Below are 71,062 nucleotides of genomic sequence, written 5' to 3'. Positions count from 1 at the left end.
ATAACGCCATCTTGGGTGAGTGAGATGAAATCTTTGTCATCTAAGTGCTGACAATTTATATACATAAAGGATGTGGCATGACCTTAAAGACGTTTCATGTAGCAAACAGATATCTTTTCATAGCGACGGAATATATGTGCAGGGTACAACCGAGACTTCCCTCGAAAAGCTCTCATACAGACGCCCATTCATGCAGCAAAGGTCAGAGGTCAGAGGTCACGTGGAGGTGTGAGGAGAAGAAAGAATCTAAAAACCTCAGAGCTGAACACAGAAAAAACACTTTCTGTCTGCAGACGGACCTGAAAGCACCGACAAATCCTCCGATACAGGTCTACAGATCCAGATCCACAGATCAGGTACGCGTCTTTTCTTCATTAACTTCACTTCATGAGGCAACAAAGTCATTTTGTAGTAATATTTACAGTGTATTATATGAAATGTATAACAGAGGGGAATTTAGTTCTTTCGTCAGTTTCTCCTCAAAACTTTATTGTTCAGATTGTCCCCAAGAAAAGACAGATTGTTTTCCTGAGAATGATTTTACAAAAAGTGTGGAAAAGATCTTTCCATCATGTTGTCATAATAAGACTGATCGTGTTATAATGAGAAAAGCTTGTGCTAACGAGATGCGCTGGTATTGTCAAATAGCTGTAAAGTAAAGCAAAGATTCAAATAACATGAAGATCCTGACAGCAGAAACTGAGCAAAGTACAGATTTATTTGTTTCCGGATCACATTAACCAGGATGTGGACGATATGCTTGAGTGTCAGAGAGACAAAATGTCAAAGAGTCTGTCTGTTTTTCTGTCTTCAGTCCAGCTGAAACATGACAAAGCGTCTCCTGTCAAGCGTCTTCGTCCTGCTGACTGTCCTCCTGCTGCTGCTTCCTGCAGGTAACATGAGAATCAAAACGCAACTCTTAACACTTTTCGCAAAGTTGTGGTCATTTTCCCTCTGACCGGGAGGAGGTGCAACAGAGTGTTCTGCAAATATTGTCATTTTTTACTCTTTAAAATTCAGATTCTTCCCTGAGTGTGGCTCTAAAGTAATGATACAGTTTCTACAAAAATCTGAAAGGGGCCTGACAAGCAAAACCAAGAGGAAAATTAAGTATGTGAGATAAAAATGTCATAAAGCAGCTCATAAAGCTGATCGCTGTGAGTTCACATGAATACATGAATATGAGTCAAATGAATCAAGCAGATTGTTCAGCATTTAGAAATAATGGAGAAGACAAAGAGCTCTGGTCAGTTTTTCTCACCCGGGCGTCATTTTGCGAGGATTCATGGTGAAGATGGCGAAGCAGCGTGAAAACAAACCTCATGACATGAGAGCAGGAGGGGCTCTCACGCTGCCTGACTGAGTTTCAGTGTGTCAGGAACATATTTAATCAACAGCTGCTCATTTTCAGGCTTTATGTAAGTCAGAAGAGTGAACAAAGAGCACATCCTCAACCTAATCTAAACCTAAAGTTTTTGTCACTTGTGATCAACTTGTGATTCAAATGTTGTTCAAAGATGAAGACAAATGGATTCAATGAGAGATGTAAAACCAGTCCACCAGTCTGCCAAGATGCCATGAAACATTCTTTGTAACTTTCAGGTGCAGACGAGGACGTGGTTGACACAGGTGAAGGTGAGTGTTGAGGGAAATATACAACAGCAGGATTTCAAACACCTTTCTGAACATTACAGACTCAGATGTCAGTGGGTGAAATGAGTTTTTGTCAAGGATATTTTGACTTGCTGCATAAAAATATCCCTGTTTTATAAACTGACAAACACTTCACTTCTCCTCACTTCATTTGTTTTGCAGAAGGAAGACAGAAGCGTGACGTCCCGAACTGGGCAATGACCTCCTCTGACTTCTTCGGCTGGGTGGAGGAGCTGAGGAAATATGGCGGCTACGAACGAATCGAAGACCTGGCAAGAACCTTTTGGGCTCATTTCCCCTCTGCGGACCGACTCGGGTACGGAGTCCACGAACCGGACGAGTAGAAACACGAACAGGAGGCTCAGGTTGTGATGGAAATATGGTGACGACCAGTGATTGGACAGGGGGAACAAGACAACAAGGACAAGAAAAGATGACAAGGTAACAGGAGCAAGATATCAAGGCCGAGATCAGAAGAACGAGAAAATGACAAGAAAAAGACAAAATGACAAGATAACAAGAACAGGATTAATAGGACAAGCGACACAACTTTCTGTCTGTTGCATCAAAAAATACCTTCAATTTGTTGTTTGAGTCACTGATGAATGACAGTGAACAAGATGTTGAACTGAGCCTCAGTGCGTTTGTTCTGACTGAATAAAGACCTTTTCTTACACAGCAACATGATGTCATATAAATAGACAGGAGTTGTTGTTTTTTTTTTTTTTATTAAAACTGATGGCAGTGCATCCCGGCCTTCTTCTTGACCTCTGTGGGCAGTAAGCGCCTCAGTATGTGACAGCATCAGTCACATTTTAATGGAGTTTTTCTGTTGGGCAGCTTTTCCTTCTTTGATGTAAAACGAGTTTGAAAATGTTGACTCAGGAGGCTTCATCATAACCAAAAATCAATGATATGAAATTAAAGATAATTTCTCTGCACAGTGTGATAACTTTATTGATGTCTTCAGGTGAGTCCAGATCCTGCATATCTTTATTCATCAACAATATGCTTCATTTTTCAGTGTTAATGCTTGTATGAACTGAACTGTCTATAAAATGTTGTGGAAATGCAGCTTTAAAGGAGGACAACTTGGTGTCAGTGTGGTTAACAGCAGTCATTAATACAATTCTAATGATAATGTTTACGTCTTTTTATCATTTAGAAACACTTCACTTCATCTGTGTTAAGGAAACTGACGTCATGCGGTTTATTTTTCCTCATCATCATCAATGAAAGGACAGTGTGGAGGATTTAGTGCAGGGCTGGGAAACATCTGGCCTATGGGCTGTACATGAGGCAATTCACAAATAAAAAAAGCGGTTGGCAGTCACTTAATCCTTTCTGCTCTTTAAAGCCCCTGAGAATAAAATTTAAGTCTTCTTTTATCATCATCATTTTGTTATCCTTGTTAGTGGCATATATTTACTCCACTACTTCAGTACAACTTTGAGGTGCTTGTATTTATTTGAGTATTTCCACTTTCTACATTTCAGAGGGAAATATTGTTCTTTTTACTTGACTGCTTTGATTTTTCCTTTGCAAATTCAAATTTTCCTCTTTTTTTGCTATTATTAGATGTATTATAAAGTACTCAAGGAATTGTAAAATACTTTAAATAGCTTGACTTTATTGCAGTTTACACATGAGTGCATCATAAATAATAAAACAAATGTTTAGTAACATTAACTCTGCATAATACCACTATACACAAGGCTTTTGATAAATTTACACTGACATACGTTTAGCTGATTACTCCTCCTCTTCCTCCATCATCTTTTTTGTTGGTTTTGGCTCCTGCCAAACTGACACACCACATCGCTGCAGGAACAGAGCGCCCTCTGGTGGCTTCTGATACAACCTGCTTCTATATGTTTGTGAAGAAGCAAGTTCTCCCACATGAACTTCAGTTAAGTACGAGTAAGGGCTCATGTGTGAATTTTTTTCTTCCTGTTAACAAGTTTTTAAAACAGGTTGACAGGAATTCTACATGTTCTCTCCAGTACAACAAGTCTTGATGTATTTTATTGTGAAAGTCTGCAGAGACCTTCAGGAAGTGACTGCACTGGGTCTCATGTTGATCACTGGTTCCTGCAGCAGCCTCTGTGCCTATAGGCTATAAAGTGAATATCCCTCCCAGGCCCCTGAAACCCTTCTGTTTACACATGAAGTCCCAGTCCTGAAAGGAAGTGAGCTGCCACTGATGCTCATGTCTGAACTGGAGAAGTCCTGATCAAGGTTTCTGATCCAGATCCCAGTCCTTTCGTCAGAATCAGAGACAGAGCTTTCAGCTGCGGTGTTTTCTGGTAGTTTCTTGCCTTATTGTCCTGATGCACAATCAAACTTTGGACATAGTTTTGCCCATTTAATGTCTTTCCATCTTGTGACACACCAACATACCAGCGCTTTGAGCTGTGCATAATATTCCTAGTCAGGGTTTCCATTTGTCAAATGACCAAATAATGACTCGATGTTGAGAGGCTCCACTTGAGTCCTGGCTCACTGGACACTGGCCCAGGGCTGGAGATCCAGTGTTCATGTAACTGCAGCTTGCACCACAGGCTGCTTTCGGTGCATTCAAATTTTCATGTCTAGATTTGCAAACTTTGCAGATTTTTTTTTCCAAATAGATTGAAACCGGGTGGTAAATATGTTTTTGTACATTTCCACATAGTGGTTTAAATGTACAATGTGTTCTTTGTTGTTTTGTTTCCTGTATAAAAACTAAGTTTGAGTAAGATTTTTTAAGTGGGTCAAACATTTTGACTTGCTATTGCGGACGTTGGCCACAAGGTGGCGGAATATTATTGTCTCTCCACCAGGCGCGTCAAGGTCTCTCTTCCTGTATTCAAGTGCAAAGGAGGTGAAAATAAACAGAGTGGCTGGTGCTGTCACCCTGTTGTCTGTAGCAGTCGGTAACCACACACATATTTTGGAAAATATTCTTGTACAAATACGCAAAAGACATTGATACTGACACTGATAATATTTTAATGGGATGCTTTGATTTAGGCACTACTAGGATTCACATCCTGGAGTTTTGGAGCCAGTGGTGGACCGCTGTGTTCTCATTAGCATGGTAATGTTAGCATAACGCTATTACACATTGTTATCAGAGAAGTGCTCTCGGTTTGACATTGAGTTTAACTGTTTGAAGGTAAACAACAGTGTGGTGAGTTGTACAGTCCCAGGAGGTCCCGCGAGAGTTTGGTGAGACTTGTTCCAAAGTAAGTGACATTTCTAATTGTACGTTGTACTTTCTCAGTTTTTTTTTTTTTTTTTGGGGGGGGGGGGGGGGGGCAATAGTTTCATATGCATTAAACAAACAAACAAAACAAAAAATTAAATTTTTTGTTTTTTTCTGCCAGTAGTTTCCAGTGCAGTACACAAATGTAGTGTTTCATTCACTCTAATAAACGTGCTGCATGCACAAAAGGTACTTCCAGCTGAAATACATGAGTTTGCTACGTGTCACAAAAAAAAAGAAATATTGTGTCCATGGACATGAATTAGATTGTATGTATAGATTGCATTTTGTGACTGCTTAACTAGCATGCATTGTGACTGGTGCACAATTATTTCACAACTCTTTCATTATAAATATAAGAAGGAGGGCCATTTGTGTGGGAAACTTACTTCCTGTTTGAGGTTCATCTTAAAATGTCTCTGTCCTGAGGTGTGTTGCTCTGACAACTGTTCCAGATTTACATTAAACCAGCTTTGAATCCCCCCTAATATCAATACGAAACTACAATTATGAGGAGTCTTTATGACTTTGTAAACCAAATGTCTTTGAGTTTTGGATTGTTCATTGAACAAAAGGATTTACAGACATCAGCAGGTGTCTAATAAATAAGAAATAATCATTAGTTGTGACTCTGTTTCTGTGTTTCTGAAGTATGCACTCTTAATCAAAGACAGAAAGTTTTTTACAAAAAAAATTTGATCAAGAGAAGTCGGTGTAAACAGCTTTATTTAGAAAAGGAGGTAAAGACACATTCTCTCTCAATGGAGAATAATATTTCAATATACCAAACACCATGGGATTGAGTTTGGACAAACTACTGCTCAGCAATGACATTAGTGTTTATTAATGGTCTGCATCTGCACCTTTATGTTCAAAATCATTATCACAATCATTACATTCTGAGAGATCGCTACCCTTTCTTTAATACAGCTCTGTTTTTAATACTCCTCCCCATCCTCATCGTCTTCATATGAGTCGACACCGACCTCTTCGTAATCCTTCTCCAGGGCAGCCATGTCCTCTCTGGCCTCTGAGAACTCTCCCTCCTCCATCCCCTCTCCGACGTACCAGTGGACGAAGGCCCTCTTGGCGTACATCAGATCGAACTTGTGGTCGAGTCGAGCCCAGGCCTCGGCGATGGCGGTGGTGTTGCTCAGCATGCACACCGCCCTCTGCACTTTGGCCAGATCTCCTCCTGGAACCACAGTGGGAGGCTGGTAGTTGATGCCAACCTTGAAGCCAGTGGGACACCAGTCCACAAACTGGATTGAACGCTTGGTTTTGATGTTGCTGATAGCCACATTGACATCTTTGGGCACCACGTCGCCACGGTACAGCAGGCAGCAGGCCATGTACTTGCCGTGACGAGGGTCGCATTTCACCATCTGATTGGCTGGCTCAAAGCAGGAGTTGGTTATTTCAGTCACAGTGAGCTGCTCATGGTAAGCCTTCTCTGCTGAGATTACTGGAGCATATGTGGCAAGAGGGAAGTGGATACGAGGGTAGGGCACCAGGTTGGTCTGGAACTCTGTCAGGTCCACGTTCAAGGAGCCGTCGAAGCGCAAAGAGGCGGTGATGGAGGAAACAATCTGGCTGATGAGGCGATTCAGGTTTGTGTATGACGGACGCTCAATGTCCAGGTTCCTGCGGCAGATATCGTAGATGGCCTCGTTGTCCACCATGAAGGCACAGTCGGAGTGCTCCAGGGTGGTGTGAGTGGTCAGGATGGAGTTGTATGGCTCCACCACAGCTGTAGACACCTGAGGAGCTGGGTAAATGGCAAACTCCAGCTTGGACTTCTTGCCAAAGTCTACTGAGAGGCGCTCCATCAGCAGAGAGGTGAAGCCAGAACCAGTTCCTCCTCCGAAGGAGTGGAAGACCAGGAAACCTTGCAGCCCTGTGCACTGGTCAGACTGTAAGGTAGAATTTATTATTTTAGAATACTGCAAGAAAGCTATAAGAGTAAACATACTTGAATTTTGCCTGTCTTACCAGTTTGCGGATCCTGTCAAGTACACTGTCAATGTGCTCCTTTCCGACAGTGTAGTGACCGCGGGCGTAGTTGTTGGCAGCATCCTCCTTTCCTGAGATCAGCTGCTCAGGGTGGAAAAGCTGTCGGTATGGGCCTGTACGAACCTCATCTGAAACAGAGTGATGGTTTGATAGCATGTTAATATCTTATGAGGGGATTTTCTTTTGTAAACACCAGCTCCCAGGAAAATAACTTAAAAGAACATGAAACTGCTGAAAGTTAAAATGATTTTTTTGTGTTCCCCTGAAGCTTGAAGAAATTCCTCTAAAACTCACCAATCACAGTAGGCTCCAGGTCGACAAAGATGGCTCTGGGGACATACTTTCCTGTGCCTGTCTCATTGAAGAAGGTGGTGAAGGAGTTGTTGTAGCCTCCGGAGGGCTTTGCTTCTGGCATTTGGCCGTCAGGCATGATGCCGTGCTCCAGACAGTACAGCTCCCAGCAGGTGTTGCCCATCTGGACACCAGCCTGGCCAACATGGATAGAGATACACTCACGCTGTGGAGGAAAAAAGAAATGTTTTGTTATTATCAGCATTATTTGACCTTTCTGCCCTGAATCCTGTATGATTTAGAGATACGTAATGTTTAACGTTATCACTGAATTTATCATGCTAAACTATCGAGAATTAAGTTCGAAGCATTTTGCTGGACAGCTTAAGGCCAACGTTAATGTTTTTAAACCTGTCAGAAAATGACAGTTGAGCACCAGGACACGCTGGGTGGAGTCATGCTGACTTCAACTGCTTTTATATTTTCAATAGCTGCACCACAAGCTGCTTTCTGTGTATTCACATATACAGGTCTGGATATGCAAACTTTGCAGAAAACTGTTACATTTTCACATATCTTTGCAAGTACAATGTCGTACATAAAATCAGGAGTCTGTGATATAAATAAGCGAGCAGAGGTGATTGACACAGTCTTGTCAAGAGTGTCTATAGGGGCCAAAGTGCTTCCACACCCTGTTGAAGTATTTCTAGTTCCTTGTAAAAGATGTGGGTGGGGGTGGAGGGTGCAGGCAATGCGTGCAGGCTTGCTGACAACTGAAACAAGTTTGGTCTCATCACTTGGCCGGAGGGAGTTTAAGGTGCAATGTCGTCTGTCCTGTTCAGTTAACTGGCCTTTCGTGAGGAGACAGATGTGATGGAAATGCAAATGAGGGCCAACCCTTACTCATGAACGTCAGAGTGCATTAGTAGCACTTTTGAGGAAGAAATCAACGTTATAAATGAACTGCTAACTTGTGTTTAAAAGTGTGAATCAAATTAATTTCTGCTGATCCATAACTGCTTTGGCCTGCTGTATGTTGACATTATTGTGGCAGTTAGTCTGTTAACAAGAGGCCAGCTGTCACTGGTAATATGAGAGCACAAATGCCTCAAGTATTGCTGTCAAAATACCAACATGCTGCTTTTTTTGTGTCACGTCATACCTGCCAAAAGAACAGTTTGGGTAAACCACACTCTGGTGTTCTAAAATGTTGGGAACAGATAGCTGAAAGGAGTCTTAAAAGTACCATGACCTGGATGAATGAGAATCTTCACAGACATGGCTGAAAGTAATGAATAAACAGTTCGAATTGTTAGCTTAAGTATGGTTCAAATAGCTGGCTAAAAGTTATGGAAAATGGTTGAAAGAGTTTGTTAAGTGTAATGGAAAAAGTTTAAAAAGTTACAGTTCTTAAATAGATAAACATATCGAAAAATGGTTGAAAATAAAGCTAAAGTTGAGTATAAATGGTTGTAATAACATTAGCTAAATAACTGATTAAGTGTTGTGAAAGGTTCTGCAGGGATGGTTGAAATAGCTGCATAAAAGTAGTCGATAAATGGATGAAACATAGCGAAAAGTCATGGATAAATGGTTGTAATACCAGGCTCCTACCATAGTGGTAGTGGGACTACCGCAAGTAGTAGGAGTACAAATAACCAAACTGACAGCACAGGTCAGATAAGCACAACTTGAAGCCTAAATAGTCGACACGTTTGACATGAATAGCTTTTTCATTGTGGGCTCTTGGCTTGTTTTGAATTTTGATCCCCTGACCTCCCCCTCCCGTGAAAGAGCTTGTGATAAGGATGGAGGAGGGGCTACCATGACATGGGAGTTGCCAAATATGGCATTGGCAGCCAGCTCAGCAGCCAGCTATTTTGAGTGAAGCTTCCATCATGCGACCCACACAGACAGCTAAACTATACTCCACTGACCTGTTTAGACTCCCAGACTGCAGAATTTCATGGAAATCATTCGCAGCCAAGTGTTCCAAATAGCTATGTAACGTGAAACACGGTACACGGTCAAAATCATGCAGAATATCACAAAACTGTTACAAAGCTTGTGCTAAGCATGAACTTTCCATTTTATTTCTGCTTTAGTGAGCGAGGCGGCTTTGACGCTTGTTGGCTGGATGTGAGAGAAGTGGAAGTGGTGTCCTGTCTGCTCACTAGTGTTGCAACTCGCCACATCCGCTCATATTTACAGGACACACAGGCTGTGAAATAACCCCACCAGGCAACTGAGCGGTTATCTACTTCCTGTATCTTGTCCTGAAACTACGTCACAGCTGACTGTGGCATCTCAGCAACACAGTGGAGCATTGTGCAATAAGTCTGTTGCGTACTAAGACACAGAAGAATCCGTAAAATATCATGACTTTATCGTTTTCCAATTGAAAATGAACTGGAGGGATATTAGTTGTGTTTTTATGTAACGTGTTCTTTTCTGTTCTTGAGATTGCACAATGTACCAAATGGACAGACTCGAAAGATAAAACCAAAATGTAATGAAATTAAAATAAATCTTCAGCACAGTATGCTAGTTATTCCTATCTAAACCAAAGCTAACTGTGCTTTTAAGGTGGAATGGACTCTTCACACCTCCACCCCTTTCATTTTCTAAACCAAATGGCCCAACAGGAAGAGTCAGCAGCTCAAACTCATTTGGGGAAACAGACTTTTCCTCTAGCTTACACCTCAACAAACTGTTTTATTGCACTCCTGTCTTGCCAAATGGCCTGCAAACATTGCAACACACTCACTGTTTGCACCCGTGTTAGAAAGGAACAAAGTAAACGGGGAAAGGTCAGTGTCCTGAACTCATGGTGAAGAATGAACTTAAAACTCTTTAGCTCTCGTTAGCTTGTAAAAATGTTGATCCAAGGGCTAAAGGGGTTTATCATCATGTGCCTGGCCTCAAGTTTAACATCAAAAACATGCATTTTTGTTGCAAGCTGCAGATTTTTTTTTTGTGCATTTCCTGACCCTCGATGCGTTCAAAGGCAGCAGCTTCAGGTCTAACACTGCAGGAATCCAGCAGCTTATCAGCATGGCAGCGAGCGGCAACAGGCGCTGGAAGCCACATCAGCATTCCCAAAACCAGCCAGGCAAACAAGCACGCCCTTCTGACAGGCAGCCCTCCAGTACCCATATGGAAACAGTTAACCTTTACTGGAGCTGGAGCCGCATGCCTGGTAGCACGTTTCCGCTGATTGACTTTATGTTTCTCATTATTTCAAACAAATGAATGAGTTTCATGTGCTATAGCAATGGCATGAAGTTATTTCAGAAGCAGCCTGGGGCCCACTAAAGTAGGCACAATAGACAAAAGGCTCAGGCTTGTTCCAAAGTTTTGGAGGAAAGTTTGCTGATGCAATAACAAATCTATGATTTTCAGGAGTAATCTTGTATTCTACTAGTCTTTTCTCAACCATAATTCTCACCACTAGCACATACAACACTGCAGATGTTGTTTTTTTTTTGGAATATGAGCTTAGGAATAATAGCAATAGCAGTAGAAATGACTTTGTTCTCACCATTGTGCTGTTTTGATTGTCCTTTTTGGAGAAGAAGTTCAAACTTGTAGGCTCTCACAGGGCACCTATAATGAGATCTCTGTGAGTGAAGTCCTATCAGTGTGTGATACACACACTTTTAAAGCGACTACAGGGGGAGGAGGAAGAGGAGGAGGAGGAGCCAGTCAAAGCTTTAGCTTTGTTGTTTTCAAATCTTTGTTTTTTCTAGAGTGAGATATGGCTTCCTGTGTGACCTTTTCAGAGTAAAAGCAGCAGCTGGAGCACTCGTGATCACTGTAGTCAGTGTATTAAAGAGGCTGAAAGTGGTGGAACAACATTTACTCGAGTACTTAAGTACAATTCTAAGGAACTTGTTAACTTGAATATTAAAAGAGAAAAATATTGTAATTCTCCTACATTTATCTGACAGCTGGAGTTTTTCATATCAAGATTTTGCGTCCAAAGCATATGATCAGCTTAAAAAGAAGTTTCGTCAAGTATACTAGTTTACTTTCAGTTTACTTTTTATGTACTAATCTGGGATGTAAAACATACAAAAGTGTACAGCTCAATTTTCCAAAAAAGTTGGGAAAATGTAAATAGAAATAGAATGTGATAATAGAATGTGATTTTTTGCAAATTTCTGAAACCCCATATTTAATGGAAAATAGCACAAAGACAACATATCAAATGTTAAAACGGAGAAATTTCTTCGTTTTTCTGAAAATGACATCCTCTTTTAGAATTGGATGCCAGCAACATGTCTCAAAAACGTTGTGACAGGGTCATGTTGCACTCTGTTGCATCAGCTCTTCTCTTAACAACTGAGGAGACCAACTGCTGTGATTTTGAAAGTGGAATATTTGTTGTTGGCATTTGTTACTCCAAAACCTGTATACATATAATTCAGCATTAATGGAGCCTTCACACATGTGCAGGTTAACCATGCCATGCGCACTAATGCCCCCCCTACCATCATGGGTGCTGGCTTTTGAACTGTGTGCTGATAACAAGCTGGATGGTCCCTCTCCTCTTTAGCCTGGAGGACGCTGATGATCAGCCTCTCAAGGAGGCTCTTTTCGATCATGTAACTCACCTGTTGCCAGTTAACTTCATTAGCTGTGAGCTTTCCCACCAGCTGTTTTCTTTTAGCATTTCACAACTGATTGTCTGTTGTTGCCACTGTCCCAGCTTTTTTGAAATGTGTTGCTGGCATCAAACTTTAAATGGGGATATAATTTTCAAAAACAATGACATTTCTTAGTTTCAACATTTGATATGTTGTCTTTGTGCCATTTTCAATTAAATATGGGACTTCAGTGTTTTGCAAATCATCACATTCTGATTCAACTGTTTGTCAGCTTCTTTGGAAATGGGTTGCACTTGGCTCTTTTGCTTGAGATGTACTCAAGAAAAGTATAATTAGATTTTCTTGCCTTATGCAGAAAGTTTAAGTATACTTGTGTGCTTGTGTACTTCATACATACTGGCTTCTTTGAGGTAGTATTCCAGTAAAATGTATGAACTTATATGTTCACTGAAAGGGAACATTGAACTGCACAGTTAGTGGCATTATTTTAGAGAAAGTCAGGCATGGAGGCTCCACCAACTGTCAGCTGCATTGTGGGAAATGTAGGATACAGGGTTTTGGACCTTAACTGAATTCAGGGACTGATGTCAGGTTATTGCAGTCTCTGTGAATCAGTTTAAACCACACTTTTTAAATGTAAGGTGCAATATTGAATCACTTAATCGATCTAGTAATATAATAGAATGACGATATATGGGGAAATACCCTCACTCATCTAAACCAGACAGAAAAAAGAAAAAAAGAACATACTGTTTGGGTGTCAAGCCTTTAAATGTAAATTTCTTCATTTAAAATATATGATAGAAAAAAATATATTTCATTGCACTCGTGTCATTTAAAATTGGCTGAAAAGGGATGACATTCTCAAGAACTACAAAATGAAAGTAATTTGTAGGTGTAATACTCTCTGAAGTAACTTTATATCTTTTTTGATGTTTTTTTTCATAAATGATGCTTTCAATTTGAATGAAGCATTGTTGCAGTGAAGCTCACACTAAAATAGCAATGCAGATTACAGCCACTAGATGGAGTCCTCGTCATTTTTATTTTTTTTGTCCAGAGTGGCTCCTCAACCATTTTTACACCTGCAGGTATGGCTAACATCATGCTGAAGAGGACATATCCTCAGTTTCCCTCCAGTGCTGAGCCTTTTTCTGACACTATTAACTTTATTACAACCCCAACTGGAAATTTGTTTTGTCAGACAGATGCACCTTGACAATATCCTCAATAAAAAGGGAACGTTGAGCAATAAATGCACCCATGAGGAGCAGATAAAGCCAAAAATAGAAATGCTTAATTAAGGCCAACACCAATGTATGTATGTCAGCGTATTTTGCTATTACAGCCTTTCCACAATGACATCTGATGCATTTAGTGACCCAGTCTAGTATACAATTGTTTGCCTACACGGATATGTTCTGGTCCTGTCTATGTAGATATTAAATTGTGACTCTAAATGTGTTTTCCTGTTGTTCTTTTTTTAATTATACCAGCATTAACAGAGAGATTATACAGCTGCACTCTAAGAGCCTTCATAACATTAACTATAAAGGAAGAAAACATGGAGTTTATATGTGGAATCGTGTTGTTCCTTTCCCTCCAATTCAGTTTCCACCTCACAAATGTCTTCCGTTTGTGAACTTTACCTGTCCATCACTCTTTACAGGAATGCAGAGCTGATCCAGGAGCCTTTAGAGGCCTGGGCTCATCGCACCAGGCCCTCGGCTCTGAATGTAAACGCCCTCATAATCCTCAAACAAACCCCTGAGTCCTCCGGAGCCTATAGCTTCATCCCCTGAACCGCTCATTCCTCTTCAAACAGTCCCCTAAGCATCTTTTTTAGAAAGGAGAGATAGTTTGCGATAGACGGATAATGGAGATCTTTTTCAAGTGTTGTGTTTCGTCCTCCTCCCTTTAGAAGTGCACAGATTACTTTTTCTTTTACATCTTCCTATTTCTTTCCCTTCTCCTGACAGATTGGGAGCTTTTCTTTGTCCCATTCTTCTTCTTTTGCAGCAGCTTGAGTTAGAAAAAAGTCTCCATCTTCAGTAATTTGGTCAAGTCATTTATTTGCAAGAACAAGCAGCATATATACAAGAACACACTGGGGCATACGTGTAGTTTTGCAGGTCCAAATGCCAAAGAATAAAAAAAGGTTTCAGTTGTGGGTTACTCCGAACCTAAAAAGAGAGATTGTTCCATTTTTAATATACAAAACATTCAATCCATAACTTTGCCAAAGCAAAGGTAAAAAAGAAGTATGAGTTCAGTTTTCACACGTTGAGATCTGAGTGCTCCTCGTTTTAGGAAAACAGATGCATGATGTATTAAAATATCCATAATGATGCCTGTGTTACAAACACTATTAAGTTGCATTGTGGGGAAGTTTTTGGAGATTGGAGAGGAAAGGTCACAGTATTTTACCATTGGTTTTTAAATCTTTCTTGCACAAGTATCCCATTTTCACAGACATGCAGTACTGCATTGCTGCAGTACACATCTAAAGGTACACAGTGTGTGCATTTGAACCTGACAAAAAAATATTTCTCACCCAACACTTTTCTGTCAACAATGTTGATTCAGTATTCATCACATCTGTTCTCAGGAATTTGTTAATTCAACCCTGAAAATTTGGGCTCAGCCAAATACCTGAAATATAAATGTGAATATAAATGATTATTCTGTATGTTCTAACTCGATGTATGTGTACGTGAGACCTCCATTCAGAAGCTCTAGCATAAGAGTGGAATATTTATTCCTAATTTATGGGTGTAACATTATGCAGCATTGTTTAAATCGAGCCAATCAACACTGGAAGTGCATAGCAAATGAAATCACTGGTGTTTCAAGATGAATATTTATATAAATGTGAAGAGAAGTTGTCATGTTTTTACCACAAGCTGTGCATGCTACATATTTGCAGTAAGTCACTGTATCATTAGGATTTAGGATTTTAGATTGAATGCATTTTAAATTGTAAGAAATGTTACGAAGTTGAAGTTGAGTTGTGTTATGGCACAAAAAGTAAGAGAGCACTGTAATTGAAGCTGGCATAATTTTTGTGATGAAGAAGTGAAAAGTTGATGGAAAATGGCCGCCCTCTGGGACAGGAAGCAGGAGTTCATGAGTCAATATTTGGATGAACACCAATGACCATGCCACTGGTGTCAGATGGAAGCAGCTGTCTCCAGAACGATCCTGTTCATGGTCATTATAACAGGACATTAATTAGTCAGTGTGTAAAACCTTTAGTGTAGTTCTTTAAAGTTAAAAAATTATACAACCTTTTCTTTCTCAAGTGAGATATGAAAGGAAACCAGTCAGCAGCTTTTAGGATTTTAAAGAAAACAGCTAAAATAGTCTCCTCGTGACGATAAAATGTCTCTAAAGCCTGATCACTACTGTTTTAAGAGGAGAGTTCTCGATAATACTGATCGCACCAGTCAAGTTTCTCTGGGTGTTCTTATGCAAAACAAATGGAGAAATGAGATGTGTCTACTGCCCAGAGTCCCTGAACTTCCCAGAAAGAAACTCTCTGACCACAAACATTCAGATTGTGTTCAACCGGGCCTCTGCTGTCCCCTTGGAATAAACCAAATTAATCAAGAAACCAAGTGCCAAATGTTTGATCTTTTCCTCATACACAGCATTAAAACCCACTCTGTCCAATACTGTGATGATCAATACTAACAAAATTAATGACATTCCCATTAGCCTTAGCTGTTTTTTCTGTTTAAATCATAAGCGAATGTCAGCCTGCTAACATGCCAAAATAAGTTAGTGAACATGGTAAACATTATACCTGCTTGACATCAGTATATTAGCATTGTCATTGTGAGCATGTTAGCATGCTGACATGAGCATTTAGCTCAAAGAAGATGTGGTCTGTCGACTATTGTTCTTGTCATTATTATGCAGAATGAACTCCAACCTATCACCAAAGACATTTGCAGCGCTGAACCTGATCCTACTGAGAAAAAAGAGAGCAGACACACTTAGAATCTGGATAAGATAAGATAATATATAAGATAAAGATAATACAGTGTTTTCATCTGTAAAACTGCAAAGTCTGTTAATTGAGCTTGTTGAGGATCATTCTAATAATATGATGCATTATGTCCCCATTACTAACTTCCTGTAAATAAATTAGCTCTGCTTGGGGTTACAACAAAATTGAAGTGGAACATTTCAGGTTCTTGATGCATCACATGGGAACCTCTGTGTGTGTTCTGTCCCTTGTCTCACGACTTAAATAATCCAATCCAGTGATTCAAGTGTCCAGACAACTGCTAGCTGTTAGCAGAGAATGCTAATTTCATTTGTAACTGAGAGACCCCCTGAAGGATTTAGCCTCAGAAATTAAGAACTTTAATCCCCTCCAATTATTGTCTGTTGTTTTGATGACAGGAAGATTTAGAAGAAGAGTTGCTAAGTGGACCCCTTATCCTAACATAATACTAATCCACTAAAGTCCACTAATTGCTTTTCTAAACAAATGAACCTGAGGCAAAGAGTTAACTTCAAGCAAAAAAAACAGCCATGTTGGTGTAGAATTGGTCGGACTGCAACATACTACCTTATAATCAGAAAGCAGTTCACTGCAGTAACAGCTAGGCAGTGTAATGAATCAAACTTTAATTAAATGCATTTGATTGTGTGGTTTAAAAGTATCTTAACCACGTTAAATCACGATTTCCATGAGTGTCGAGGCAAAAGAGGCCGCAGTTACTGCTAGTCTGCCAATTTAGGCTTTTTAGTATCTGGTGTACATTCTCTCAATTATAACATTTAGCTATTGTGTTATTTATATGGTATGTTAAGCCCATTTCAGAATTTTCAGAAAATGAGAATTTCTCCAATATTCATTTTCATAAATTTGAGTTCAAAGCAGATATAAATTAGTATGTCTGCACAACCAGATTCCTTGTTGGTGGATCAAAGTCCAGTTTGCTTTAATTAGCTATTGAGACAGATCTCTGTGCTCATGGTGAAAGTAATTACTAGTCATTGTGTAAAATCAAAACAAACAAATATGTTTGAGGAAGGTGTGACTGATTTATATTTTGGAATACTCAAGCATGTTTTAAAGAAGTATTATGATGAAGGTGAAGCTTGAGATGCTGAAAAAAAATGATGATAAAGATTGAAACAGTTCAACAGCATCTCATGGAGGCCAGGCAACAAAGATTTTGTATTAAAAACTGAAATCATTTGGGCTGAGCGAACTATCATCAGAGTTACAATAAAAGAAAGATGGTTTAACTGATCAAGTGATGTCTGTAGGTCTCAATAAGTATCTTTAATCTAGATTAATGCAGAGTGGGTCTTGCATTTCGGCTCCAAATACAATAAAAGCACTGCTTCTCACATAAATATTAAAATTGAATGTATTAAGAGCTGTCGGCATTCCAGTGGACATCTTATATATCTTATATTCCCAAGAATGGATCGATCAAATGTTACGTCTGACTCAGTTATAAATCCAACAAGCATTGAAGCATCTGATCAGTAATCTGTAATAATCTATCATGGATTACATGTTGAAAGTAACCAGGTGTCCCTGCCTATAAATCCATCTTGATGCTCGCGGTCTCTGGGCTGGTTGTGATAAGGGTTAAGCTGTATTGAAGCTGGATGGATGCAGAGATCAAAGTTGGCAGTCAGAGCCTCAGCAAAATCCCACAAATCGAGCTCTTGAGATAAAAATACTTGATGCACCTGCACAGCCGCCACCCGCCTGGGGGCCAGGAGGCTTCAGGATCCTCCCCCTAAAAACAACCTGTTTCTGGCGCAAGTTCAGTTCTTGACTGAGACAATCAGGAAGACTTCAGAGGGGTGAAGATATTCTGAGTTTTGAGAAGCAGCTGTGTCTTTATTTCTTTGGGGATGGTGGTGTATCTTACTTAATTTGAAGAACACTTCATCTCCTATGGTGCTACTATGACTAGTTGATAGAATATGGGGAACCAAAGATCGTCTTTCAATGTTGCACATTGCTGTAACGAGTTGATATACATTAAATGGCCAAAAGTTTGTGAACGCCTGAGCAATATGCCTGCATATGATGGTTGAATATCTCATTCCACAACCACGATCATGATTTGTTTGCTGTCACTGATCAGGTCTGGTGTTCCAGTAATCCCAGTGTTGAGGTAATGGCTCTTTGCAGGCCAGGCAATTTCTTCCACACCAAACAAGGAAAACTGTTTATTTTTGGACTTGGCTTTGCAGCTTTGAAGCAGAAAAGTTGGATGCACATTGTTGTATAACATATCATAATATAAAAGGAAATTCTCTGGAACTAGTCCAGGCCAAAAAAAAGAAAGAGGGGATACTTTTTGGCCATATAGTGTGAGTCAGTAGGCTGTTTAAAAACTGCCTATGGTGCTCCCATATGTGGTGAATGGTGATTGGTATGGTGAATCTTTATTCAGGAGTACAAGTCCTGTAATATCACTGCAGGGGACTCTTTTCACGCTGATGTGAATCACATGCTATTGCCTTCAGAGTCACCACATCTCAAACCACTTTAACACCTCTGGAGGATTTTGTGTTAGAGCTCTCCCTGACCATTATGAGGTCATCATTTATTTGATTAATCGTTTTTCTGATTGAATGTTCATAAATTGGAAGAACATTGTGAAAAATTTGCCTTGGTTGTCTTGGTTTGTCAGATCAATTGTCCAAAGATAATCACTTTGCGATCACACAAGACTAAGACGAGCCGCAAATCCTCACATTTTAGAAGCTGGAAGTGCAGAACGGAAGAAGAAAATGTACTCATATCAGAAATACTTTGACAAGTGAAAGGCCTGCATTCAAAAGATATACTCAAAGGATCAATAAAGCATTATCTTAATCTATTGGTATATGTCCTAATTTATTTGTTGTTGATAATTTGTATTATTAATCTGAATGTGCAAAGTAACAAAAGTTGTCAAGTAAATGTGATGGAGAAAAATGTACAGTCGTGTGAAGTTTAAAGTGGAAATACTCCAGTAAAGAACCTCAAAAAAGAGCTTCAGTGCAGTACTTGAGTAAATGTACTGAGATACTTTGCATCATGGTTATTTATCTATTGCATGTCAGTCTATTATGGCCTTTCGAGATAAAACCAATTTTACTAAGATTCTGGTTTTTCTTTTTTATTTGTCACTCATCCGAATGTCTCTGATGGGTATGACGGATAATTTGAAGTATTTTTATTCCCTGTCACTGCAGCTCCTAATATTTCTATATGTCGTCTTCTTTTGGAGTTACACTGCAGTCTCCTCTGTAGTACTCAGTCCCGCACTTAATTAAGTCTTTTGATATCCATATCTATAAAATTGCTATAGGAGAAATCACTGTAGTCCTGCTGTGAAACATCTGATATTGCATTATTCTCTCTCTCTCTACCTGTCAATCACCATCATCATGAGAATAAATTGGACTTTTTTCCAATACTGCTATTGATTCATTTCTATCTCCGCCCACCATGCCGGAGCATTGAGCAGCCTCCACTATTGATCTGCAGGCCTATTAAAACCTCCTTGGGAACATCATCCTTTTTTTTTTTTTCATAAGACCTTTTTCAAACCATAAAATCTATTAATTCCTCCAGACAGAAGAAAAGACATGTCACAGTGTTGCAGACAAGGATGAGGCTGAGTACAAACCAGCTGGGATGATTTAAAATGATTTAACTTCTCCCAGATGATCTGATTATGATTTAACACATATTTTGACTCACATGTTTTAAGGATTTGGTTCTTCAGTGGTGGTCTTTAAAGGTCCAAAATCCCAAATTAATGTTTTTCTTGAAGTGGATTTTAATTCTAACCATACTAGCAAGCTTTTGCCACACAAGGATGAGCAACAGGAGGGCTTAGATTTTATTTACCACTGTTGTGAGCGGCTGTATGTAAATGTATTACAGGCCTTTAACTTTAATAACAGCAGCAGAAACTGACGTCTTTAATGCCAAATCTAACCAAAGGGCTGCAGAAATGTCAGGCAGCCCGCGGCCAATAAACACACACACACATTCCTATTTCATGTCTTGCAACATGATATATAAAATTTGTCAGCTGGTGCAGCAAAAATCTCTCTGTAACACACTGAGGGCCAACTTGACCTTTGACCTTGACACACACTGTGTTAATTACTTTCCAAACTTTGCCTTTTTTGTGTCTTTTTGTGGTGAAAAATGACAAAATGGATAATAAAAAAAAGTGATTTGACTATTTCAATAGTTAGTCCTCATATCTGAAATATTTTAAAAATACAATGTATACATAACCTGAACAAACAGGAGCCCCTTCACAGACAGTCTATGAGCTTTGCAAAATAAAAACTAATTGGATAAATGTAATTATTAAACATAGTAGCTCATTTTTTTCTGAGGAGGTATACCTTTAAACACAAACTGCAGCAGCAAAGGTGTTACTAATAGGCTACATCCTTCATGCAAAGTTTATTTAACTGTGAAATAAATGCATGTCTCCAAATAGGCGTTTTATGTTCTGAAATAAAAATGAGCAAAATCCTTTACGACGAATCATCATTTTGCAAAAGTCATTGCAAAAGTATTATTTTCTTCCTTTAATATAAAATAAACAAATGAAGACCAAAAAATGAATAAAAGTCCAGCAGCGGTTACGGCCATTTATTTATTAAAACATGGACAAAGACAGTTTACTCTGTGAACACAACCGTCTATAGAATATTATTATATTAATCACTAATATGTTAAGAAAAACCTAAACGGGACACACTCGTATCAAAACTGCCTATACAGGCTGAGAAGAGGGAAAAAACTGGAACAGGCTCTTTACCTGCCAAATAAGATAAAAAGGACTATATAATAAAATTGTTCATTTTGAGTCCCGCGTCCCATCATCGTGTCATAGTGTTAAATTTTGCACATCAGATCGCTTGATATTCAGGAGAAAATTACAGGCAAGTGGTCACAATTGTTTAAGTTAATTGTTTTTGCGTCGGTTTTCACGTATTTTGAGGAAAACGCGATTTAACCACTGGATTAGGTTTTGAAAAGTGTGGATGCAGTGCACAGATGTTGGAGTGCCCGGAAGGACCGCTGGGATTCAAGCAGAGGAAGTCCAACTGCGCCACCGCCGAGAAAAACGCCCCCATGTGTATTCTGTTGTGTCTAAAATGGCAACGTGTCGAGGAATAACTTATCTATTACTGAAGGCGGCGGCACCAAATCCTCCAGCTTCAAATAGAAAATCCTCTGCAGTCCTTGGATGCACAGAGTGCGAAGTTCACGCAGTTTTTCCAAGAGTCTGGACAGATGGTTGGACCAGCAGTCCGAGCCTCCGTCGCCATCCTTCAAGCACTTGAGGATGCTGTTCTGCAGCTCCTCCACCTTCTTCGGCTCCTTCAGTCCGTGTCGCTCTGCGGCCGTAAATCACATCACACACCAAGATATGAGATCAAAATCATGAAACATCATTTTTAAGAGCGTCTGCAAAACCTTGAGCTTTCTTTTATTGTCTTTTAAATTATAGAACATGCTGCATTCACTGTAAACTCGGATATTTTTCTTTTGAGATAATTAACTCCACAAAAAAATCTATCTATCTATCTATTGCCTACTTTTATCTTATTATGTCAATGGATGGTTCATTATTTTTAACTTTTTAACCATTTATCCATAATTTTAGCTATTTCAACAGTTTATTCAGTGTTTTAGCTAATTGCTATATTTAAATTGTTCAGCACTTTCAGCAAATGGTTTTAAGCAATTACCCATAACTTTTAGCTCACTATTTCAAAGCTATCCATTAGCCTTCTTATAACTCTTTCTCCATTAGGCTGCTTTAAGAAAACAATGTCAACAATTTATCCATTACATTTACCAAACAATTCCAAATGTTTGTCCATTAGGCTTGTTATACCTAACTTTTATCCATAACTTTTAACTATTTTGAAGTTATCCATTAGCCTTCTTGTGGCCTGATGGACTTCTATAAGCTAACTATTTCAACCCTTTTTCCATTTGACTACTTTAAGATACGCTTTCAACCATGTATCACATTTAGCAAACTATTCCAAACATTTGTCCATTAGGCTTTTATCCATTACTTTTAGCTAACTATTTCAACTATTTATCCATTTGTTGTAGTTAGCTTTTTAACTTTTACCTAATTGAACTGTAGTCATTACCTTTATCTAACCATTTATATGTGCTCACTTGCTCTAATTAGTTTTTATGCACTCTAAGGCTCGTGTTGTGGGTAATTTCATTTTGTGATTTTTTTTTAGTCTTTTTGAGTTACTCTATGGTCTTTTCACGTTGGGCTATCCTCTGACAACTGCAGGAGTACCTCCTGCTCACAAAATCAGTTTTCATGTGTCCTACATAATGTTCAGTCATTTTTTCTTGGCTGCATAACACATGCACCCTGCATGTGTTATGCAGCCAAGAAAAAATGTATTTCTTTTAACTTAAAGCTGCATGTCTTTGCATAATTTTATTTGAGCATAAAACTGCAGATATGTGAATTTGGGCTACTTTTGTTTCCAGATCAATTTTGTCAATTATTTTTATCAATGATTAATTTTAATTTTGAAATCCTGGAAAAGGGATAGGTCAATAGGACAGTTTTTGAGCATCTCACCTGTGATCAGGGCGAGGGTGCATATGCAGGAGAAGGTGGATACATCCAGGTTCATCCTCTGCAGATTAGCAGAGAATTCAACAATGCTGTCAATCCACTCTCCAAAGCCCCGCAGGCACTGGAGCCGATGCCACACGGAGCCATCACAGAAGATCAGCTTCCCTTCCTCTGGCTTGGATCTGAAACAGTATGACAGCTTGTGGGAGGTGGATATAAACTGCCTGCTTACACTTTTACGTACAAGATCAGTACAGAGAAAAGTGTCCATGCCCAAGCTTCAAATTTTAGGCCTTATGACAAAACGCCATGTCCTCTTTCAGTAATTTCCCATGTCCTTCCAGGGCCTCTCCAGCACTATCTTTCATTAGTGGCAAAAATATGGGAATAACAAATCGATTTCTGAGTTTTGTTGTGTTTATTTACATGCTCAGGACTTCTAGACTGGGATGCATTGTCCAAATTTGCAGACAAAATGGAAATGTAGCGTCAGATGATGAGTTCTTTTGTCTGTTCTTACCTGTATGACAATCGTAAAACAAAGAGCTCCAGGAAAGCAGAGTAGAAGAGGAGGTCTTGGTCGTGTTTTGGCAGGGAGATGAAGCCCGGGATCTTCTGTGACCAACCTCGAATCACCTCCATCGATCTGGTCAGGAGGTCATAAAACTGCCGCACATGCTGAGCGTCGTCTCTCAGCGGGCTTCCTGGACTCTCCTTGAACTAGTCCAAGGTCATCAGAGGGATTTAGTAGAAAAGATAGAAGATACCTCAGGTACAGCTCTAATATGCTGTGTGTAGGGGCAATTTAGGCCCCCGACACATTGTTTCAAAAGGGTAACTCTTGCCATACTTGCTGTACATTACACCTCACTTAATGGTCACGTAATGAATGGAAGCCCACACTTCTTACCTTGAAGCAGTCAAGGAGAGAAGGTGGTGGGTTGGATTCCACATGTGCCCTGATGAGGGTGCTCAAAAGGGTGCTAACTGCTGAAGACGAGTCCGGAGCAGCTTTAGGTTTGGACGGCAGGCGACCCCTTCGACCTTTCAGGCTGTCTGTCCTGACCACTGCAGAGCATGAGGAGAAACAGGAGATGCTTTTCAGCTTTTATTGTGACTATTCCGCTATTCCAATATGAGATGTAAAATGTAGCTTTAAGGTTTATTGGCTTACCTTCTTTGACCATTCCCACTGCAAGGCACTTCTGGAAGCGGCAATATTGGCAACGGTTCCTCCTGCGTTTGTCCACAGGGCAGCTTTTAGCAGCCAAACACACGTACTTGGCATTTTTTTGTACTGTGCGCTGTGTGGAGAAAGAAAAAGATTAAGATCCATGCTTCTTTTAAATCTGTGTTATATAGATAAAAACACCTGGTTGTTTAGGGTTCTGTGGTGTGAAATTTTCGTGTCATCCTTAAATGGTCTTCTTTGCTCTGAAAACTTCTCAAATGTATTCCGCTGTCAGACAAGCTAATGTGATACTATTAAAACCATAAACCTACACACATAACCAACTGGATATGCCTTGTTTTGGACACTTTCTTTGCTGCACTTGCTGTTTTAAGGGAATCTTGAAAGAGCATTAAAACACAATGATGGTCTCTGTAGAACCAGTATCTTGGTGTAGAAGAGTTCTCAGAAGGTTCACTGTATGCATCAATGGGAGCTTTTCTACACATCTGTGAGAGATGGTCTAATCTGGCCACATGGGGAGCCTTTATTGAAGGGTCTTGAAAGGTCCTTGGGAAATGGTTCAACATAAAGAACCTTTTTTTTGGTAGCTTCAGGACCAGTTTTTGTAATAGCCATTAAACGGCCCTTTGAAAATTAGCAGCAGCACTCTTGCTCCTGTGGGCCATCTGAGGCAGTATAAGGCATTCAGCAGGCGGACAGGGCAGTCTGGGTAAATACAGGGCCGTGGTCAGTCATAATTTGGAGAATCGCCCCCGGGAATCTCCTTCAGAGAGGAGAAGGGGAATGTTTTTATTCATGGCACGTTGGTGACCATTTTCATACAGGACATTTGCCCCTAACACGCGTGTGTCAAGAGATCAAAACGTGCATCTGAAGAATAATGTCCAATTTCAGAGGACAGTCATGGATCATAGTCGAATTTTTACATATCTTATTACTCAAATTAGGGGTTTATAAGGCGACAGTGTGACCGGGTACTCTTTTGTATATGTAGAAAGCGAATATATCCATGTTCATTAAGAAGTCTGGTGTTTTCAAATGTTCATAGAATCAGCCTCAGATACATAATTTTAAAGAGCTGGAAAGAACGGGGATTGTCACTTTCACATGCCGCATGCACTTCTTGCGCGTCATTTCAACCGTATGAATTGAAACTTATCGGGACAATAAAGATAAGCGCATCATGCAAGCCCATTAGCTGCCTGCAAATATCCCAGCTGAAATTGCAGTTTTTCCATGCAACTTATTTTAAAGCTGCATGGAGAACAAACCTTGAAGAAACCCTTGCAGCCTTCGCAAGTGCGCACTCCGTAGTGCTGGCAGGCTGCGTTGTCGCCGCACACTGCGCACAGCCCCTCCGTGCTAAGCGGTCCTCGGCTGGCAGCGGATGAAGTCTGGTAGTCCATAAAGTGGTGACCGTGGGCGAGCTGGAGAGGGTGAGGAAATCCCACTCCGGGCTGCTTTCCGATGGCAGTGGAGCCCAAAACCCCTGGGCTGTCCAGCGGCTGGTGCGCCCCAGCTGCATCCAGGTTCATGGACACGTGGAGAGACCTGTCAAATTTCATTTGGCAGGTGGACAAGCTCTGTTGTTGCGCGTGTTTGAAGGATATCAGCGAGAATCTGGATAGTGTGTTTTTTCTGTGTGCCGCCGTCAAATAGTCTTGTCGAAAACTGTACAGAGAGCCGGAGTCCTCCCATATGTGCCCCGGTGGAGTTTGGAAGTTGGATGTGATGGCGGCGTGCGGCGACGGAGATCGGTAATAATAAACAGAGCCCGGGGAGGAGAGCAGCTCCTCGGACTGATGATGCTGATTCGGCTGATACCGCGGACAGCCGTGCGCATCCTCGACCTTGACGCACGGAAGCTCTCCTTGCACTGGCATTTGAAAGAGACACGGGGGCTTCACGTCGTAGCCGGAGCCAAATGTGTCACTCAAAGGGCCAAAACTGGGACCCGATGTTGCAGCCGAGATTTCACTGTTTGCAAGCTCCATGCTGAACTTGACAAACTCCGGGGTAAGGAAGTCACAGCTTCGCTCTCCGCCGGCGCTCTGAGAGGCCGGGCAGGCACCTTGTGGAGAGGAGCCGCACTGGGTCTGGACACACGGCATGGTCCCTGCAAACATGGGCATAATACTGTCAGTCCAGAGTTGACAAAGCTGGCAAGTACAGGACTATTTTACTTATATCCGATGTTAAACACTGATTTCAAATCTTTTCTTTGTAATTTTCCCCATTTTAGAAAGTCTATTGGAAACACATCACGCTCCCGTCAGACAGAAATTTCCACTTGTTGAAAGACAGATCCGACCTTAAGACTATTCTAAATCAGACAACAGCATGAACCCTGGACCAGACTTGGATAGGTTATTACCTTAAGATTTAGTTGTCTTTTTTTCCAGAGAATGTTATTCCCCGCCAGACTTCGCCTGATGTCAAACAGTAAACATCAGAGCATCACCAGCAAGCGTTGCACAGACATGCAACCCTCGATTTCTTCATAAATTAGTGAAGAAAAAGTGAAATATGCAATACCTCAGACCTCCATCCAGTGCAGGGAGACACTGACAAGTAATCCCATCTCCGTCGGATATATTAAAGCTTTAGCCACGACCAGAAAAGTCCACTCAGTGTCTGGAGAGCAAAGGAAATGACTGTTCACTTCTCCCACTCTTGGATTGCAGACTGGCTGCAAGTGATACCGACAATGTGCTTTTGTTTACGTGGTGCGCACCCTTGTGCCAAACCCGATTGCGCACAAGCCACAGAGGGGCGGGCTAATGTGTGTGTGTGTGTGTGTGTGTGTGTGTGTGTGTGTGTGTGTGTGTGTGTGTGTGTGTGATTGACTGGTGTTGGCACAGAAAGTGGTTCGTGTGATTTGAAAATAATGCTGGTTGCCCACTTTCTTACAGTTTGCATCCTCTGTTAGGAGTTGCGATTCTTTTTCAGCATTTTCTAAATGGGGCTGCTACTCATAGCAGATACTTTTGGCAATTGCTGGGGAATGCGATTCAAAGTGGAGTTCTCAAAGATAAGGATCAAGTTCAACAGCTGTTCTTAAATCACTGGTTGAAAATAGATTTAGGAGCATCATTTTACATCTTAAACCACGTGTTTACTATAAAGAAATACTATGTGCTGCAGATTTTATTTTTTTTCCTCCATGTTGCGTCCATCCTGTGTTGAAAGACAGAGAAAGCGACAGCTGGTGGCATTTCTAGCTTTATTCTTATCCTGAAGGAGGATGGAGGGGAGACGAGCGTTGTGCAATCTTACCCACACCTTACGTCAACAACGTGGCACCGCCTCCTCTGCGCCGCTATTGGGCAAAATTAGTCGAATCCTGCATTACGATTGGCTCTCCGCGGCGTCGCTCGTGACTGCTCCGTTTCCTGGTTGTAGCTGTCAAACACAGGCTGCGGTATAGATAACAACCGATGTCCTCAGTCGCCTCCCTGAAACGCCCAGAGCGAGTTTTATTCAGCCACAAAACAAGAAATCCTGTAAGTGGGAATGTCTGTTTTGTCACCGGGTGTTTTTCGGTCATGTTTTAATTCGTCTAACGAATGGTGAACCCTGTGTTTTTTATGGCATAGAGCCAAAAAGCAGAGCAACATCTGCGAGCTTTGCTAGTGACTCTATGACAACGAAGGAAAGACGTCCTTAGTTGTTACAGCTAAGGACATGCCAAGTTAATGAATGTATTTTGGTTATTTAAAACCGGGAAAATAGCTTAACTTGTCTTACAACGTCCGCCTCTTCTTGTGGAGGTCTCATTTTATACCGTGAAGAGCTTCTTCGTGACCGTTAAGGCGAAGCTCGTTTGTGGTTTTACTCAAACTGAGCTGACATTTTTAATCCACAGCAAGATGTCAGTGTAAAATAACACCGACTTCCTTTTGTGCGGTAATAGAACAACATACCGATTCAGTGACCTGACATCATCAATCAATATACAACCACCTGCTGTTAAAGCGTTAAAACCTGACCTGCTGTGTGGGATTTTTTCAGTACTACAAATGGGGCTCCCTTCTCTGAGAATACATGTGCTAAAAAAGGAGAAATGTCAATGGAAGTTCGCCATGTGCTTGTTGAAAAACCAGCCACGTTACAGCCAGGAAGCCCCTCTCCCCTGCTGACTCATAGTGAGTCTGCTGGCTGATGTAAGCATCGTCGTGAGGAAGAACAGCTAAATTTCCTAGTTGTGTCACTCACTTATTAGTGCCTCAGCTTCAGCTTTGACAGTGTTGTGGTTCAGCTGGCTGAACTACATCCATTGACAAGTAGTAGTCAAAAGGGTTCCTCTGGGCTAATTATTGTCATGTTTGGCCTTCATATTCCTCAGTAATGAGCAGCTTGGGAGAGGGTGTGAAAGCCTATGGTATGCCACAGAGTGAGTTTTGGCTATGGGTTTTTGCAGGCCCATGCATTTGTATTGATCCTGAATACTGGTTTGCCACAGACTTAAATGTATTATTTGGTGTGTGTAAGAGTATTTAAAAACTTTGCATCAAAGTGTGTCTAATCACACCTTTGGTCTTTCTTACAGATTTAATCTAAAATTTCTTCATTTGAATGAAAAATCTTGCCAATTCTGAACTATGAGACATATGGCTAGACCAGCATGTCGGTCAATATTAACTTACTGCAGCTTTATTGTTATATGTGTAAATGTTGACTGATGTGTAATAATCAATGTAAGTTTGAGATATCTCAGAGACAGTGTCAATATGGCAAAGTTTGCCCACCAGAGAGTCCTGACAAGTTTATTTTAAATTGTAAAATGTTGTGTATGTATCTTTGTCAAAAAAAAATGTCTATGGCATAGCAGTTGATATTTAGCCCGGATTGAAGGGGATATTTCATATTGCCGGTCAATATTTTGTATTCATAATTTCTAATACAGGTTTTTTTTGTTCTTTTCAGTATAGCACTTCCCTTAAAATAGCTTGTTGTGGTACATTAAAACCATGTGTTGCAATTATAATCAATGAGGGCTATAGTTATATCATATACTGTAGCTCACAGCTTAAGCATCGAGTTCATGCAGTTGTGATGATTTCACAGTGCAGTTTCAGGTCTGTCAACATGTTGTAATATAACATGTATTTAAAGTGGCTAATTTGCCTAAACCGAAATACACTTTTGTAATCAGACATCCCTGGACCCTGCTGCGCATTTCTTTAGGTCAGACTTTTCCTATTTCATGGTAATTTTTCTAATGAAGTGACATGCTATAATTTATAATTCGGTCAAAAGCTGATTTCTGCTGTTTCCGGGCACAATAGTTTGCTGCTTGTAATAAGTCATTTGTTAAACTAAACTGATTTTTGACATTTGTGCCATCTGTAGCTCTGTTTTATTAAAATGCATTAGAATCTGCTCCAGCGTATGCCACTCCCTGGAAACCTTTATTCAAAGTACGAAATACTTTTCTAGGCTGGCCCTGTTGGGAAGCGAGTCGCCCTGTCAGAGCTGCTATCATGTTCTGCTCGTTATGGTGCATGGGGTCATTATGAAAATGGAAACAGTATCCTGGCAGTTGCTTGATAAGAAACTGCAAATATACAGTATGTTAAGATTATTTGCTGTGTGGTGTTGTAACATCTGGCCAGACATTGTAAGCTTTTTTTTTGCCATTTTAGTACAATGCCCCAACTGGGATAGTCTTCAGTAAGGGAATCTATGTTTTAAATAGTTCTGAAGCAGTTAGATATGATGATAAATATTTGCTGAATATTCAAAAATATTCTCCAGTTCCACCTTCTCAATTGTGTGGATTCGCTGCTATTGTGGTTAAAAGACAACAATAAGGGACTGGGTTGCATCTAAAGAGAAATATAATAATAAGTAATGTCTGACTGTCCAAAGAAAAGCTCCTCACATTTTACAAACTGGAACAAGGGAATGTCTTTATATTTTTCGTGAAATCAAAATAGTTATATCATGTAGCCGAGTATGAAAAATCCACAATCACTGCAGGACACTTACCGTACACTTCCTGGATCCCTGCAGAGCATGTAGAACAAATATCACAATATCTTTTGCACTGTTGGTTGGATAAAACAAGACATTTGAAGACTTGAATTAAGAATTTAATGGACAGTTTTCATTTTTTTCCAAAGTTTTATTGACCAAATGATTAAATGAGGGAGAAATTGGCAGATTAATTAATAATAAAGATGCAGCTCTAGACAATATAAGTAATGTACAATCAAAATTGTCAACGATGTCCAAACCTGTCTCTGAGTAATGAAAGTTTCTTCCTATTCTGTGCAACAGCTGACATAAACACAGCATTCCCCTCCGCTGCTTCTGCACGTGAACGTTTCTCCTTGCATCTCTTTGAGCCTGACTTGCAGCTTTTTGGATCCTCCCACACGCCTTACTTGCTCCCTCACTCAGGCTCGCGTGCCTCCTTCACATGATCGCCTGTCATGTCAGGGCCTTATAACCCGGGTGTCCCTGCTCTGCCTTCTCACTGCACTTTACTGTCTCCACAGGGCCGACGATGGCTTTCAGGAAGGCTCTTAAACGGACGGCGATCATAGGCGGCGGGGCGGTCGCCACAGTTTTCGGCCTGTCACAGCTGATCGAGTACAGGAAGACACAGGTAAGCTGATGAAAGATGTCACCTCTCAGTTTGAGTCGCTTTTGTTTGTTGCATGTGTACAGTTTGCAAGAATCCCTGCTTTACAGCATTTGTCTGAAGGCAAATATTTTAGACTATACCTCTAATTGTCAATATTTTTGTTCCCAAAACCATAATAGCTCACTGGATATGCTGCTTAAATGCTTGACAGCTGGAAAACTAAGGGACAAACTTGAAATACTTAAATGCTTTGGTAATGACAATGGTACAATACTTAGAATGATTATACTTCTATAAGTATACTACTTAGAAAGTCTACAGCACGCCGGGAGGGACTGCCTTTCAGGGCATGTCCTATCTAGACTTTGGAATGTGCTCACTGTGGTCACCAAGGTGTGTGTTATGTTTTTTTGTTTTTTTACTTGGATGCATTCCAGCTGTTGTACCGGTGGCATTGGTTCACTCGCAAGCACACCGCACTGGAACCTGAACTGCTTAGACCTGATGATGAATCTAAAACATATTCTCTTGCACCGGCAGGTTTGCACATTGTGGTCGAACTCCAACCACCTCAGCTTGTTCTCGGAGTTGTAGGATGTGTGGCTGTTTTATTTGGCCATTCAGAGCGAAGTAATGAAGTCAAGTGCGTTTTCAGACAAAGAGATGTGAAGTGCAATGTAAAGGGAATTAATTGGGAATCTTTCAAACCAGACTGATACCACACTCATGTCTGTATGCTAAATATGAAGCTACACCTGCAGCTTGCTCACTTATCTTAGCATGGAGACTGGAACTACCTGCCAGGCAGCCAGTTTAGAGTCCAGGAAGTTTATGGTCCCGGCTAAGCAACAGTATACGGCCCCAGTAAAACAGCAATTTGTTGTTTTAATGCTTTGGCTTTTGTACAGATTAAACAAATGAGAAACAAAGCATTAAGTAGTAAGATTTTTTTTGGACCCCTGTCGCCAGTCTTTCCGCTAAATTCAGTCAGTCAGCTGTTGCTTGCGTGCATGAGACATGAGAGTGGCATAAATCCTTGCAAGAAGTGAAAAAGCATATTTCCCAATGTGTTAAACACAGCTACACATCAGCTAGCTCCTAGCCAAATTGATTAAATTTGAAGAAGTTCATGAATATAGAAAAGAAAAGTTTTTATTCGAATTATTGTGCTTATTTTACAGTTCACATTGACACCTAAATCCCCAAACTGACCCGACTGTCTCATTCTGGAACTGCCAGTATAAATGGACTGCAGATTAATGTCAGCTGCTTGACCATGTAGATGGACGTCACCTTTAATTTGAGGAATTAAGAAAATGCTCAGAGAACAATAGGCCAAGTTTTAATGGCAGCTAAGGTCTGGAGTTAGCGTCTCGCCTCATGACTGGTGACACTGGGAGCACTGCTGGCCTCAAAAGATATCAGTTTTTGTCAAAGCTCAGCCACCTTCATGAACCCATATACAGCCATGAGGCTTGGCTTCATCTGAGATGGACAAGCAGCTGTGGCTCCCCTGACCTCTGACCTGACGTTGGCCTATTTTAAGCATGCCTCACATCTACATACCAGGCTTTATTTGACTGTTCAACCTAATGTGAACTTTGTTTTGTGTCCTGGCGCGATAATGTCCTCTCTTGCCCGTCGTCGTCGTCTCAACCAAGCACGGATTGGTAAGCAAGAAGTCGACCCTGATGAAATATAATTATTTTCACAATAGTTTGCAATCATGCATGCCTCTAATCCCAGTAATTGCAATGCTGATGAGATGAATGTCCGTCCTGTCTCCGTTAGCAAGGGCATATGGCTTGGAGAAGTTTTCAAGACAGCGGCCGATTGGCTATTAGCATGGGCCTTGCTGTGCCATTCACTGACTTAACTTGATTACGGGGTGCACGGTGGCTCTTAATTCTGCGGAGGTGTTTGTCTGTATGCATCATCAAAAATAGACAATGATTATATCATGGTCTTGTTTGTGGTTGCAGACCTAAATTACAAACGCCTGCTTCTATTTGCAAGTCAAATGCCACGTTTGCTTCAAAGCAGCTTGATGCAATCATTTAGCTTGAATCTGCTAAATAGAAAAATGAATAAATATTTCATTAGAAGTGAAATCCCACATCCTCACATCAGAGGGGAGCTGTGCTTTTTTATTGTAGTGTGATTATTCCTTTACATTAATTATTTTGCTAATCAAACGATGGATAGAAGTGATGTTCAGAGACTGGAATGTGATGTAATTTTGTGGGTTTTGTGAAGCTGAGCAGCATGTTGCAGCAGATAGCAACCCTCAGCAAACTTGACTTTCCTACTAATCACATCAAGAATATGTTCTGATTGTTCAGCAACACTCCACTTAGAGACTAAGGTGAGAATGAGACATCATAAGCACATCATAATTTCACTTTTACCAAAAATAATTCGTCAAACTAATCTTGGATGGTTATGATGTAACTACTATCATTAACAAATATACTTAACATATTAAAAGTACTCATGTTATATCATTATATATTATCCTATTGGATTATTATTACTGATGCATCACTATGTAAGCAACATTGTCATGTTGTAGCTGATGTAGTTGAGGCTAGTATTAACTACTTTATAAACTGTTGGGAAGTTTCATGGTTGACAGGGGGACAATATTTTAGAAACTCTTCACATGCTGAATCATCAAAGTAACTAAAGCTGTCAGATAGAGTAAAAAGTACAATATTTCCCTCTGAACTGTAATGAAGTAGAAGTATAAAGTAGCATAAAATGGGTGGACTGAAGTAAAGTACTTGTACTTCATTTGTACTTTTGTCAAAGTCAAAGTCAGCTTTGACTTAAGAAACTACATCAGTAAATGTACTTAGTTACATTCTAACACTGTCTTAATTGCATTTTCATACTTATTAATATTTTTTAGGAAAATTTTGGGCTTGTGTTTCATTAAAGTATAAAATAAAGTAATGAAAAAAATCTGTTGGTATATATTTAAATGACTTATTTCCAAAGCTAGACTTATATAATGTAAAATAATGAATATCAGCAATATGTTTAAAAAATGTTATTTTAAAACTCAGTATTGGTGTCGTTGGTCAGGATATATTAAACTTTTTTAATCATAAAGTAATTAATGCACAGTACGATAATGCATGTTATAAGCAAGCATACCACCGTATGTCTTAACTGTAATCTCATTACACATTCACTACATATCCATAATGTATTAAAATGATTGCAAGTCATTATGCATTATATCACATGTAATTGTATGAGGTGATTATAATGCAAGGAATAATGCACAAACACGTTACAGTAGGGATGTGCTTGCACTGTGCTTATAATGTTTCAAAACACACCTAAAGGAAAGTGTTGCTACACGAAACAGAATTTAACATAGAATTTAAATAGAAATTAACATAGAAACTATATTTTTGCACAATTGGGGGAATACAAATAAACCTTGAAATCATTGTGCTCATTGTATTTGTGATTGTGTCACATCCAGGCTCGGTTAGCCCACGTGGCAGCAGAGGCAGAGCTGAAGGTTCCCTTTGCGGACGAGCTCCCGTCTCGGCAGACCCAGCTCGCGGCGCTGAAGAACACTGAGGAGTTTGATATTCTGGTTGTCGGAGGAGGTGCCACGGGTGTAGGATGTGCCTTAGACGCTGTCACACGCAGTAAGCTCGCTCTCAATTACACCACGTCTCATGGGATGGAGCAGGTTTAGAGCTCCATATGTGTCCTTATGGAGTCATGATGGTCTCACTTCAGTATGTCAGCTGTTATTACTGTAAATAAGCCTAAGGAGCATATATCAGTGCTATGGTCAGATGGAAATTATTGGAAGATGTTTATGTAGCATTACTTTATGAACTTTTTCCACACTGGGGCCTATGTAGTTATATGATGCAGCTGAACTTTCTGCAGGACTTCTTTTCAATTTTTCAGCAGAATCTCATCATGATGGTACATTGGCTGTTCTGATTGGCCTGAAATGACTGCTTTACCAAATCCTGATTTATAATGTGTAAATTTCTAGGTTGCTACAATTTTATGTTTTTTTTATTTTTTTTTATTTATTATTTACCGATAATAAACTGTTCAGGTTCATTATTACCTTTTTTTCCTCAGACCTCAAGACCGCCCTCGTAGAAAGAAGCGATTTCTCTTCTGGGACAAGCAGTCGGAGTACCAAGCTGATCCACGGTGGAGTCCGCTATCTCCAGAAGGCCATCATGCAGTTAGACTATGAGCAGGTTCTTCTTCATCCTCTTATTTTTCTTCATCTGTTGCTCTTCCTTGTCCTCATCTTATTCTCTCTTTTGGAACAGTACATGATGGTGAAAGAGGCCCTCCATGAGCGGGCCAACCTCCTGGAGATTGCACCTCACCTGTCTGCGCCACTCCCCATCATGCTTCCTGTTTACAAGTAGGTGTCAGATTGGACATGGAAAATGCACATGACGTGTTGGAAAAATAGCACAGACAAGCAGGCGATAATTGGTGTGTTCTTTTAGCATGATGCTTTGAATGTTTTAACTGAAGAAAACTGAAATTGTTAATTCATATTTGTCTGGGTGGAAAATTAACACCAGCTTCTGAATCTTTTTGTGGCCTTTCCCAACCCCAAAAACATAGTTAATAGGTAGAAATGCTGAAACGGACTTATGAATTCAGTTTAGGTCTTCACTCATTGTAATCACTGTGTTAATTTCCAAGATGGTGGCAGTTGCCTTACTACTGGGCAGGGATCAAGATGTATGACTTGGTGGCTGGGATCCAGTGCCTGAAGAGCAGCTATGTCCTCAGTAAGACCAAGGCCTTGGAGCTTTTCCCCATGCTGAAGAAGGACAAGCTGGTTGGGGCTATTGTCTACTATGACGGTAAGTCAAGGCTCCACAATGCTTTTTCTTTTTTACTTTGCTTTAAATTGGGATATTTTCACATAGACGCTGGCCTGTGTGGACAGTAATCTAAAAGGAATGCCTCGTTTGTTGATTCATAACTCATTTCTTTATTTTCTGTAAACATGATCAAGCCAGCTGAGTCAGGCTTGTTGCTCTTGCCCTTTTCCACTGTTTTCCTTCCTTTACACTGACAAGGAATTGGATCAGTTAGCCATTAACTGAGAAAAATGATCACCATAGACCATGATTTTAACTACAGCCCTGTAACTGATACTTAAACACCTCACAGTGTTTGGGCTGATTAAATGCCATGATTTAAATAACAACTTGTCAGTTTCTTAAAAGCTTGTGTCATGAACGTCTGCTGCTTTTCTGGTGCAGTGGTTCCCAATGTGGGAGTCAGGGCCCCTTGAATGGGTTGCGACAGAGATGATTAAATGGATAGAATGAAAAAAATGTTATTCTTTCTGGCTTTTCTCTAATTATTAGTACGTTTCTTATGAAATACATGTTCGTTTTAGACCATTTTAGACCTTTAAAAAGTGATGAAATTAAACAGTTTGAGAAGGGAAATTCTCAACCCTCAACTCTTTGGCATATTAAATCTGGAGTTACACCACTTTGTTTTAACCCTTAGTGCCTGATTTCCTTGAGAATTATCACCTCTTACTAGAATTAGGACCTTTCTCTTTGCAAACTATATGCTGTTGTCAGCAAAGGAGGAATTGTAAATTTGTCAAGTTGCAGGATTTTCTGTCAAATGTTCTGTTACTGAATCAGGCTTTCACCATCTAAAGGGACATGCACAGGCATAATTTGTACACTAGCCAATAGGAATGTTCTCCCTCTGAAATGACCTGTGATTGGCCAAAGTCTCCCATCACAGACTAAACGGAGCCAGACCACTTACAATGCGATGAAAGATTATTCGAGAAAACCTGACAAAAAGCAAAGGGTGCAAAGGAGACTCAAGGGGATAAAATGTACCAGTTCATGAAAGCCTTTATGTTTGCTTAGCTGCAGAGTCTGGCAGCTCTTTGGAGACAAAACGCTTGTGTTGTATGTTTTGAAGTGAAACATGAGCGTTTGGCCTATAAAAAGGTGAAATATTAAAAAAACAGAAATTCTGAAGTAAATTCTGATTTTGAATACATTCTAATAGTGTAGGAATTGTGTAGAAATTGCTTGATTAAGCCAAACATGAGGCCTCAGAAGTAAATCTTGCCCCGTGGCCTTCACATCTCCACTGGTCCCTAACAAAACGTGTTGACAGGCTGGTAGGATGCCCTCTCTTCCCCGTGGCAGTAATGGTTGCGTGTTCCCTTCATGAGTACGGAGGAGAACCAAACATATGCTGAGTGTCCAGCTGAGTGTGAGGAGCCTTCGTGCCACGGGCATCCTTTCCTTCCCGCCACCGAAAATAACAAATTTGTGTCCGCGGGTGATGTGTCTGTTACTGTAGGCTTCACTGCGTATCAGCTCGTCATGTCTAATGACAACATGCTGCTGTTTTTTTTTAGATGTGTTGCTGCTTAAAGAGGCTTTTAACGTCTAAGTTCAAAATGTCAAAATCTTCATATTGTTACTATCAAAAATAGCATCTTTGCTGTTTGCACAATTTTAAATATGTGTTTCCCACCTTGACTATTGGTTTTTCAAATTAAAAGTTCTCCCCTTAACAGGATGTTTTGGAGGCCACTAGTTATCATTATTGCTTAATTTATATGACAGTGATTTTGGCCCAAAAACAAACTGCCTTTTTATTCTATAACTGGATGTACTGCAGAGTGGGAAAAGGGAAGAGCATTTCCTTGGTGCAAAGCAGTATATGTTTGATTTCCACCTCTCCCCGCCTGCTGTCATCTGCTCTGAGAGGGGGGTGGGGGTGGGGGGCAGGGCCAGGATGGTGGAGGGGTGGGCGTCTTTTCTCCAATTATGCCGTCTGGAAAAATCACGCCGGTGACATTTCGAAATCTGACCTTCTCTCCCGGCGGTGTGGAGCGCAGAGGAGCGTCGTAGATCGGACTGGCTGAGCAGCAGCTATTTCTCCTGCTGTCTTGGTTACTGCTGCTTCTGCTGCCACCAACACTAGCCGAGACTGTTTTTATTCTCACAGACACAGACAGCTAATGTGTCGGCCTAATCCTTGTTTTTTCAAATGGCTGAATGCTGTGTGAATGCTCTGGGAAATTAAACTATGGTATGCCAATGCTGCTGTAAGTTCAACAGATATACTCATCTTACACTGTCAACCGCTACCAAAAACCCTGATTATGCACAAAAGCCCATAGAAAAAACAGAGCATTCAGGGTACAGGAAGCACCCAATTGTGCTGCAATATACAGTCCCTTTTTGATATTATTTGGAGTAAAGTCGATGCTGCATCAGGTTTTTATACTTCTGTCCAGTGTTGCTTGAGTTTGTTTTGGTCTGACACAGAAATGGTTTAGCTTATTTACTTTGGTCCAGCTGAATGCCTAAAACCCTTGTTCTTCTCTCTCTTCTTCAGGGCAGCACAACGACGCCCGTATGAACCTGGCCATCGCCCTCAGCGCCGCCCGCTATGGCGCTGCCATGGCCAACTACACCGAGGTGGTCCGCTTGCTGAAGACAAACGACCCACAGACCGGAAAGGAGAAGGTGTGTGGTGCCCGCTGCAGGGACGTCATCACAGGTGAGGCGCGCAGTTCATTCACGAGCAGTGACTGTTCAGTTCATCCTTCAGCCAGTAAAAACCGCAATGTCTCGTTATCGTCCCCCCTCACAGGGCAGGAATTTGACGTGAAGGCCAAGTGTGTGATCAACGCCACCGGCCCGTTCACAGACTCACTGAGGAAGATGGACAACCAGGAGACCCAAAACATCTGCCAACCCAGCGCTGGCGTTCACATCGTCATCCCCGGTTACTACAGGTGCTGCCTACTTTCAACGCACTGACAATATCTCCTTTCAAAACAGCCGCTCATTTGTATTGAAGCTATGATGAAAGCAGACGTTTGATGTCTTTCTTACTTTTTTGGTATTTCAAATGCATAAATGCGTCTCATTCTTTTGTGTAAATAATAAGCTGGCTAAACTATTATCTGACCTATCTGTACAAGCACAGTCCAATCTTCTCTGGTTAAGCTACAGCAGTGGTTCTGTTGAAGTCGGGGGTTTTTAAAGTTCAGCTAAAGCTTATTGAGCGAAACCCGAGGGAGCGTGAGCCCTTTGAACAGCTGCAGAAATGCCAACCACCTAATTCTCTTCCTCCCTTTCTCTCGTCCTCCTCCCACCGCTATCTGCCCCCTCCACCCCCTGCCTCGTCTTCCTCCCCCATATCTGTTTTTTTCAATCTGCACTTCCTCCCTAACTCCTCATATGAACTACCAGAGACTGTAAAGATGGTTACAAATTAGACATAACAACAAAGCTATTACTCGTGCTACTATGGCTACTTCTACTACTTCTTCTTCCTCTACATGCTCCTGTGATAACAAGAACCCCTCTTCCTGTATTTTCTGCCCCACAGTCCTGACAACATGGGTCTGCTCGATCCAGCTACGAGCGACGGACGTGTCATCTTCTTCCTGCCCTGGGAGAAGATGACCATCGCCGGGACGACAGACACACCCACCAAAGTGACGGCCCACCCCATCCCGGGAGAGGACGACATCAACTTCATCCTTAGAGAGGTCCGCAACTACCTCAGCCCTGACGTGGAAGGTAGGGGAGTCTGCGGACATGTACAGGGTTTTCCTTTTAAATTAGTTTTCACTTATGTAAATGCGAATCAAACAGGTGTGTATAAAGAGCCAAAGTGAAACCAGAATTTTACGAAGTAAGAAAATCTCATTCAAAATCCCACTGACATTTGCAATAATTCAGACAACATCCTGCCTTGAAATGCGATTTCTCATAAATGGTAGATGAAAGAGGTGAGTAGAGAAGAACAAGCAGCAGAGATTACAGCTAAACAAAAACATACTGTGACCTCAGTTTCTTTTACAGAAAGACTGATGAAAGAAACTAAATGAGAATTTGCAAAAACGAGGCAAGACAGGAAGTGTCGTCAGGATGTCGGCTCTCTGTAGCTGCCACTCTTTTACCTTTTCTTTTTCTGTAAATTTTTCTAACCTCTTGCTGTTCTCCTCTTATTGCTCTTAGTACTTTGGCTGAATCTTGAATCTCGAGTCTTGGTTGAAAAATGTGTTTGTATCGCCTGCAGTGCGGCGAGGAGACGTGTTGGCAGCGTGGAGCGGCATCCGACCCCTGGTGATCGACCCCAACTCCAAAGACACTCAGTCCATCTGCAGAAACCACATCGTCAGCATCAGTGACAGCGGCCTGGTCACCATCGCCGGTCAGTTAGCCACTAGGAATAGCTTGTGAATTTAGAAGCTGTCTGTTAACCATATTAAGGTGCACATTTTGTGTGTCCAGGTGGGAAGTGGACCACGTACAGGTCCATGGCAGAGGAGACTCTGGACGCAGCCATCAAAGCCCATGGCCTGTCAGCCGAGTCCTGCAAGACTGTGGGTCTGGCGCTGGAGGGAGCCAAGGGCTGGACGCCGACCCTCTACATCCGCCTGGTGCAGGACTACGGGCTGGAGAAAGAGGTAAAACACATTTGGTCCACAAATTTTCTGATTAATCGGATTGAACCTTAAAGTAGGAATACAACATTTCGGAATTTAAGATGCCTGTATTTGCCTTCTCTCAGAAAGTTAAAAGAGAAGATCAGTAATATAATACATTAAAAAAACAAAACAGTTTATGATTCAAGGAGGAGCTGCATCAGTTGAACCTTCTTTGCAGTGTCTCTTGGAGTCATGTGGCTTGCCAAATCCTGTATCTTTAGGTTTTTAGGTTTGTGGTCTTTGTATGGGCATAATTGTACCAAATTGTATGCAAATTTTTACAGAAATTACCAGAATTGATGCATGTTTCCATCCACAGCTTTTTTGTAAAATGCGGAGTTGGCTGGTGGCAGGTGCCATTGAACTATAGCTGCAATTGTTTTTTTTTCACCTCAGCCAAGCACAAAAATTTTGGGCGATATTTAGTTTTTTTCCATCCAGCTGTTTTTTTGTTATTTATTTTTTTTTTTTTACATTTCTGTTCAAGAAAGTGAGCTTTAGAGGCTTATTTTAACTTTGGACAGAACTATTTCTTTGACTTCCTAAACTATTTTCAGCACGTCGAGGCTTAGCAGGAAGCAGGCCTTTAACTACCTACTGTACGCAGAGGCAGCCACACATTCATGTACCAACACAGCTGTAAAATGACGCCCACACAGACGCATTCACTGTCTTCTGCAGTGGAGCTGACATTAAAGCTGCTGCTGGAACAATGCTGACATTTCTGCTACACAAAAGACTGGACACACGTTGAAGTGCACTGTATGCTGTACAATTTATCATTGGCATTAAGTAAGGGCACATTGATTTACATCAGCCACACGCCATCTTTCCAATAATTAGCCTGTGCGTTTTCATTAAATCCAATAGAACATTGTTTCATGAAGAAAAAGTACTTGTGCACCGAGTGCCTACAGTATACTTACTCCTCATTAGAAGCGTTCTGCACTGGCTCTGCTGTTCTCTGGAATATTCCTAAAAGGTCACTGTTGATATTTGGACAGCGTTTGCCCTTTCACATGATCGGCAAGCCAGCGATCTGAATAGCAAACAGCCCTCTTGTTCTGTAAACATGTGACACCTCATTGACAAAGCGGCGCTAACGCTTATCGTTTAACTCCGAGGAGGTGAAATCGATCACGTGAATACCAGCAGCCCCTGCGACCTACACAGTTAAACCTGTGATTTTTATTTTATATTTAGCAGAAAAGTGAGTGTGTGTATAAGTCAACTTTAGATACTAACATACTTTCTCTGAATGTGCAATTCATTAAAAGCTGTACTGCTACCAATGTTACGGCTGCTAATAATTTTGAATTTATCATATTCATATTCATTGTCAAGGTCCCAAGAGGGTAAACAAACTAGATTTGTAGGAATTATAGTGTTCAGTTCCGAGCTGAAATTGAGTAGTCGATCGATAGAGAATCTCTCAATAGTTTGTCAATAGTCACTTTTCAAGCTAAAATGTCAAACGTGACTTTGTTCTAGCTTCTCAGATGTGAAAATTTGCTGCTTTTCTTTTATTTAATGTAATATTAAAATTGCTTATCTTTTGGACTGTTCAGGCAAAACATGAGCTCTGTCTGTGATCGGCTTTCTGACATCTGATAGACAAAATGACCAATCGATTAATGAAGTAATATCATAATCTGCAGACCAATCAACAATGAAAATGATCGTTAGTTGAAGCCTTAGTTCAGATCATGACTCACCTTGTGTTGTGCCGTTAACAATAGCCACGCTCATGAAAACTGTGGCCTGTGACGTAGTGCCATTGTTTCATGAAGTAGAAATAGAATAGAAGTTATAAAGAATAAAATGCCATGAGAGTTGAGATGATGAAACAATTGGTAATCTTGTGTTTATCATCATTTATCTGTTTCTTGTAAACCCTTTTTATCCATTATGAATTAATATTGCATTTCATAAGAACTATGTAATAGTCATGATATCTTGTGTCCCCAGTACTTTCTCTAATATTTCTCTTGGAAGGTCATGTGATCATGTCATTGACTACATGGAGAAAGCTGAAATATTGACCGTATGATAAGATAAAATAAGGTTAATATTTGTGTACTTTCCAGACGTGAATGTTGCTGCAGTAATATGAAGTAATTTACTGGAACTGATGGTTAAACACATCAACAGCTGCTTGAAACTTGGTGTACAGGCTGTTTAATGAATTATCTTTCTGTCATATTTCACATTTGTTATTGTCATTTCTTCTGTGCTCAGGTCGCTCAGCATCTGGCCTCCACATACGGTGGAAAGGCCTTCGATGTGGCCAAAATGGCTCAAGTCACTGGGCAGAGATGGCCAATTGTGGGGAAAAGGCTGGTGTCAGAATTCCCTTACATTGAGGCTGAGGTAAAGCCGGATTTCATGCTAACAGTCCCAAAGCTCACATGCTCCCGGCGTAGCCTCATGTGAGTCTTTTTCCTCAGGTGCTGTACGCGATCAAGGAGTATGCCTGCACAGCCATTGATGTTATCGCCCGACGAACACGCCTGGGCTTCTTGAACGTGCAGGCAGCCGATGAAGCCCTCCCATGCATTGTGCAGATCATGGGCAAAGAGCTGGACTGGAGTCAGGAGCGCAGGACGGTATGATTTTAACACTTTTATCTAATGTGAGTGGGGAGAAAATCTGCCAAAAGGTGATATAATTGCACTTTTTCCAATCACAAACGAAAGATTTTGTCATGTTTTAGCCATCTGTTTCATCAGTTTGTGTAATGTCCTTCCCCGCTCCAGAAAACCTGCTCTGTATGACATCCTGTTTTAATCCCTGGTGGGTTTTTGAAGTTTCTTTTTCGATCAGTACACAATGGAGAGGTCCACACCCTTTAGCTCTTTAGAGCAGACACTCTGTTTGTGCATGAAAGAGATGAAGTGATATGTGCGCATGAAAACTGAACTCTCAACTATTTTAAGCTGTTATTGTAAACCAGCAACAGGGAAGCCTTACAGGAACACTGCAGAGTAACAACAAGACAACTGCGAGTATGATGAATACATTCAACACATGTTAAATGTCAAGGTTTATTTGTTTCATGGTTGCTTTAATGTAAAATGAGCCTCAATTGTCTTTTTCTTTATGCTGTATTCAAGAAAATACTGCTAATACTAAGAAGGATATTTCACACTGGATGCGTTTATTTATCGATTATTACGAGACCTTAATGAGGAGCTTTCATGGAACAGGAGCCAAAAATGACAAATATGTCAATCTCCCACCTTCGGAATAGACCTGTAATGGGTGACATATGTACAGAGGAAACAGAAGTGGTATAATATGAGGAAATTAAAGTGATAACACAGAATAAATATTAAGTGTAATAAGGTTTCAGGAAGTATAACAACAAAACAAGAGCTGCCATCACTAACTGATTGAGAATGTTAATCTGCATATTTTTTGATATTTGATGGATCATTTCAGTCATTTTTCACACAAAAATACCAAAAATGAGCTGATTCAAGTGTTTCAGATGGGAGGATTGGTTACTTTTCTTTGTCATATATGATAGGCAATATTGTATTTGGGCTGTTATTCGAACAAAACAAGACGTTTAAAGACTTCTGAGAAACTGTTGTCCCCTTCTTTCTGACATGTCATAGACCAACCTATTAACTAATTAGCTGAGACAGCAACCAGCACATCGATCAGTAATGGTAAATGTCAGCTCAACTCAAGATCAGTTAAAATCCAGATGATAATTCTTGTTTTTCATTCAGATCTTTTGACCATACTGTATATACACCTTAAAGATGTTTTCCAGCTGTGCACATGTTACAGTAACTACAAGCTCTATGTCATATAATTAACGAGAAAACAACTGAACAGTTGAGTTGAAGCTGATCAGTCTGTGTCCTCAGATCTCTTGATCCCTCTGGTAATGTTTGATCCAGGCGGAGCTTGAAGCTGCAAGGAAGTTTTTGTACCAAGAGATGGGCTACAGGTCTCGTTCTGAGCAGCTGACCAAGACGTCAGAGATCAACCTGGACTACCAGGAAGTAGTCAGGTAATTATTAAGCAACCTCACTTTAAGAGCATGGTCATTGACATTCATAAAGACACCTATCAAGGACTGTTACTGGTTATTAAGCTTAAGTTTTCTTAAATGCTGTAAAATTTAATGTAAAGAAGTGAGAGAGGAAATAACTGCTCATCTGTGTGACAGGTACAAGAAGCGTTTCCATAAGTTTGACAAAGAGAGCAAAGGATTCATCACCACTGTTGACGTGCAGCAAGTTTTGGAAGTGAGTCGTCTTTCTGTCTGTCTGTTATCTTTATACGCTTGTCTTCATTATATGTTATTGATCTCGGCTCTTGTTTTTCTTCTCTGCAGAGCATCAATGTCCACATTGATGAAAATGCGCTCCATGAAATCCTTAATGAGGTGGACCTCAACAAGAACGGACAAGTTGAAATTGATGAATTCTTGCAGGTGGGTAACATGCAGACAGTGAATGCTCAGTGAGGACAGGGAAGCACGACATGAAGGCATCTGATCCAGTCACACCTTCGTTTTTTACATTTTCTGTGAAAGATTTCCACAGATTAAGATGAATATTTTCTAAAAGTTTTATAAACCACATAGTAGTACTATAATCTTCAGAAATGCATAAAAAAAATCGGAATTTTGGCTGTTAATAAAAAAAGGTCGTTCATGCCCAGTAAGATGACAGAATGCACCTCTGAGGAGGTATCAAGTACAACAGAATTATAAACTCTTACAAATTATTTCTGTTATAAGAAAGTCGGAAATCACTTTATAAAAGGGAGGCTTTTGCAGAAAAGACTAAATGCAAAACTAACTTTATCTAAATTTATCTGCATGCACACATGCACTGTGGTGTGCGTGTGTGTGTGTGTGTGTGTGTGTATGTGTGTGTGTGTGTGTGTGGCTGCGACTGATGAGAGGAACCATTAATGCCTAACACCTCTGTCAGTGTCTGCAGAGCAAAAGCCTCATTTTTACTGCATGGTTCGACTTGACTCGCTTCAGCTTCCAGGTACTTTTCTCGGCTTTGTTTTCCTCCCTGAACATAGGCGGGATTGTTAGCTGATCGTCATAGCGATGCTGCGCCCCCTTCACTTATCCTTTAGTTGGGAAACAACATGGGAGTTTTATTTGGGTGTTGAGAAGCTGCAGCCTTTATTCACTGTGCATTTACTGCACTGCTACCATTTCCTCTGCTACGTACACATACACACACACACTGAAAGGAGCTACACTACTCTTATAACAGAGGATTGAAATGATGCTGCTCTTGACGTGTCTGATGTTCATTCACTGACCACACTGTGGTATTGTGGGCTGCCGCTTTTCAAATGGATGTCACATGAGTGACAGTTTTCTGATCAGTCAGTGTTCTGCAGTGTTTTCACAACACCCTTTTATATTGGCGACAAGGTGATACCAAAAAAAGTACCAGGGACGAGGTATTCACAGTGAAGAACTGTAAGAGTTGGTGTCGAGCCGTACCATGCAGAGGCAACGTGGCTTAACAGGACTGAGGACCTGACAAGATCAAATTTTAAGCAGTCAGTTAGATATTTGTAGGTCTGTATACTGATAAAGATGCTATACAGTCATTTCCTGTATCATTCCTCCTCCAGGCTTCACTAAAACTGACACAAATTACCGCATCGTTAAAAAAAAGACTATTGTCCACCTGAGACGTGAACATCCATTCCTGCAAACAGAAGGTGTGAAGTCTTGGCTCGACTTAATTAGGAAGCAGACCCTGTCAGCAACTTGCGTAATGAGGCCGGAAGTGTGTCCGCTGCTCCCGAGTCCATCTGACGCTAAATTACTTTCTCACTCGAGTCCTGAAAAGAGTCATTATAGGAGAGCTTGATGACGGCGGATGAGTTATTCCTCATCAGTGTGTGGGCTCCTCCGCTGCACTGTGGAGGAAACAAAATGATGGCTGGATGATAAATTAGCAAAGAGACCAAATACCTTTCATTTACTATGTGTGTGTCAGTAGAATATGATGGAGTGTTAAATCATATCATGTATGTTGTGATGCTGAATGTCTGTTTCTGCTTGTGCATATGCCTGACCTGCACGCGGATGACTTAGAGACAACAGACAGGTAGTGTACATGTGCAGCACTGATGGGAAACCGGCACTCTGGAGCCCTATGAGGCTGACTGGAAAAGGGGTTTCCTCTCACATTAACCAAAAAGTTGCACAAAACTTTATTAAGTCCTCTGGTGAACCAAGAAGACCATGGCTGAAGGGGAAAACACACTGAAACGCATCCGAGAAGTGTTAAAGCTGCACTGGGAAACTTCACATACTGGTGACTGAAGCGTGGTGAGATTACATATTTTTCTTATAGTCGACAAATTCCATGAAAAGACCCAAACTGACATTGAAATGATCCTACTGGCAAGTTCTGTGTGATATTTCTTGTATTTGACACATCTGGTTTTTGTATAAGAAAACAAACAACAAACAATAACCTCCTAATTACTACTTGTTGATAGCAAGAAAGTAAGTTGTTGTAATTGCTGTACGTTGTTGGTTGCTCTTAATGGGATTTGTTGACAATAAGAAGAATATAGAATTCTTTCCTTATCCTGTAAAAACTGTTGAATTCTGCATGCAGACGGCAGAATGTGCTTTGTTGAATCAGGCACATTGTTTTGCAGCACCACTGGCTCATAAAATGCTTCATGTCCATGTAGAAGTTCAGCTTTAACACATAAAGAACACGGTTGGTGTCGGTTTCATTTCTGCCTGTTGAAGTCTGGGATGTGAAGGTGGTCGGACGGCTCTAAAGCCTGTGATTGTGGGTATTTTAGATAATTAATAATCAGCCTCAGCTCGGTTTGTTGACAGAAGTGTTTATTATGTTCTCTGCCGCTCCCTGTGTAGCTGATGAGCGCGGTGAAGAAGGGACAAGTGTCCGACAGCCGCCTGGCCATTCTGCTGAAATCGGCGGAGGAAACTCTGGATAAGAGAGGACCGGTGACGGTGGACCGAAGCGGTGGCGGCGTCTGAGCCCGAGACGAGGAGGATTCTTCGAGGACGCCGAGGAAACCTTCGGCTACTTTTAAAGGTGGCGATGACACAAAAACAAAAGGGTCTCATGCAAATGTGCGATTTGAATGACAATAATGCAATCAAGCAGGCGGCGGGATGAATTTGGCCAAATCAAGTGCAGCCCGGCTTCACTGCTGAGTGTTTTGGGTGAAATAGTATCTAATGATTGAGGCTGGGGTTGGTTTTTCATGAAGTCAGAGAGTAGATGTGTCTGTCTGTGTGTCTCTTGTCCTCAGTGGAGTGATTGCGTCTCAACATCAGGTGCCTCTGATATTACACAGCACACAGTGTATCTGTTTTATACTGTCTTTTAAACAAACTCTTTGATATTTGCATCACAACCTTATCTTTGTAGTTTCTCCGACACTCCTTTTTAAACTTCGTTTTTAACATAATCGACACTGATTGTTGAGCAAACTCTGTCCTCAATGCGACGCAGCTTTTTAAGATGGCAACTGAGCATTTGGTTATGCTTTATCTCACGGGTCCATTGTTTCTGAATGATTCCCTCAAAGTTTCCTGGAAAGAACAACGTAACTCGGGACCAAATGTTGGGAAAATAAGCGAGAGAGTCTTGTAGGCCCCATTGCCAAGTAATGATTGAAGTTTTTTTTACAAACGCTCTTATATTTTTAGTCACTTCTCCTCAAAACCGTATTTAAAAGTGAGTGCAGGTGCATGGTGAAGAGCTTCTGAATTGTTTTATTCTTAATTGTTTAATTGTTATATATAACAATAAATAAATAAAAAAACAAAAATATTACAAACCATAAAAATGTTTTATACTTTATACTATTTGGTATAAAAATTTGCTTAATGGAAGATTTAAAAAAGACAAGCCTACAACTTAGCAGAAATGAAGAATAAAGTTTCCAGCAATAAATAAAAGACAAATATTTATTGGTTTAAATGGAGCCTTTTTTTAAAATCTGTAATTACAAATTACCAATTCTTTCCAGGAAACTTCTTGTGAAGTTGGACCCCTCTACTAAAGCCTCAGTGGGCATTTCAATGCATTGTTTCTGATCTTTGCATGTTACAAGCAGCAGTCGGATCATTTTGAATGGTTCTTAAAGCACCCTGACATGTTTCTGAGGCCTGCTCTTATCCCAGAGACGTTTCAAAAAGCTGATCTGGGATAAGTTTGGGAGGAATCATACATCTTCTTCTCGACTGTATTTTCCATCTATTGCACTACAAACAAACTACTGATGGTCAGGTTTACACGACAAGGTTTCCAGCTTTAGCGCTACTGAGGAAGATGCTTTTTAATCACTACTGTTCTGTTCTGTTCTTTCTGTGCATATTTTTAATAATATTTATTCCAGCCGTTTACAGACAGAAATACACAGATTGTAGATTTAAAAACAGGATTTCAAAGGGACTATGATGTGTTTGAGTGATTTTATGAGGTGGATTGCATGCTACATGTTAACTCTCAGCAATGTAAAGCAAAATCTTTATTTTTACAGTGCATGTTTGAAGATCACTCTTTTATTTCTGTGCTTGTGCTCGAGAGCAGAGAGATCTGATCTGAAATGGTGTATTAACGCACATCCAGTCTGTCTGCGAGTCCCTCAGCAGCGGACCGATAATATATAATCCTGCATGCTGTTAGCGTCATTGTTAATGTGACAAAAATAATCCATCATGGACGTCTCAGCATGTTTGAGCTTCAGCTTTTGTGTGATTTTTCAGGAGTGAAATGGAAAGGTGGTGCACTGTATGAATGTATATGTGCCTTGATGTGCCTCAGACATTTTCACAATGCCACACTCCATGTTAAACAAATACAGGAAATTATGTTAAGAATGTAGAGATATTTAAAGAACTGTTGTTATATAAAGAGTTGTATTTAAACTTTTTTGTATGTCAATTTATTTTGAACAGGGGTCTGTTCTAGCCGCCATGTTGGAGGGAATAACAACCAGAATTTGACCAGCGTGGGGTTTGACATTTTTAGTTTGGTAATTTGACCTTGGCTGGAGGTCAAACTCAGCATTTTCTGTGGACTGAGTATCAAAAACTGTCATTTCATTCATCGTCTGGTCTGACGATGAATGAAATGCGTTTTATGATAAAAATTACTGTTTCTGTTTAATGGAGTCTGGTGGCTTTGATGACAGCGATTTATTGGTTGTTTCTGGTTAAACAAAAAGGATGTTACACTTTCACATTCATTACTGGGCTCATTTCAAACATTGTCATCCCTTTGAGTCACTTGGACACAAAATATGGGAAAATAGGATCCATAATAAGATAATATTTGACCAGAATTTCTCCCATTTGTCCGGGACATTGAAATTTTTCAGGACATGAGAAAAGACAAAATAGTTGCAGTTATTGAAAAATAAATAGATTGTGCATCAGTTTTCATTCCTCCAACATGGCAGCCCTGACCTCTCCTCATTACAGGCCTCTGTTGAAGGTTTGATATTGTGAAAGACGTGTGCAGACTGTGCTTCCTTATTGCCTTCATATTATGATTTATATTTAGATTTTCTCTGGATTTATGCTTATGCAGTGAACAGAGTCATTCCATAGGTTTCCTCCCACGTACTAAACACTGTAACTGTTACTGAAGTGTGTGTATCAGTGTGCGGTCACACAGGGGTTCGGCCACAATACCTTGTCACTGAGGACCCTTCAAGCTGCCAACGCCGGCCCCGTCAAGAGTCGCTCATAGGCAGCACGACTTCAACCACATCCCGAAGTTTGATTGTCTTCTTTGGATGAAATTACAGCTTTATCCAGGCTCAAAGAGAATCATATTCCTCCTCCTTTCTTTTCCACCAATACTGTAAGAATACTGTGAGTCAGTCTTCAGGTAAAAAGAAAAACACAAAGCAATTATCTAATTAAATGTATCTGGTTGCTCTCAAAGCTCTGTGGGGTTTTTGTGTTTCTCGTGTCATTCATACGTACCTGGCGTCATAACAGCAGAGAGAAGTCATGTGACATCCTGTGAACGGGACAGAAGAGACCTGTTTACAAAATGATTAATCAATATTTTTATCTGTTTCTTCTTATCAGTCAACTTAAAATTCATCTTAAAATCTCAAATGAAGGCATCACTTACTTCTAGTGCTGAAACAAATCAATTATGAAGGTGCTGATGGAGAATTAATCAACTTTTTTGATTTATCATTTGAATTACAAACATCTGCTGGCTTCAGCTTCTCAGATGTGACGATTTGCTTATTTTCTATCTTTGTCAATTGAATATCTTCTAAGGCGTTACTGTGATGAGCATTTTATTTTCACTCAGTTTTCTCCTGAATTATCTTATATAATAAAAATATAATCTTTGTGTAGTTAATTGCAATACGTCAACATGCACCAACAGTAACACAATGACATCTAATATACACAGGCAATGAAACAATAACAATGATAATAAACTTTATCTGTATAGCACCTTTCATTCAGGAATTTCAGCTCAAAATGCTTTACAAGGAAGTGCAGCAGTGCATAAGCGTGAAGCACAAAAGTTTTCAGATTTACCAACATCAACCAAACAATATGACAAGATGCCAAATCCATGCTGAGTCAGAGAAAACATCTTTTTGTCAGACAACCTTCATTTGACTTAAATTTAACTCTTATCTTAAAGGATGTTTTTGCCTCACTGCTGACCTCTAACGTTCAGAGTGGAAAACAGCAGATACTGTAAATTCATGCCGTTGCTACATGTGTTTATGTGCATGTTGCAGGTGGGGTTCAAAAGGATTTACCTTTCCTACCACCTGTAACTGTAAAACACTGGATCAGTTTGCACACGGTGAAAATACCCTCCCTCAGATTGGTTCTCACAAGGATAGATATGCACACACACACACACACATTGAACTTCATCCGGTCAGCTGCCTGCAAACTGTGTGAAAAACAGCCTTTTCTGCCTAAAGGTCACAGTGAGATTTGAATGACAGCTTTAAGTCCTGCGCTCATATTACAATCTGCAGCGGAGACGTGCGCACTGCGGCGCCTTCCTGGGAAAAGGCCGGCAGAGCGGGGGAGCAATTAATTGCAATGACTAATGGGACAAATCTGCTCGCCATATGACCGCTAATGCTCTTTTTTTTGTTCTCTGGAGAATTAGGACGGGGATGCCAGGCACGCCGAGGTGTCTGCCTGCACACTAATTGAAAAGTGTGAGGATGATGGGGGGTGGTGTTAACGACCGTCTTCCTCCATTTCTGCTTCTTCTTCTCCTTAATTCAAAGGTAATGCATGAAATCTGGATTTGGTTTTGAGCACCTGTTCCCCAAGAGGAAAAGCCGAACTGGCCTAAAAAAAAACTTATTATTATTTATTCATTCTACTAACAGTTAATTTAAACACAAGATACTTGTGCTCAAAAAGAGGATTCATTCTCAGTGAAGAACCTTGGAGCTCTAATCTGCCTCTATACCTGCCAAAGAGCAGTGATTCCTAACACGTCTCTGGGGGTCATCAGGTGGAAACCTCCCTTCAACAGTGTTTCGCCTACTTAGTCCCACTACACCTCCAGGAGGTTAGGCAGTGAACTCCGGCGTCCCAGAGTCACCCCCCCTAGTGCCAGTTCACACTGCTCCTACACAATCCAAACAGCACCGCCACGTTCAACTGACCCAGAGATGCTCCAGGTAGTGGCCAGTACCGATGCTACCATTTAACTATTGCTAATGCTAATGCTAACCGCTAGGAAGAACAGAAGAAGACAATACAGTTCCGATGCTACCATTTAGCTAATGTTACGTGCTAACCGCTACCTGCTAAGAAGAACAGAAGAAGAGAAGCAGCAAACCCTACCATTTCCTTCAAAAAGCAAACAGAGCAGGAAAACAAACCCTAACATTTCCTTCAAGAAGCAAACAAAACAGGAAAACAACCAAAAAGATCAAAAAACAAGCCAACTCTGTATCTTACCACGCAAACTCACCTGAACAGGCCGCATGGTCCCAAAGAGAGACTCTAGCTGGCCACACCCCCACCTTATCTAAACTTCCTGGTTCTCTTCCTATTGGCAGAGCGAGAAGATGGGGCGGGGAAGGCAGAGCAGAGGAGAGGTGTCTTGTTCAGACTTTAACCTCTTCTCTTGCCGGGTTAGGCATGCATGTCCTCTGCCCCCCCCCCCCCTCACTGTCCCTATTTCACCCCCCAACTACTATTATTTCTCCTGATCCATATCCACTGACTAGACCTAGCAGCCTCATCTGACATCTCCCTCACTGTCTTTCTTAAATTTTGCCCATGCACTCCCAGCTCCCTCAACAGTGAAACAGCTGACCCTGCAACAAAACCTCTACACCCCACTTCAACCGGACAGACCCTGGTCTTCCATCCCCTCTGCTCAGATTCTGTCTTTAAATCTGCATACTTAGTCTTCTTCCTTTCATAAGCTGCCTCCACTGAATTTTCCCAAGGGACTGTTAACTCAATAAAATACACAGTCTTTTTACTCATGGACCATAAGACAATGTCCGGCCTCAGATTACTATAAACTATTTCCTGGGGCACAACTAGCTTTCCTCCCAAGTCGACCTGCATTTGCCAATCATCAGCCCCTACCAGGCAGCCACCTACCTGCTTTCTCCCTGACTTAGCAGCTCTATTTTTCTCCCCCTCTCGAACAAACTGCACATCTAACCTCTCCTTTCTAGAACTTCCAGAATTCACCTGCTTCCTTCTCTCCTCAATGCCTGCGGCTAAGCTTCTCAGCACCTGATTATGCCGCCATGTATACCGGCCTTGTGATAAGCTAATTCTACAACCTGACAAAATGTGCTTTAAACTTGCTGTACCTGAGCAGAGTGGGCACGATTGATCGCCCTGTACCCAGAGACTTAGGTTCTGCGGGGTTGGCAACACATCGTATGTCGCCCCTATCAGAAATTTAATACGGCCTTCCTCCATATTCCACAGGTCCCTCCAACTAAGTTTCCTCTTCTCAACACCTTCCCAATTCAACCATTGTCCCTGTTTGGCTTGACCAACTGCTTTTGCCCCTCTTAACAACTCCTCCTGCCTACGCACCTGTTCCACTACAAGCTTTCTTTTCTCCTTTAGACCTGCTTTATTCCACACTGGTTTGCCTGGGCCAAGCCCCAAGCCTCCCCGGCCAAATTGAACATTTCCTACTATTTCTGCATGCCTAAGAGCTGCCTCTGCCTCCTGCACTGCTGCCCTTGGGTTCCATTTCCTCCCCCCAGAAGGATTCGGAACCACATTGCTAACTAACATGTCCTTACTCCCAGATAATAATAGTTCTGTCCTAACCTTAGTGCATTTAAACTCCTCTGTTAGACTGGATACTGGCAGCTGAAGCATTCCTTTCCCATACATAGCTACATTGCTTAAGCACCTGGGAGCACCCAACCATTTTCTAATATAAGAGCTAACTAGCCTTTCCATTCTCTCTGCTACAGATAATGGGACTTCATATACTGACATTGGCCACATTAACCTAGGATACAAGCCAAACTGCAAGCACCACAACCTCAGTTTTCCTGGGAGCCCTGATTTATCTATTCTCTCCAGCCCTTCTGCAACATCCTTTCTAAATTGCACAACCTGTTCAACATCATTCAGGTCCACATTGTACCACCGTCCTAGACTCTTAACTGATTTCTCCCTAATTGTTGGGATTTCCTCACCATCTATAGCGAACTTTCTATCACTTACTTTCCCTCTGTATATTGAAATACTCCTTGACTTACTAGGCTTAATCTTCATACTAGCCCACTTGAGATTCTGATTGACTTTATCTAACAACCTCCTTGTACATGGCACTGTTGAAGTTAGCAGTGTCATATCATCCATATAAGCCCTAATTGGTGGAAGACGCATTCCATTCTGCCGTCTCTCTCCACCTACGACCCACTTGGAAGCCCTAATAATTACCTCCATAGCCATTGTGAAAGCTAGCGGGGACACTGTACATCCTGCCATAATACCAACCTCCAATCTTTGCCAGCCTGTTGTGAGCTCTGCGATACTTGCACACAGTCTGATGTCTTGGAAATATGCTTTCACCAAGTTAACAACTATCTCCGGCACTTTAAAGTAGTCAAAGGAACTCCAAATAAGGTTATGTGGCACTGACCCAAACGCATTAGCCAGATCTAAAAATACAACATTCAAGTCTCTTTTCTCCCTCTTAGCTGTCTGAATCTGATGCCAAATCATGCTAGTATGCTCTAAGCATCCCGCAAATCCTGGTATCCCTGCTTTTTGCACTGTCGTATCTATCATACCATTCCTTTCTAAGTATTTAGCCAGCCTCTGTGCTACGATACTAAAGAAAATCTTTCCCTCAACATTTAGGAGAGAAATCATCCGAAACTGGCTAAGGTCCGATGACTCCTTCTCCTTAGGGATGAAGACACCTCCTGCCCTGCGCCATGCTCTTGGAATACTTTGTTTCTCCCAAACTATTCTCAGGTATCTCCATAGTGTCCTTAAGATGCCAGGTGCACTCTTATAGACACGGTAGGGGACTCCATTAGGCTCTGGGGCCGAAGAAGCCTTTGCACGCCTAACCACCTCCACCACTTCTCTCCACCTAGGTGGGCTCACATCCATCTCCTGCTCCACTTCCCCTAATGGTGGCATGTCAGGTGGAAGACCTATGTTCCAATTCTCCTTTGAATCTGAATACGTCGACTTCAAATACTGTTCAATCTCTGATTTCGTTGCCTTAAGTTGCCCTCCTTTTTCTTGATTAAACAAGCCTTTCACAAAATTAAAGGGGTTCCTAAAAAATGCTGACCTTGCACGTTCCTTCTTCTTTCTCTTCTCCCTAAGGTGTTCTGCCCTTCTGAGTACTGCTAGCCTGCTTCTCAGTTCCTCCTGCAACACCTTAATTCCCTCCCTTTCTTCTTCTGTCGCCTTCCTCCACTGCTTTCTTAACTGCCTCCTTTCCTTTACTAACTTCTCTATTTCTCTTTGCCGCCTAGACTTGCCGACCTGCACCCTCTCGCCTTTCCTTTTGACAAGCACGCCAAATCTCTCTCGACCATAGGAGTAGATCACATCTCCAATTTTATCCAATTTCTCCACTACATCTCCTCTAAGCCTGTTTAATATGACTGATAAATCTCTACTAATATGACTGATAAATCTCTACTAACATAGATACTAACATGTTCAGTTAGTATCTATTCTCTTTTTACATGATGTTTCAAATTTAACGAATATAGCTTGAAAAAAATGTCTCAATGAACCTTAAAAAGGTGTAAAAATGTGTAATTTATTGTTCGTCAAAAGCCCATTCCCTCTTGATTACTGTCGCCACAACTGTCAAGCTTTAACGCTTTAAATTATCATGTACCTTGTCTTTATTACACGTATACTGTTGATTTAGCATGTTAATCGCTACCAAAGGATCATTTTAGGGAGTTTCAAAAGAAACGGTGTCGAACATATCGCTCATCTCTGATTGGCTGCTCATTAATCATGTGATCACCAGGAGCTGTGCTCTGAGTGGTTGTTTTTACTCTTTGCCGGAAGAGTAAATTGCTTGATAAATGCATTATTTATTCTTTTTATTCTGAACCATTTGAGCTTCCAGGGCTTGAATAACTGACATCGTATTGAAATACATCACTTTACATTTTTATTTAGATATTTTATTATACGAAGGTAATGTCCTGATTTTTGAGAATGTGATAATCTGGCCATGTCTTGCACATACTGTGAAGACCTCCTCCAGTATTTGGAACCGGTTGAGTGGAAATCATCAGCCAGTCTCTTGGTTTTCATGAAAAAAAAGAAGATGTTTTGATGAGTTTTAATTAGAACTGTGAGTGAGAGCACTGGGAGCACACAGGCCCCACAACAACTTTGCAAACCCTCATTTATTCAGCTAATAATTATGGTAAATACGATGATAATTAACTGAGAAATTAATCACATCGACCTCTTGCAAATAAGTAAAAGTTCAAATATTGATATGGGAGAAGGAAGGTGAGGGACTGAATTTAATGTTGCATTATTTGGTGCCTTTAAGACTAATTATAAGTGAAAGTCATTAAAGGAGGAGGCTGTTATTGAATAACGAAGCACTAAAACAACATCATAAAATCTAAAACTGATTCTCCAAGGTGGAAGACTCTGAGGTGACTGAAGGTCTGAAACCTGGAAAAGTCTCCACTTTATGGGGTGGAATAATGGTTCAACCCTTTCTCGGACACTCTTGAACCTCCTTTGGTCGAACAAAAAGACATTTTAAAAGGTATTCTGACATTTACCTGGGCCATTCACAGGCTTTGTGCCTGCCAGTGTGTGGACAGGAAGTGCTTTCTGCTGCATTTCAATGGACACCTGCCACTCAACCCCAACAAGAAGAGAATCTTAAGTCACTGTTCTCCCTATATTATATAGAATATTACCACCAATGTCACAAAGATCCCTCTCTTCCTGTAAAACACAGCCTGCTTGTCTCATAATGTGTCCAACTGGCGCCGTCAGAGACCAAACATGTCCATGAGAGAAACACAGACAGCAGTTACAGTGTGCTCTGCAGCTCATTCCCATTCCTCCTACGCAGTTAAAATGAAGCAGAGTCTTCATGTAGAGCTTCCTCACGCTCTGTGCCGTGTTGTTTTTCTGCCTGGCAACAATGCTCCCTTTCACACCGCAGTCTGTGCACCGAGTCACTCGCGTCAATGATTCTGAGTGGGCAGACATTTGTTGGGAGACATGAAAAATATCAGCTCAGCCTCTTTGGAGGAGTGGAAATATGTTTATTGTAATTACAGTAGAAGAAGAGCAGCAGCAGCAGCAGCAGCAGCAGCAGCAGCAGCAGCAGCTCTACAACAGTCACGTCAATAGATAGAATAGGTGAAGGGTTTCACATCAGGGTCAATAATGTCAGAGTTGGTAGTTCAACCTTGTAATAAATTCTTTACCACAGGCAACTCTCATTGAGATTTTTTTCACACTGGAGATGAGACTCAGTTACATGACCTTAGTGGATGAAGGAGCTCCTTGTGTCCAGGTATTTATGGTTCCCTGCATGTTTATAGACACACACAACAGGTGGCATCATTGGGGGAAAAAACAAACAAACAAAAAAAAAACAACTTGCGGCTGAGGGATCAAATCCAAGCTTGCCAGTCCTGAGCTTTTTCCTCATTCAATTGAAAATAAATACAACATCCAATCAAGCCATTCTCAGGATCAGATGGAGATATGTGGGGAGGGTTTGAATCCAAATTCACCTGTTGAGTTTTCTCAACCATTGCCATGGTAAATACAACATCCGAGCAATCTATTCCCATCCTCAGGTGTAGCTCAGTAAGGTAAGTTGCTACTACCTGCTGGTTTAAGAACAAAGGATCAAATCCACCTGTTGTGTCATTTTCAATTTTCTCGGTCAAAGAAAGAATAAATATAACACCCTTCCCACTCCTGAGATTTTCACTGTTTTCTTCAGATTAACATGAACAATAAATAGAAGTTCTGAGCAGCATGCAGCAAGCTGAGAGATAGCTCAGTAACATAAGTGTGTGGTGCTGATAACTGCTTGGTGGATCAAATCTATGTGACCCTCTACTTATATTTTCTTTTCTCTCCAGACTAAGTTCAAGTAAGCTCAGGTACAGCTCAGTGAGATAAGTTGCTGGTGCTGATACCTGGGGTTGGTGGATCAAATCCAGATTTCACTCTGGTGATATTTTCAATGTTTTCTCTTCAGACTAATTTGAACAATAAGTAGAAGTTCCAAACAATACAGAACAAGCTCAGTTACAGCTCAGTGAGATAAGATGCTGATGTGGTTGCTGGTCCTGAAGCTGAGGTTGCTGGATCAAACCCAGGTTTTACTCTGGTCATATTTTCAGTTTTCTCTTCAGACTAATGTGAGCAGTAAATAGAAGTTCCGAGCAGGTTATAGAAAGCTCAGGTACAGCTCAGTGTGATAAGATGCTGATGTGGTTGCTGGTTCTGAAGCTGAAGTTGCTGGATCAAACCCTGGTTTCGTCCTGGTAATGTTTTCAATGTTTTCTCTTCAGACTAATGTGAGCACTAAATAGAAGTTCCGAGCAGGTCATAGTACAGCTCAGTGTAATAAGTTGCTGGTGCTGATACCTGGGGTTGCTGAATCAAATCCAGATTTCACTCTGGTGATATTTTCAATGTTTTCTCTTCAGACTAATGTGAGCAGTAAATAGAAGTTCCGAACAGAACATGGTAAGCTCAGGTACAGCTCAGTATGATAAGTTGGTGATGCTGATACCTGGGGTTGCTGGATCAAATCCAGGCTTCCTCCTGCTGGTATTTTCCAGATTTTCTCTCCACAGTGATGTGAAGAATAAATAGAAGTTCCAAACAGGTCTGAGTGCGTAGGGGCTCGGTGGGGCAGCGGGATGCGTTCCGGCTTGGTTAAGCCTCTGTGACACGGAGTGTTGCAGATATGGTTCGAATCCCGTGTAACCCCGGGTCCTGGCGCGGTGGGTGGTGGGCCGGGTGGGGGCCGAGCCCCCCGGGTTCCTGGAGAGATGAAGGCAGGGGGTTATAGAAGAAGAAACAGAAACCAGCTGAAATTTTAGCAAATTTACTTTTTGTGCCGGCAGCGTCGTTATCCCCACCCCCTTTCATCTTGGCCCTGGGTTGGTCAGTGCAGCGTCGTCGTCATTGCGTTGTCTTAGCATTGTGGTGGTGGTGGTTCCTGGATGCAGGTGCTTATTGCTATGGTCAGTGGTGTTGCATGCAGACTTGTGTGCTGTGTACAAAACTTAAAGCAGTGAGGATTGAAATTCCCAGTGTCTTTTCTAGGGGGGGGCGGGGGGCGGGGGGCGGGGGCGGCGGCGGCGGCGGCGGCGGCGGCGGCGGCGGCGGCGGCGGCGGCGGCGGCGGCGGCGGCGGCTATGCAAGAAGAAAGCAGATCCAGGTGAGGTTTGTTTTCTTCAGAATGATGAGCTGGTGTCATCAACTACCTTGAAAAGATGTAGTAGCTTGCACTGTGCTTCAACACTAGTAAACACACTGTCAGAGATGGTTGATTGAGGTTGGCTGAGTGGTGTACTTCTTGTCTTGTCTAGCTAGCAATAGCATTACTTAGTCATCATTAGTTAGTCAGGTCACATCATCAAGATCAATCAGCTGGTATTAGTGAGAAAATATCCAACCTGAGACAAGATGTCAGGTTCTTCTTCTTCTCGGCCACAAATCTGTAAGTGTGACACAAATCTGTGTGTTAACATGCAACACAGCTAACAGTGACAGTAAAAATCATCCAATAGCATGAAGAGCAACCATAACAGAATGCTACATACTGTATGGATATTACTGCTGTTATTGTCAGTGTACATGTCATGTTCTCTGAGTGAAAATGTGAGCCAAGCTATGATTTTGCCACACAGAATATTCAGACAAAAAGGAAAGACCGCCCTACACCCCTTGTTTTCACCCTTTACCACGTAATGACTTCTTTAAATGTCACCGTCGAGGGTGCTGTTATATATGTTGGATTAAAATTTCATTAACTCAGAGTGAGATCCTCCAGTGCCTGCAGACTCTGGTCCAATGTTGCTCACATTCCCTTCAAAGGAAATCAGACTGTAAAGGCAATGTTAAAGAAGAGGATTTACCCGCTGTCAATGATTCAGTCAAAAGCACTTCATCGATCTGGTTCCCCGGTGGCTGTTTCCCTCAATATTACCCCTGACTTGTCACAAAGTCCCTCGGAGCATCAGAGGATGAGGAGCCCCGGGCAAGCTGTGATATTTCAGTCTGACGGCGAGGGTGACCTGCCCTTTACATCACCTCGTGCTAAGGATTCCTCCACTCCTCAGTCCTTCCTTTGCTGCCTTTTGTTTTGCTGCCTGAAAGAGGGAATAAAGAAAAGGGAGGGAGGGAGGGAGGGAGGGAGGGAGGAAAAACACAACAGAAATATATTTTACCTGAAGGTCAGAGAGTGCCTGCAGTGTCTGATCTGGAAGTCCTTCCTGTGACCTCAGACCCGGGAAGCCCTAAAGCTGCAGCTCATGTTCATTGAGGGGTGAATGGTGACATTTGTCTCTATTCAGATGAGCCCGAAATATATGCACTACTTTGAAAAATATGCATTCAATTCAATGTAAAAATTAATTAAATCTACTTTTACTTTACTTACATTTGTCTAAAAACAATCAAATGTTATGATACTTATCGTTTTGAAAGCTATCAGACCATGTTAAATTCATGCAGCAATTCAGCAAGGTAAATATACAGACCTGATCAAAATCTTAAGACCTGTTGAAAAATAGCTAGAATTTACCTTTTGCACATTTGGATCTTAATGAGGTTTTAAATAAAGCTACAATATGCAAAAGCAAGAAGGGGGAGTGTGACAAAAAGCACCTTGAAAAAATAATTTATTGAAAACAACAAGTAAACTGAAATAGGGTGTTTATCAGCTGATCAAAAGTTTAAGACCATCGCTCAAAAAATTACAAAAAACTCTCCAAACCAGAACAAAAGATTTTCTCAGTAGGACTCAGTAATGAGTAGCTCCACCGTTCTTGTTAATCACTTCAAAAATTTGTTTGGGCATGCTTGATGCGAGTGTTTCCAGGAAGCTATTGGGAACATTGCTCCAAGTGGTGAAGATGGCTTCACGAAGGGCATCAACTGTCTGGAACTGATGGCCAAAAGAGTGATGTTATTCTCCCTGAAGAAGTCCTTCGTCAAGCGAGCATCGTGAACTGCAGCGTCGTCCTGTTGAAAAATCCAGCTGTTACCACACAGATGAGGGCCCTCAGTCATGAGGGATCAACATCTGCAACATCCGCACGTAACCAGCTGCTGTTTGACGACCCTGCACCACCGGAAGCTCCAGTGTTCCGCTGAATGAAAAAGCACCCCAGATCCTGATTGACCCCCCTCCACTGTGCCAGGTAGAAAACATCTCAGGTGGGATCTCCTTGTCATGCCAGTAACGTTGGAAGCCATCTGGACCGTCAAGGTTAAATTTTTTCTCATCAGAGAGTAAAACTTTTTTCCACCTTTCAGTGTTGTGTTTTGTGGCGTTGAAGGAGACGAGGTCTTTGAATTTGTTTTTTCTTTTTGAAATCCTTTTCCCACAGATGCTGTCTGATGGTTATTGTGCTGCAGTCGGCACCAGTAAGGGCCTTAATTCGGGTCGAGGACTGCCCTGTGTCTTGACGGACAGCCAATCGGATCCTCTGGCTCAGCGCAGGTGTAATTTTTTTGGGTCTACCACTTGACTTTTTTGTTCCATGATGCTCAGGATCTTTCAAAACATTTAGAATGACTGTCTTACTGTATCCAACCTCAGCAGCAATGGCACGCTGCGAGAGGCCTTGCTTATGCAGCTCAACGATCTGACCACATTCAAGAAGAGAAAGCTTCTTAGCTTTAGCCATCAGGAGGGCATGACCATGTGAATGCCTGACAGAAAATGAGAATTTTGAGCAGATTTTGGCTTTCATCGCCTGTGGTCTTAAACTTTTGATCAGCTGATAAACAGCCTATTTCAGTTTACTTGTTGTTTTCAATAAATTACTTTTTCAAAGTGCTTTTTGTCACACACCCCCTTCTTGCTTTTGCATATTGTAGCTCTACTTTAAACCTCATTAAGATCCAAATGTGCAAAAGGTAAATTCTAGCTATTTCTCGACTGGTCTTAAGATTTTGATCAGGTCTGTATGTGGCTAGCTGTAGCGTTAGCTAGTTATCGTATCTCAAGCTAGCATAATTGGAAACAGGAGAGTACTGTCATTTTTACACTTTTCACATATTAAGTTATTAATGTATTAATTTGTGAGATTTAGATGTGCTAGCTGCTCTCCCCATTTACAGTCTAAGCTAACCAGCTGCTTCAACTAGTTATCTAAGGAATAATTTAACATTTTTTCGATATATAATTATTCGCTAACGTTAGCTACTTTAGCTACATGACGGAATTAAGGTACTCTAAATGTGAAGCTAAAGCAGCGATTAGCATAGTTCAGGATAAAAACTAATGCTTTTTCATTAAAATCCGACGTGACACAGATATTGTTGTTTGTGCTGTGACTTACAGTTCCTGAGAATATCATCCTCGATGTCCATCATGGAGAATCTAATCCGCTTCGAGACACCTCCTTAGGGCTGCAGAAGTTTTTCAGTTTTTCAGTTTTCTTCTTGCTTTCTTCTCCAATTTTATGGGTAAAATGCCGACAGGACCTACTAATGACTGATTCGGCATAATTTTTGAATGCTGGCATGGTAATAAAATAACATTAAAATTAGCTTGCCTCAACTCCTTGCAGCCCAAAACGTGATACTTCCTGTTTACATCCCCCGTAATGACCGAAATCACGGGAAGTGTAGTGCATAGAATTTTTTTCTTAATTTTTCTACTTAATAAAACCAGTGGGTAAAAACTGATGCAAAAACAAGAAACAAGAAGTTATGCTTGTACAAGAAATAATAATTTCTTGTTTTTTGTATCAGTTAATAAAAATTATTATGGACACGATCATCACCATTTTCTACCAGTGATATGCTTTGGATCTACACTAAACTGAATCTTTGTCATATGAATCCATGCAGATGCAGATATAGTGTACTCTACACACACACACACACACACACACACACACACACACACACACACACACACACACACACACACTGCAAAACCTGATAGAGCTGAGGCGCCATCTGTTGTCCAAACTACAAATCAAAAGTCTCATTTTTCCTGGTTACCTGATAATCATCCTAATGCTCATTGTACCACCACAACATTTCTTTCATTTTTATTGAAAGTGAAGAACAGTCAGAAATCATAATCAGACACCTAATCTGTTTCAAATTAGCATCAACACTGATGAAATATGACGCAACACAGATAATTAAAATATACACATTTTCTCATTTTCTAATGGTCAAGGTCTCTTTACATCTTTGGAGTTGGGTCTTACTATTACTTTGATACTGAAATTTGTGTGTCTGAATGTATTGCAGCTTTCAATGCACTTTGCATTTCACTCCTGGATTCAGTACCCGACTTGTATAAACTACAGAAAAAAAGAGAAAGGTCTGAACACTTCCACTGTGTGGTTTCACTGCAGTACATTCAAGAAAGAGCTGTCAGCGTGAATAACTGTCGGTGAAAAAAAAATCAGATCCCATCCATGAGCTGCGCTGAACTTTGACCTGCAAAGGCAACAAGCCTGGTTTGAGGGGGGCAGGCATGATCCCTCATTCAGGAAGTATTGATCGTTGCAGTTTCAGGATGTGAAAGCAGTGGAATCAGAGAGATGCTTGTTCTTTAAATTAAGCTGTTCAATGGTGTCAACATAAAAATATGAGCCATTGGTGGACGAAGTGTTCAGATCAGTAAAAGTACTAATAAAAGTAAAATGTAGTGGAGCAGAAGTATAAAGGTGTATATAATGGAAATACTGCAAGTACTTTGAATTGATGAGTTCAAGAGGACAATCACAGTTTTGTCATAATTTTTATAATAACAATAGAAAGTGACTCAACACATCTGATTCTGTGAACCTAATGGTTGAATGAGTTTACAGTGTTTGAATTACACTTAAATTCCTAATACTTTCAGTTTGAGCTATGTACATATTCTACTTGTTTTCATGTTAGTACTGTACAACTAATTGTTGATTATGAGATGAAAAATCCAGATGAGGTGAAGTTAAACATATAAATAGAAGGAACGTCAACACAGAGGTCCCAACACGCATTCCTATGTTAAAGCTTGTCAGTCTGCTTGGAAACAGGTGTCAACCCTTTGAAATGATGAAAGAATCTGAGGCGGACAGGACTCGGCATGCTGGTAAATATTCACAATTAGGCTTTGACATCGGCGAGAAGAAGAGAATCATTTTGTACAACAGGAAACAGTTCAGAAGGTGTCCTGTTGGGCTGAACTCCTCCATGTTGAAAGCTGGAAGAGGCTGCCAATGGAGGCAGCCTTATGCCACTAGAGGGCAGTAGTCATCCATTTCCTCCAGTGTTAATTTGCATGGGCTGCTCCTTACCTTACCCATATTTTACAATAAATTTGACTCTAAGCTATAAATTCTCCATTTGTCATGATAATCCCAAAGAAGTTCCTCAGGCAAATGCTCACTGTTCGCACACCGTCAGCTCCGCCCGTCCTGCGCTGCAACTTCTGAAAAGCGACATCCAAGCTCAGACTCTAATGATGCTGATGGAGGAGGAGGCTCTGTGGAGCTAGAGGAGGGAGAAGGAAACAGTGACAGGGAGCTGTTCACAAACACATGAGTCATAAACAGAGAGGGTCACATATATGAACATGACTCATTCAGGAAGGCAGCGTGTGGGACATATTCACATGCACTGCCACGTGAATTTATGCTTTTCGCTTATGGTGTGTGTTAAAGATTTATGTGCTAATCAATCAATGACCTGCTCACATGTGTGTGACAGCTTTACTGCATAAAGCTAACTGCTCCCAATGGGCTCAGGTCAGGCTCGGCTGAACGTCTCACTCAGCTGCAACTCATGCTCTGCAACCAAACTACATCCAGCTCTGTCCTGGCATGTCCCCTCCACCTGGTGGAGGTGGTGGGAGAAAGGAGGATGATGGTTAAGGTATCATCCCTGTTGGAGAAGCACAGCTCCTTGACACTCAATGCAGGTAGAAGAAGCATTGTAAGGATGATAAAATACATTCTGTTCATGCAGCTGGCCTCAAACTCCAGTTTATCGCCACATCTTCATAAATCCGCCCTATCAGACTGCCCACTTTCACCGAGCAGGTCACTGAATAGATGCACAGCAGCAACCCGACAACCGTCTGCAGCTAGCTCTCTCTGATTCCAGCCTAGTTGTTTTATATTTAGCCATGATGGCTGCAGCTCTGGTTGCTAGGAGATCTCTGATGCAACTACAAAGGCTCTTCAGAAGAAACAAAATACTCCTGGCAGCCAAGAATGATCATGCATTATAGAGAAGCCCAGCAACAAAATTAAAAGCTGTGGAATAAGTTTGAAAAGATGCAGAGTTAAACTTAATGAAGTTCAAGGGCTGCAGAAGAAATTAGTCACCCTGCTGCTGCGTATGGCTCCGTTGTGGTAGATGGGTGAACTGCCGGCTGAAGCGTTGTAGTAGGAGGAAGTGGCGCGGACCAGCGGCCTCTTGGCTTTCTCCTTGGTGCTGTTGGAGTCGTTGTCTTTGATGATGTCATACTGTCGGCAGAAGAGCGCGATGACGGCTTGGGTGGAGGCAGGAAAAGCAGAAGAAAGTAAAAAAAACGTCAACCATGTGAAGGAAAAGCAAAGAGGGTCTTTGTTTGGGTGTGGATGCTATCACACCTACATTCAGCTTCCTCCAAATACAAGCTCATCCACAGCCGACACATCTGCACACCCACACATTCATATAAGCACAGAACCAGGCTGACCTGCCCACAGCAGCAGCACAGTGGTGATAATGAGCAGCTCTCCTGTCTGTAAGTGAGGTGTCATGCCCAGACCTTCCATCGCTGGTTCATCTGAGGAAAAATACAGATTCAGCGTTGTCAAACTTTATTAACAAGGACAGGGAAAAGGTGTACATTTATCTGTGTTTGATGATTATATTGTATTAAATTACACAGCTTGAACAATCCCCAGAAGGGAAAGTGAGACAAGCCACAGCACAGTGTGTAAAAACACTAACACACAAACTAATACATATTCAGAGAGGATGGTGGTGTAGCTTCAGAGCCTGACTAGCTGCTAAACTGAAAGAACTATATAAATACATCTACTGTTCATAAAAAGCTAATTATGCTACAAGCGGTGCAAGTGAATAAGTGAATTAGACAATACTGGAGACAAGATTGCATTAAAAATATTTCAGAAAACAAGCAAATATCACGTCATTCTTTAGTTTCACAGCTGGAAAAGCAACATTTCTCATAAGGATGAAACAAATGAGACAATGTGTTAATTAGATAGAGGTTTTATGCTAAGCTAAGATAAGCAGCTGCTGGCTTCAAATTTAGTGTATAGGCTTGAAAGCAGTACTTAGCTTCTCACTTCCAACTTTCAGCAAAGTAAAGCTAAGAAGCATTGAGCTGTTGATTTAATGATTGGTTAACTGTTAGCAAAGTCAAGAGGATGGTCATAGTCATCCAAAGTTTGTTTCGTCTCAAATTAAGACAAATTAAGGATTAGATTGATGGTGCTTGCTCAGCAGAGAAGTACATTAACTAGCATAAGTCTGTAATTTTCCCGTTTGATTATTTCATTTAGACTTTTCCTGTTTTTTTTCTCATAAAAATGGACATTTTCAGTGATAAATTGTGAGTTGTGTTGCCAAGGACTGTTCTTAGGTGTATATTTAGTAATAAATAAGTTAAAAAGACAAGGCTGACTTGCACTTTTTGTGTGTGTACACTGCATGATTCTGTTTATTTACGGTGGTCCAGGACTCCGGCTGGATAATGGTCACTCCTCTCCAGAGTCCTGAAGTGGACGGCACGGCTGGGCTGGCTGTCACCATGTGGCCCAACAGACTGCACCTAAACACCCCCAAACACGTGAAAAAAGAAGACAGGGTTCTGTAGGTGAAAGCATGACGTACCCCTCATGTTCAAGCAAATGCTGAAGCTGAGATGGAGCCATTCAGACACAGTTCTTTACACTGGGTACATTCCCAGCTGACATTAACGGAGGATGACATTATGTAACGATGACAAGAAACTGGCTCGTGAGGGTATATTTAGCGAGCAAATGGTGCTTTGGTTTTTGGCTGGGATCCTGAATGACCGTTGGAGGACGAACAGTACTGTAAGTGGAGAAGCAGACTGAAGGCTTGGAAGATAAAAGACTCGAGCTAAAGACTCATTTGGGGCCGCCTTCGGGACAACCAAGGAAAGCTGAAATCACCCGAAAATGAAGCTACTTGCGAGAAATGAACAGTTTGATGGCGTGTCTCTCATTCAAACAGAATATTGAGATATTTCTAGCAGCTGCAGGAGAGTTTTATGACAGAGACCATGAAACTTAACAATCATATAGGGAGAAAAATTAATCACAGAGAAACAATAAAATCCACAGGGGTTTCAGACACTGCTGTCTGCACCTACGCATCGAACCCAAAGGTTGAATTCAACGAGTTTTCTGTGCAAGCCGTTCTAGGAATATGACAAAGGCAGAAGTGGGTCCAGTGCAAAAGTGCAAAACACTACATTGCAAAATAAGTCCTTGACTCCATCTAAAAATATCCCAAAGTTTCTCCTTTTAAAAGAAATTGATTGGAAAGTTGTTAGTCTGCAAACTGTCCTTGAGCAAAACACCAAGCCCTAATCCAGCCACTCATTGTGGATAACAATAAAACTCTTCACCAAACTTCACCAAATCCTCCTTTTTTAAACTCCTCATCTCCACAGGAAGGTCAGAGGTGAAAATTTTGGTGCTGGCAAGGCTTCAGTGCATGCTCAATGACACGTCCGCCTGCTGACGAGCATATTTAACAGAGTCCTCCGGCTGAAGGACAATCTGCGTCAGTCTATTAAACTATAATGGATTATAAAAAGTTTAATAGAGTCATGATAATGGAGTCACATTAGATACTCCCCCAAGAGTCGCTGTAGCTTGAGCTGTAATAATTAACAGCGACACCATAAAGAAGTGCTACCAGTTTATATTAATTATACACTGAGAAGACGTTAATAAGAATAAGAGTTCATTTCTAAAATACAGTTTATCGTCAATGGAGTTTCTCAACTGAAGCTGTTCCGCAGTGGATGATGTTTGTTGCTGATGTGACAAGTTGGCACATGACCTCCCCTGATACACTCCAGCCTGTCATCAAGTGTGATTCTCCTGCTGAGGTAATCCACACAATGAGGTTGAAAGCTCTGCAGAAAGCTACTAAAATGAGTAATTATTAAAACGCTCGTCCAGCCCGTCTTATTTATTGAGGGGCAGGGAAGCCCAGGGACAGAGAACTACCTTTAAATCATGAGTTAATTAAAAACATAATTTCCCGCAGCTGCAAACAGAGAGAAATGTGAGACTATAAAAGGTTTTTATGTTGTCTCTAATGTCTTTATTAGAGGTTTGTAAATCCTTTCCTTATGCTTTATAGCTCAATTATTGTACAACTATTAATAAAAAACTACTTTTGGGTTGCCAGACTGTAAAAACTCTGTGTGTGTGTCTCCAATGGACTCCTGCCTGAAACCGTATTCACCTTCACCTTATTTCTTTAAGTTATGATTCCAATTCAGTCGTCTTTATTTGTCTTTCATTGGGAGCAGTAAAGTAATCTTGTCTGTGCGTGGCCAGAGGAAGATGGCTGTCCACATTGTCCTCACCTGGACGCTGTAATGCGTGTCCTCGTCCAGGTCCCACAGCACACACCAACGGCTGGACGTGTTCACCTCTCGGATGGAGCGCTGCATCAGGCCGTCCTGCCTCTGGAGACACACACAAAGCGATGTGAATATGCGCACTCATGCACACTTACCATGTCAATGGAAGGAATTTAAACTCGATCTGGGGAATTGATCATTGGAAGAAGAAGTAGTAGGAGTGTCATGTCTTGCTGGAGGTCAAAATAACCTCACTAACTGCTGCACCACCATGCTGAATTTAACAGGTATTAATTAGCTGAATTGATCATTTGTTATTTCAGTATTTCATGAGGTCCATGAGGTTATGAATGCAAATAAAATCCCTGCTGCAACAAGCAGCTTCACCTCATATAAATTCAGCTCTTACACCGACTGTCCCACTGGGGGAAATAAGGTCTGCAGGCAAGGTAACACCACCAATCATTGTTTAGAGGAAGCAGAGAAACGCAAACAGACAGAGGTATTCTGCACACTTAAACACACAATCCATGCACAAACATTACTTCACAAGTTTACGAGTACTGTTTTGGCTTTCCTTACAACCTGCTCACGGGTCAGAAAAACCTGTAGAACATGAGTCTGTCTTCTTATTTACACAAGTCTGAAGAACCTGCAAGAACCTGATTATTTTTTTTATTTTTTTTTTCTGTGGCTACTTGGGGGCAGCAGAATAAAGCTTTGAACACAACATTTAAATTTGCTTGAAAATTTAAGTTGATATGGTGAAATTGTTAGCAAAAGATATTTCGATTTCAAGACAGATTTGGGAAAACAGCATCTTTAAACCTTTTAGTTTTCGTGCATCCTGATGAGTGCAAGTCCTTTTACAGAGGATGATCAGTCAAGCCCGGAATGACTTTGGCTTTCCCTGAGACTTGTTTATAGGTCAGAGTGAACCATTCAAGTGATCTCACTTAGCACTCAGACGAAATCAAAAGCATGTATTATTATCTTAATTTAGAAATCATCATGCATATACCAAGGCAAAATGGTTCAGGAAAACTTGTATATCTAACAATTAACAAACAGTAAAATTAAATGACTTGATATTCATTACATAATGGCTTTGAGTTCAATTCAAAATAGAGAAGACTTTCTAAAATCCTAAATCATGTCTGTTTTTTTGACAGTGAAATGTAAAGGAGTTTATAAGGCTAAGTGCACCATTTATCTTGCAAACGACTTTTTCCACTGGATAAAAGTCTACGATCCAGCCAGTGGTGGGCGTTAAAGTCTAATTTAGAATGAGACACAAGTTTCCCATAAAGGAAAAGTGACTGTTAAGCACTAAAAGCAGAGGAAGAGTCAATAAATAGAAGGCTGGTGGGACGCTCGCGGCTCTCCAGATGTCTGAATCACCAGAGATCAGTTGTGTCTTCTGCTCCTCTGGCAGCCCTGGAAGCACTGGCTCAGCAAGGAAGGTTTTATTGCACGAAAAGACCATAATACACAATATCTCTATGGGGTTAAAAGGGTTGTAAATCAATACAAGCGATTCAGCTGTAATTTTGCACAGTTCTCTAATTTTGGAGCAAAATCTCTGCTTAAGCAATGCATTAATTTTCTGTCAAGGAAAGCACATAAACGCATTATTCAGGCAAAAAAAGCCATTTGTTCTCTACTGTTTACATATGTGCATTTGTAAATGGTTGTATTAGTGCTATAAATCTATAATCATGTTTAGTTACCTTTAGCAGATGCAATACTTCATGATGAATTATGTATTTCTATTATTACTACATAGAGCGTTCGGCTGTCCTGCCGCATCTTTGACTGAATTTAAATTCTCACATCAATCTAGGAGAGTAATAACAGTAAATACTGACTTTTTTTTTAACCTGAAACATATGCAGAAAAAGAGAATTATTTTCATCCCTGCAGTCCGGCAACCTCAACCTACAGGTACGGGAAGCCTGTATATTCCCTGTGAGGCAAAACTCAGGGCAAAAAAAAGACTATAAAGCTTATTGGAGGCAACATTTCATTCCTGTGTGGAAATTATAGCAAATATATTTGATTCAATGTCAGCAATGAACAGTGTTCGATGTAATGAGAAAATTCATTTGTTTTACTATAGCAGAAAATATTTCCACAGAGACCAGATCAGGATGGTGTGACATGAAAAGACAACAGTTCAGTCAGTTTTCCTTTCCGGCCGATAAATTTAGCTCTTTGCTTGGTTCGTCGTGGTTGAAGTGCCTCAGAGGCTTTTTAAAAAAAGGTCATAACCTCAGTAAAAGGTGTCTCCTGTGAGGACCGACCCTGAAGTTTACAGGTGAGGACAAAGTTTGGCTACATCGCTATTTTTAGGTGAAGTCAGCAGCCTAATGCATTTCGGCAGTGAAGTGCAGCAGATAAACAAATCTCCCGTCTCTTTTTGTCACAGGCTGACAGTTTTCTTCTTGTAGCAGGTTCGGAAACCTCAGAACACGCCTCCAGTTTAAGACAGACGCTATCTGCAGGCGCAGCATGGATTTGTTTGATCAACGTCCACCCACAAATGCGCACAAATCATCAATTAGCCTTGTGTATATGACGGTTTCAGATTCATGAATCAGAATGAGGATTATTGGGAGTTTGTGCAGCTCAGATGTACAATCTCAAATTGGGTTACTTCCTCTGTTTGTGTGTGTGTGTTTGAAAGCGCTGTTGCATAATGTGCGAGTCTCAGCTGCAGGAGCTCTGGGATTTGGAGCAACTTCAGATGAGTGAAGCAACTCTTTGTCTGAGCAAATTCACTCGTCCTGCTTCTCCTTCACAAACAGAAGGCTCAGCTCGTTACAGAGAGCGTATGTATGAGTGTATACGATATAATCTCCTAAAGCAGCCGGCATGTGCATCCAAATCAAGCCCTAAGCCTGACGCAGGATCGGCGTTGAGTCGAGCACCTTGCATAGAACTGCATTTCTTCAGATTTTTTGCCTTTTAGTAAATTTTCACCCTTTTCCGGAGCAC

General features: G+C 41.0%; 4 protein-coding genes across 5 annotated transcripts; 2 read left to right on the top strand and 2 right to left on the bottom strand.

Annotated features, from left to right (window-relative positions):
• The first annotated feature begins 826 nt into the window (after nucleotides 1-826).
• On the top strand, nucleotides 827-1,997 carry LOC121627688 (otospiralin-like). The gene is made up of 3 exons (XM_041966715.1): nucleotides 827-893; nucleotides 1,603-1,635; nucleotides 1,816-1,997. Exons 1-3 carry the CDS (start codon nucleotides 827-829, stop codon nucleotides 1,995-1,997), a joined length of 282 nt encoding a protein of 93 aa, XP_041822649.1.
• A 3,612-nt stretch (nucleotides 1,998-5,609) lies between these two features.
• On the bottom strand, nucleotides 5,610-10,836 carry LOC121627243 (tubulin alpha-4A chain-like). Its single transcript, XM_041966042.1, has 4 exons — nucleotides 10,746-10,836; nucleotides 7,208-7,430; nucleotides 6,893-7,041; nucleotides 5,610-6,813 (listed from the first exon to the last, which is right to left on the bottom strand). Exons 1-4 carry the CDS (start codon nucleotides 10,746-10,748, stop codon nucleotides 5,839-5,841), a joined length of 1,350 nt encoding a protein of 449 aa, XP_041821976.1. The 5' UTR covers nucleotides 10,749-10,836; the 3' UTR covers nucleotides 5,610-5,838.
• Nucleotides 10,837-20,489: 9,653 nt separating this feature from the next.
• On the bottom strand, nucleotides 20,490-25,745 carry LOC121627330 (nuclear receptor subfamily 4 group A member 2-like). Its single transcript, XM_041966181.1, has 6 exons — nucleotides 24,906-25,745; nucleotides 23,614-23,743; nucleotides 23,350-23,507; nucleotides 22,960-23,159; nucleotides 22,443-22,621; nucleotides 20,490-21,216 (listed from the first exon to the last, which is right to left on the bottom strand). The coding sequence occupies exons 1-6, from the start codon at nucleotides 25,743-25,745 to the stop codon at nucleotides 20,969-20,971; spliced, it is 1,755 nt and encodes a 584-aa protein (XP_041822115.1). The 3' UTR covers nucleotides 20,490-20,968.
• A 1,280-nt stretch (nucleotides 25,746-27,025) lies between these two features.
• Nucleotides 27,026-49,741, top strand: gpd2 (glycerol-3-phosphate dehydrogenase 2 (mitochondrial)). 2 transcript variants are annotated; one of them, XM_041966053.1, is made up of 18 exons: nucleotides 27,026-27,137; nucleotides 30,138-30,247; nucleotides 31,888-31,896; nucleotides 33,723-33,894; nucleotides 34,349-34,473; nucleotides 34,549-34,646; nucleotides 34,937-35,100; nucleotides 37,634-37,798; nucleotides 37,892-38,036; nucleotides 38,636-38,829; nucleotides 39,332-39,466; nucleotides 39,547-39,722; nucleotides 41,982-42,113; nucleotides 42,191-42,349; nucleotides 43,655-43,767; nucleotides 43,927-44,005; nucleotides 44,095-44,193; nucleotides 46,639-49,741. In XM_041966053.1, exons 2-18 carry the CDS (start codon nucleotides 30,146-30,148, stop codon nucleotides 46,762-46,764), a joined length of 2,193 nt encoding a protein of 730 aa, XP_041821987.1. In that variant the 5' UTR covers nucleotides 27,026-27,137; nucleotides 30,138-30,145; the 3' UTR covers nucleotides 46,765-49,741. The 2 variants fall into 2 exon arrangements, with proteins under 2 accessions (XP_041821987.1, XP_041821988.1); XM_041966054.1 differs by lacking the exon at nucleotides 31,888-31,896 and having other exon boundaries at nucleotides 46,639-49,740.
• The last annotated feature ends 21,321 nt before the right edge of the window (nucleotides 49,742-71,062 follow it).

The sequence above is a fragment of the Chelmon rostratus genome, chromosome 24 (assembly GCF_017976325.1).
Source record: "Chelmon rostratus isolate fCheRos1 chromosome 24, fCheRos1.pri, whole genome shotgun sequence".
NCBI lineage: Eukaryota > Metazoa > Chordata > Actinopteri > Chaetodontiformes > Chaetodontidae > Chelmon > Chelmon rostratus.
Note: the sequence above shows the minus strand (reverse complement) of the source record. Positions and strands in the feature narration are given on the sequence as shown.

Coding starts and splice junctions, on each gene's coding strand:
- gpd2 (XM_041966053.1), top strand. CDS start 30,146: ATGGCTTTCAGGAAGGCTCTTAAACGGACGGCGATCATAGGCGGCGGG. Junction 39,467..39,546: donor CGGCCTGGTCACCATCGCCG/GTCAGTTAGCCA, acceptor TTGTGTGTCCAG/GTGGGAAGTGGACCACGTAC. Junction 39,723..41,981: donor ACTACGGGCTGGAGAAAGAG/GTAAAACACATT, acceptor TTCTGTGCTCAG/GTCGCTCAGCATCTGGCCTC.
- LOC121627688 (XM_041966715.1), top strand. CDS start 827: ATGACAAAGCGTCTCCTGTCAAGCGTCTTCGTCCTGCTGACTGTCCTC. Junction 894..1,602: donor CCTGCTGCTGCTTCCTGCAG/GTAACATGAGAA, acceptor TGTAACTTTCAG/GTGCAGACGAGGACGTGGTT. Junction 1,636..1,815: donor CGTGGTTGACACAGGTGAAG/GTGAGTGTTGAG, acceptor TTTGTTTTGCAG/AAGGAAGACAGAAGCGTGAC.
- LOC121627330 (XM_041966181.1), bottom strand. CDS start 25,745: ATGCCGTGTGTCCAGACCCAGTGCGGCTCCTCTCCACAAGGTGCCTGC. Junction 23,744..24,905: donor GCTGCAAGGGTTTCTTCAAG/GTTTGTTCTCCA, acceptor TTCTCCACACAG/CGCACAGTACAAAAAAATGC. Junction 22,622..22,959: donor GTTTTACGATTGTCATACAG/GTAAGAACAGAC, acceptor ATACTGTTTCAG/ATCCAAGCCAGAGGAAGGGA.
- LOC121627243 (XM_041966042.1), bottom strand. Junction 7,042..7,207: donor CCTGGAGCCTACTGTGATTG/GTGAGTTTTAGA, acceptor ACTCTGTTTCAG/ATGAGGTTCGTACAGGCCCA. Junction 6,814..6,892: donor TTGACAGGATCCGCAAACTG/GTAAGACAGGCA, acceptor TCTACCTTACAG/TCTGACCAGTGCACAGGGCT.